General features: G+C 52.2%; 1 protein-coding gene across 1 annotated transcript; it reads left to right on the top strand.

Annotated features, from left to right (window-relative positions):
• The first annotated feature begins 10,707 nt into the window (after positions 1-10,707).
• EPHA8 (EPH receptor A8) lies at positions 10,708-58,227 on the top strand. The gene is made up of 17 exons (XM_030507664.1): positions 10,708-10,928; positions 23,352-23,416; positions 30,836-31,499; positions 44,052-44,207; positions 45,229-45,564; positions 47,820-47,944; positions 48,123-48,285; positions 48,734-48,830; positions 49,297-49,364; positions 49,875-50,000; positions 50,800-50,985; positions 51,595-51,656; positions 52,031-52,240; positions 54,606-54,755; positions 55,932-56,122; positions 56,419-56,574; positions 57,965-58,227. The coding sequence occupies exons 1-17, from the start codon at positions 10,844-10,846 to the stop codon at positions 58,077-58,079; spliced, it is 2,955 nt and encodes a 984-aa protein (XP_030363524.1). The 5' UTR covers positions 10,708-10,843; the 3' UTR covers positions 58,080-58,227.
• Positions 58,228-70,546: the final 12,319 nt, after the last annotated feature.

Here is a 70,546-nt window from a genome sequence, read left to right on the forward strand (position 1 = left end):
AAGGTCAACGGATTTGTGCCAAAGTGGGACAGGCCGAAGATAATCCCAGAGCTACAGGGATATTCGTAGTGATTCCAAATCGTAATTCTGACTTCAGTCTAAAGCTGTTTGCTTACTGTTGCTGTTCCCACGCACAGTAACACCCACTGCAGTGTCCTCACGCTGCCCCAGGATGATAATGTGGGGGGGATGCTGGCATCAGCTCTGCTGGAGGGAAGGAGATGTGATTAGCGGATCCAGCAAGCCTATGCAGATCATTCCTGGCCTAGTTCTTGACTTCACCCATTGATTACTGAGCGTTTTCCTTGATGATGTGTACATCTTATCTGCATTCACTAAACGATTTAGACAAGAGAAATGTTCTTGCTTAGGTTTAGGACCTATGTCCTCAAGCATGGCCATTCAGGAGGTTGTCCCCTGAGCGGGAGACCCTGGTGCAATTCCCCTGTATCAGGCTGGAGTCCAGGCTTTAGGACATCTGCCACCCCTGAATGTGGGTTGTTCTCAGCTCTTCTCTTCTGCTGCAGGTAAAGTACTTGCAAAGTCTTTGAGAGCAGATAAGATGATTTTCCAACCCCATGGGTCAGACCTCGCCCAAAGGGCAGGACAAAGTCATTTCGTTTAATGTGCATGTGAAAGAACCTGAGAGATGGTAGCCTGGCCAGGACATTTGCCTGCCTGGGCTTTAAGACAAGGCAAGACTTGGGTGTAAACCTGCAAGAGAGGAGAGAACAGGAGCCAGGTCTCCATCTGCTGTGCAAAGGCAGTGCTGTCCTCTCTTTTCTGTTCCCTCCTCTTCGGTGCGCTTACCTTACCCCTGCAGTCACTTTATTTAATATCTTCTGGAGCAGCAGCATTTTCTTCTGGGTAAAGGAGAAAAATGATCTGGAAATCCTCAGCCTACGGATGCTCTGCAGTGAGAGACTGAGCTTCCCGAATAAGCAGGAAGATGTAATTTTTACTTGGCTGGTTAGAGCTGATTACACTTTGCTTTGAAGTGTCTCAGACATGTAGGCAACGTCTTTAGTGGGATTTTGGCACCACAAAACCATCCCTGTGGTACAACCCACCTTCCCAGCCCAAGGCACCTGATACAATGCTGAGACAGACTGGAGCCTTGTGGAGCTTGGGAAAAGCTGATTCTCTCATGCACCCTGGGAGAAACACCCCCTTGACAAAGGTTGGGGCACAGTCTGGAGAGGCAAAAAGTGGGGTCTAATCCTCTTGGGAAGAGGGAAGTGTGGTGCTTCTGCCCCATACCATGGGTGAGTGCTGGTCACCAGTGCTGCTGTATAACAGGAGTGTTTCTCCTCTTGACCTGCTCCTACGGTGCAGACCTGCCCATGGAAAGATGCTGGAGCTCCTCTGGGCTGGACTTCCTTGGTGTGGTGAAGGATCTTCAAGCAGCTTTCCTCACATCCACTGTGAGCAATAGGTTGCAGTAAAAAGGAAGATATCGAGGTAGTAGCCTTATTTTTGACACTTGCTGCTTCTGAAGCATTTGATTTCTCTGGTAGCTTTCAGTTGACTGAGGCTGAGGAAGCTAATTATGGGCATGTGGCACAGAAATAAGAGGCATGTGGGAACACCATGGAAAAAAAATGAGACCTATAAAAGACATAGCTAAATCAGAGAGCACTGAAAGAAAGAGAAATCTCAGAAGCGCAAGTGACTGATCTGTGGCCATAGAACAGGAAACAGAGAGAGGCAGAGGCAGCGAGAGAGGTCTGGTTGCAGAGCCGACTCCAGGCACTGCAATTAGAATTTGCCAGGCAGCAGAAGTCACCCTGTCCAGAGTGACAACTTTGAAGGGTGAGTAGCGCGCAGCCTTCATAGACACGGTTGAAAACACTTGACACCACCAGAGTGACCCGCGGCAGAGATGAGAGCAGATCTGAGGGCAGGAATGAAGCCAGCACAGCACCTGGATGCTGCATGTGCTGTGATAAGCAGTGAAAGCAAAGCGCCCTTACTGGGGAGAGGCAGCAAATGCAGGAGTCTGCAGGCACCAGCAGATGCGCGGGGAGGATAAAGAAGAAAGTGACCATGCTATTAGCTCAGATGATTTCTTCAAAGGAGTAAAGGACAGTGCTGCAGCAGAAGGCAAACGGACTTTAAATTTCCAGGCCGAGGCAACTTGTTGCTTTAAATACATATATTTGAGAGCAAGCCAGAAAGTATCTCTACAAAAGAAAATGCCTCTGACAGTGGTGAGGAGACTTCTTTCTGTTACATGTGGCCACCGACCAGATAAGAACCTGTTTCTGCTAACATCATCACCCAGTCAAGTGTCCCAGGATACAAGTGGTGCAACTGGAGGACCAAAGGAGTGGTCCTCCTGCATGGCTACATGAGAGGAACAAGGGGCATGGAGTCTACTGTAAAGCTTTCAGTTTCAGAGAGACTGTTTCCCAGGATGGAATGGGAAAAACTGTATATTTTAAACCTAGAGCCAGCTTGCTAACAGTTGGAGCAAGAGGAAGGTGACCACTGAGTGTATGTCCTGCCAATTCCTGAGCACTTGTCTCAGGCCCATAATATCTGAGGTTTGATGAATATCCCTTCTGAAGCTGCTTGAATTCAATTTAGCCCAAATTCCCAAACCAGAGGAAAAATAAACTTCACCCATGCTGAAGGCTAAGTAAATCTCATGATATTTGAAAATGTGGCATGGGGAATAATGATGCTAGAATCTGGCAAAGCAACGTCTTGCTCCTGTCTTGCTGCTGATGCCACTGCCTTCAGGTGAGCAGGCAGCAGCATAGCACATTTTGATCAAGCTCTTTTGAAGACTATCCAGGGGCAAAACTGAGATCTGAACCTTAGCTGTGAGGTGACCCAGCAGCACTGTGCCTGGTTTAGGTATAAAGAGGCAGCCAGAGCCACCCAGTGATGCTGAGTGCTGCCAGCCTTGGCTTCTCTAAACCACAGAGACTGTGTTGAACAGCTCCTTGCTCCTCTGTGCAGCTTGGACTTGCTTGCACAGACCTTTGGGAGCAGCAAACAACCTTCTGCTGACCCTGAGCAAGTGATGCTCTGGAAGAGAGCTGTGGCTTCTCCTCTGCCTCTGGCCGTGGTCCTTCCTGCAGTGATGCCTCAGCTCCTGGCAAAAGGCTGGGTTTTGTCAACATCTAAGTCCTTCTCTCCATGTGAAACACATAACATGTCCTCCCTGACCCTTCAACACCTACCCTCAAAACATAGATTATACTCCTGACAATTTCCAAGTGAATCAGTTAATTAACTCCTGAGACAGTATTAATTAAATACACGCTTTTTAACAAAACTTCAATTTGTTTGTTCATCTTCTGCTGACCCTTGAACTAATGAAGGGCTTTTCACTGACCTCTCACACCCCACAGGGAGTTAAATCTCAGTGAAATAAGGTGGAGCGGTGGTTGTTTGAAGAACAATTCTACAAGGTTACCCAAGGTAAACATGTTATTTATTACTTTGTATAATAGACGGGGTTGGGTGGGTAGCTCCAGTTCTTCCTAAATAGTCCTACATCTGACACCCCACACAAAGGAACACGGCTCTTGGGCAGGGAGGTACACTCCAAACTGCATATACAGAGACCCATGCTGGGTAATAAATAATCCTACCTGGTGACATGGTTCCTTATACAGCTGGAATTCATTATCAGAAAAAGCAAATACTACACCTGAAACTTCAATTGGGGATCCGGGGATGTGCAACCAAAACTAGAGGAGAAGACCTTGTCTTAGGACCTTCCTTTGCAATTGCCAGCCCCACCTTTGCATGCTGGTGGCCTGTTCCCAAATTTCCTAAGGTGATAAATGATAAAGGCAGAGCGCAGCTTCTGAAAGCATCGCCCCAAGGTACCCAGGGAGCTGATGTGCTGGCAGCTCGTGCCTGATGGGTGCCCCTCTCTGTTCAGGGGCAGTCCTGGATGAGCTCTGAAGTGGCTGTGGGTGTTCCAGTTTGTTTCATTATTGTTCCCTGATCACTCACCTCATTTTAAATGGAGCTTTGTTTGGTTATTTTTGCAGCGTCAAAATTAATTTTGGAAAGTGCCTCATTGTAAGCTTTCAAAAGGATTACACCCATGTCTGCCCAGCTCTATAATTAAGTCTCTTTGAAATTTCCACTTCCAGCAGAAACAATGTGCTTGAAATAAAGCCAACAATTCAGGCAGGTACTGGTGCATTTTGCCAGCAGGGTAAAGGATGCGTGAGTTGGGGCTGGAGGTATTTTCTGCCTGTCTTGTGGCTGTGCTGTTAACACCAGTGGTTTGGGATAGCAGAAGCTGGGGATGCTGGAGGGTGTTAACACTTGCTGTAATGTACTTCCAAGGCAGGCTGCAGGACTCTGGAGGTGGTTGATGTGGGTTGTTCTGCTTTACTTTCCATCTCACTGCCAGTGTCCAGAGGCAGGCTTGACTTTTGTTCCAGGAACCCCCAGAAGAAACAACCATGGAAGTGCCTCCTTTGATCCTATGGAATCCCACAGAACAACTAACAGGGGTTTTGGGTGCCTTGAGCAGCATGAACTCATGGCTGCTGGAGAAGCCTGATGGTGCAGGCAGCATAAAGGCGAAGCTGGTATCAGGGAGCAAAGTGGTGGTTGGCTGTGCAAACAGAGGAGGTGGCGGTGGGTGACAGGGGATGGGGACTGAGGTGCCACCACCATCTGGCAGACACAAAGCAGTTCATCTGTCCATGTGGGATAAAGCCCTGGAGACAGGCGAGATTAAGCCATTTACAAGAAAGGAAAGAGCAGGGGCAGAGTGGACCGAAGAAGGCGGCGTGGAATAAATTGGGAGGAAAGAAGCACAAGCTGGATTCAAGAAATGTGAGGGATGACCCAGGGCAGGACAGTGCTGGCGTCCTGGGCGGCGGTGGGCAGTGGACTGCGCTGCAGGCTTAGCTGTCCTGCAAGGACCCTGTGTCCTCCTGAAGTCTAAGCATTTCAAACCACCTGCTTAGCCCACAAAGCCATTCCCCTCAGCAATACCAGAACTGTGCCCTGGAGATTGGGGTTAAGTACACACAGCGCTGCCTGGGCTAGTGGCAGCCCCTCTTTTATTACCTCCAACTAATTTCTGTTTGTTTGTACCAGCCTTTCCTAAGATTGCTGAAAATAACTGTGGCTGTCCCTGTGTCCCTTTCTTTTCCAAATGCTGGATGAGGGTTGGCTGCCTTCCTCCGCAGCTCCTGACACACAAACTATGGGCAGCCTCGTGTTATTTTCAGATTTTTCAAGCCCTAGCTGCTGGAGGCATATGGTTATGGTGGCAAAGCCTTTGGCCTCTGTGACTGTGCAGAACGGAGCCACATGCATGCCAAGGTTAGAAACTTTGGAAGGCAAAGGAGCAGCGAAGTACATTTGTGGCTGTTACACCATTTTAGTGCCCGATTCACAGGGTTTGTTTCCTGATGTGTCTTTAAAGTGCTTGAACTTGACTGTGTGGCATCTCTGCTTCTTCAGCCAGCAAAGCATCATTGTCTGAAGAGAGAGCCAGAGACTCTCACAGCCTCTGTAGGTGTTAGAGCTGCTAGTGTGGGCTGGAGCTCATGCAAGGTTTCAGCACTGCAGACAGGCTTGACACCCTCTGCAGAGCACCCCAAAGCCTCTGTGTGCACCCTGTGTGACCCCAGCCCTGCTGCGGGCTCCTGAGGTGGTGCTACCTGCTATAGCAGCTTTCTTCCAATGCTCCCCATAGCAATGTCCCCATTTTGGAAGCGGAGGGATGGTCCCTGAGGTCATTAGAGCACTGGATGCAGAGGGGGGCAGAGATGTACCCCAGACCTCACTTCAGACAGAGCACAGGAAGCATTCTCCATGCCTGGAGATGCCTGGGGAGCACCAGGACTTACTGCCATATCCACTTCAATGGGGCACCCCATCCCTTGGCATAAGGGCTGCACTATTGCCAGGCTTTCAGGTGATGCTTCCAGCCTAGGCCTGGGGCTATTGTCGTGATTTCACTTGGTCTAAACTTCTTCTGACTGCCCATCCCCCCTTCTTATCAGGTCCAGACTGCCCTGTCAAGGCATGAGCTTGTATCTCCTTTTGGCAGCATGGACATGGTGGGGCTTGGAGATGCTGGTACCAAAAGAATGGTCCCTGGAGACTCTTGCTTTGTATATAGCCCTCGTCCCTAACAGCTTCATAGCAACTGTGCACCCACCTTAGGGAGCAGAGGCTTAGTTCCACTTCAGCAAGACAGAAAATAGGCAAGAAGGCAAGCACAACCTCAGTGCTCTTGGATAAAAGAACATTAATGCCGTTAATATCCAGCAATCAGGATTTCTTAGAGAGAGAACAGTGCTGCACCCCTTCCCTCCTGCTCATCCTCTGCTTGTTTAATGAAAATCAGAGACAGCCATTAAAGAGCTGCTTAGCATTTCAATACGTTTAATATCCTCACTGATAAGGGAACGATGGATATTACCAAAAGGCCTTTCTTAAACTCTCCCCTTCTGCAGCCAGTGCTCCTGGTTTGTGTTTGTCTCAATTCCAATTCCAAATCATCTCCTTCAACAAGGAAAAATTATGATAAGATTATTTTTTTAATATAAAGGATATTAATACACAGCATTTCTGATAATGACAAGGAGAAGAGGCATGCCAGGCCTCCCAGCCTTCACCTGAATTAATCGGGTGCTGATTGCTTGCCTGGCCAAGGGCCTAACACAGTCCTACCTCATCACAACTGATGCCAAGGGCTCACCCTCTCCACTGGCACTGATGCAGCATGAGGAATTCTGATGTAGCACTTGTGTTGCTCCAGATGAACTGTTATATTGATGTAGATAACTTGCTGGTGTGTTTATGTTAGATGCCAGTTCAAGGGACTGTCCACTTGCATTGTTACATGGGGTACACTGAAGTTCACTCCAGAATTACTGCCAACAGGTTAGGCTGGGGCACCAAATGCAAGTTTTGCTGGTGGATGCCACAGCTATGTGAAAGTGCAGAGGAGGATGTACGCCTGAATGGGTCCAGGACCCCCATCCTATCCTGCTACCAGAGATTTGCTGGGGAGCCCAGGGCAGAGGGCTCAGGGCAGGGGGGAAGGCAGTGAGTACCTGACTTGTCTAATCAGTTTTAAAAGGTCCTTGGATTCAGGGCTGTTTTCTGTGCAAGAGATGGAGGGGATATTGTGCATGGCCATTTGTGTGGGGAAAGCCCCCCCAGGACTCCTGTCCCCCACCTACAGGGGGGCACTGCTTTGCCGGGAGGATTCTGGACCTCTGTGCAGCATTGCCTCTGCTTGAGGACACACTCAGCTCATCCTCATCCTCATCCTCATCCTCATCCTCATCCTCATCCTCATCCTCATCCTCATCCTCCCACAGACACCTCGTGAGTGGGACAGGGATGCACACTGGGCTTGGAAGAGGGCACCCATGCCCCATCATCTCTCGGCACTCGTCCTCCTTGGAAAGGGATGTACAGCAGAGGACAGACGGATGTACAGCAGAGGACAGACGGATGGACAGGCATCAGGGGGTTACAGCGACTTGCAGCATGGCTCTGGTCCCTGCCCTGAGCACCCCCTTCTCTGCAGGGATTGGAGGGGTGTCCTGGTTCTGCTGGTGGTCCTGGAGATGGTGATGTTCCCTTAATGACTGCCACCAGTGCCGCCTGCACCAGCCCTGACCCAGGGGCGCCTGGCCCTGCGGATACTACAGGACAGCAGAAGTGCCTGGACGTTGCTTTCCTGGCCCAGGAGGAGCAGTGACACTGGAAGCGAGCAGGGCTTCCTTCCCTGCTAGCCCAGGCACGGATTCACTCCTTGCAAGGCTGCGATGAGTGATCCTGGGTGCAAAGCTGGGTGAAAAGGCCAACAGCCACTTAGGTCTGAGCTGCTGAGTTAGTAAGGAGGTCTCCTTGGTAAATGCACAATGACCTGGGCCGTGCTAAAAGGGGGTATAGCCAGGCTTGGCTCCCCTCCTTCGCTGATCCTCGCTATCTGAGCTGTGCTTTCCTCTCCCTGCAGCATCTATAAATATCCTCCCCATCTCCGTGACAGCCAGGTGCAGGACCACGTCTGAGGGACGTGATGATGGCAAGAGACTCACCGAGGAGCAGAGGCAGAAGCACTCAGCGAGATGGGGGAGGCAGCTGGTGGGCACACGTCCTGCCTCATCCAGCTCCAGCCAGGGAGAGATGACTGGGAGCCAGGGGAGGGATGCTGGTGGGGAGAAGGGCTGTGGATATCCTCCATGAGTCTGGGTCCTGCGTTGTTTGTGGTTCCTGCAATACCCTGTGACCATGTCTGTGGCTGGATCCTGGTATGGAAAGGATCCGCATTTCCAGGCAGGAGTATCCCAGGCTTTTTATTAAGTGTTCACATCCTGTACCAGCTTGCACACTCTGACAGTGCCCAGCCTCCAGGCACATGCATTGATTATCCACATGAGGCACATCCTGACCACAAAATCAAGTGTCCAGTGAAACCAGGATGCCTGCCCTCCCCACACACCCATTCGGTGCCCAGCATGCATGCTCTGCTCTACAACAGGCAGTTCTCACTGAGTCACCACAGTCCTCCACCAAGGCTCAGCACCCTGCTGCACTCACCACTGCATGCAGGGACCCCAGCACATGTCATCCTCTCTCCCCAAAGCTGACAGTGTATCTGAGAGGCCTCCCGTTCTCTGGGACGGATTTGGGGAACACTAGTCTGGCATCACTGTGTCCTTGCTCCTGCAAAGCACCTTTACACTCTAACAATGCCGAACCACTGCAGCTTCTCTGGGCTGCTGGGTCACAGCAAAGCCAAAAGCTGTGAGGAGGTGCAATATCTGATAGCCCTGGGCACCTCTGCCAGGCTTGGAGGACCCACGGTCCTGGGACACATGGGGCTGGGGTGACACCAGGGGACTGCAGAGCCCACGTGGGTGCCTGGGTTGTGTTGGAGGTCTGCAAGGTTAACCCCTTGCATTAGAGCATCACACGGAGTAGGCATCACTTCCTACTGCAAGGCCAAAGCTGGCTTCTGCTTCCCCAGAGGTTCATTTCCAGAGCTTGGGTCTGAGATTGTGGCAGTGTGGATGGTGTCCCTCTGGCATGCCTGGCTCTGCTTGGGCATTGGGTGACAAAGAGTTGAGGCATCCAGCACTGATTGTGACAAGCCCTTTGAGCACAAGGAGATTGTGGGGTTGGAGCAGCAATGCAATAGCTGGCAGAACATCAGCTCTCCCACCAGCTGCAGGTGGGAGATCCCATCATGGCATCACCCGTGGCCTGATAGCACTGCTCAGCCTCTGCCAGATGCCTTGGGAACTGCTGGATTCCTCCCCAAGCCATGGCTGTGTCACTGCCTGAGCCGCTCTGCAAGCCCATCCCATGATAGCACTGATGACAGGATCTCTCCAGCGCTGTCTCCAATAGACGGCTTCCCAGGCAGGCAGAGCAAAAAACCTGGAGGGACCTGCTGCCCTGAGCTGTTCCCAGGTCCTGGTGATGAGTGGTGCAGACATGTCCCTGCAGGCACAACTCTCATCCGTTCTGAATGGGGAATTGTTGACACCATGTGCTGTGAGACAGGCAGGGAGCCCTTCTCACTCCAGCATGTAGGAAGCTGCTGACAGCGCTGTGGGCTACTCCAGCGTGGGGTCCAGCACCTCCAGGGAACACACTGGGATCCAGGGTGGGATGGAGGGTGTGAGACACTCCCCTCCTGCCCAAGCCCACTGGGCAAGCCTGGGGTGAGCTTCATTCAAGGGATGGCCTGATAGTCAGCAGAGCGGGATGCCTGTCCTCCCTCACATGCCTTTTCCTGGGGCGAGTTGCTGAGGGCAGGAGAGGGCTGAGATCACACATCGGTCCTCTGGCCATGAGCACATGGAAGAGTGAATAACCCCACAGCAAGAGTCAGCATCTGTGGTTACCATGGGCAGGTATTAGCGATTGTTCAGCATTTAGATGGGGAAACAGTCATGGCCACTGTAGGGGGTCTGTTGACAGATGCTGAGTATTTAATGCTGAACAAGGTACTCACCTGGCTCAACAGCTGTGGCAGCTCTGAGCAAGTGGGATGCAGGGGCTTCCTTGGAAGGGCTGTGAGGAGGATGCTCTGTGCTCTCCAGGCAGCCCAGTACTTGTTGCAGGGCACCCTGCCCTGTACCTGGCCTTGCCCACCCTGGGGCAGCTTCTGCATCCTCCTCAGCTCTGCTTTTGAAGGGTTTGGCCCTCTTTCAGGTAGCCAACGTGGCTGTAAACAGCCTGGGTGTTGTCAGCCCTGGCCATGTTGTCCCCTGCTTCCACTGCCCCAGCTCAAGGGTGAGCCGCATGGTGTGGCATGACGAGGTGTGTGAGGTGTCTGCCTGTCTCTCCTGGCCCCAGACATACAAGGGGAGCATGTGCAGGGGATTTTCCTCCTTATGCACACCGGGACTGAGGGGTAACCCCATCCCCTTCACGCCTCACCCCAACTGAGTGCAAACTCCCCACTGGGTCACGGCTCAGGCTGCAAGTTCGGCTCTTGCAGACGAGAACACTGAAGAGGGATGGGGAGCGTGCGAAGCAGTGGGGGCCATCACGAGGCGGGAGGATGGATGGGTGGATGGACGGATGGATGGATGTCAGCGGGGAGCAGGAGCCCGCCGTCCGGATGCTGAGGCTGGGTACAGCGAGCGCGTGTGTTGCGGGAAGGGGGGCTCGCTGCAGAGCCCACCCAGCCCATTGGCTTGCGAGCCGTGACAGGCAGGCAGCTCCCTCCCCGCGAGCGCTGCCTGTGTGGATGCGAGCAATGTGCGCAAAGTGCCTTTGCATTAGCCGGTGAGTGCCGTAGCGCCGGGCGCTCACTCGCAGAGGTGCTGGGACAACCGAGGTGGCCCTGTCCCGTGCCTGGTGGCCCTGCCGGACCATGGCATGGGCACAGGGGGACCTGACATCCTCGCTCTCCATCATCATCGCTTTGGCTGCCTGCCTCTCTGCCACCACCAGCGAAGGTAGGAACCGGGGTGGCCCTGGAACGACAGGGCAGTGTTGGGGGGACCCGCAGGATCACTGCGGCTGTTTAGATGTGTCCGCATGGGCTTCACTTCTCTATTCCCAGGGGAGCACAGCTCCAGGTTCCTGCCTGCCTGAGTTTGCTGATCCTGGAGCTTTTGCACCAGAGGCTAAACTTCGGAGCTGGGCAGGAGGACTTGATTTCTGCAGCAGTGCCTGCCAGCTCTGCCTGGCCTCCCTGCAAGGGCTCTGCTGCAGCGTACAAGGGTGGCTGCAGAGGGGACAGGGACACAGGCACCAGCTCAGCCATGGCAATCCCCATCACCAGAGCTGGCAGCAGCACAGGGCTATGCTTGCTGGATGGAGCAAATGGGTGGGCACGGAAGGATGTGGGGACCTGGGAGGGCAATTTGGTGGGAAACTTGTCATGAAGGGAAGGGCTGGAAACTTCTGAAGTGGAAAGCAGGGATGCAGCCAGGGACCCTCTCCTGACAGCTCGGTGTCAGCCGCATTAGGCCTGCTCTCTCTGCCTGGCCACGCTGCCCTGCTGTGGCTGCGCTCACCTCCTTGGCAGTGCCACCCTGCTCCGGTGTCCCCCCTTGGCTTTGGGAGTGCTGCTCCCGCTGCCTGACACCCACCCGCTCGCCTGCCTCCTCCTGCACTGGCAGTGGCAGCACGGCTGCTTCCCGGCTCTGCTGATCATCATCAACCCGGAGATCTGCCGTTCCTGCTCCCAAACGTGTCCTTGGCACTGTAGCATCCTTCCTTCCTCCCTTCTGCTACACCTGAGAGCCACAGCCAGCACAGCACATCCCTCCACAGTGAGCCCCCGTGCTGGTGTCCCTACCCGGTGATGGCAGTGGCATCCCTCCCTTCTCCTGCCTCTGCATCCCTGCCATCCTTCCGGCATGCTGAGGCCCACGGACTGGCACTGCGGTGCCTCACACACTTTGCACACCCGCTGGGCCAGGTCGTTGTGCCTGCTGCCATCTCCCAACACCCACCCATACCTCCCCTCCCACCAGTCTTCCCCACCTGTATTATCCATTTCCAGCTATTCTGGTTCTAACCCTGTTTTCTGCCCGCTGTCCGCTTCCTGGCACTCCTCCTGTTCCTTTCTTCACTGCTTTCCTGCCCTTGAGGGGGATTCACTGGTGTCTCACTGCTGAGGATGGGCTGTGTGGGTGCTGGATGGGACCCCAGCACCCTGACACCCCAGCCCTTGCTCGCCCTGCGCCCAGGGCAGGGTGCAGTGCAGGACGCTGCCTGCGCTGCCGGCGGCTCTTGGTGCTGCAGCCCTATAAAGCCAAGCAGCTCTGCCTGAGCTTGGGTAACCCTGGGCATGGACAAGTAAGGCTGAGGCCTCTTCGCTTTCCTCTGTGGAGGCTGCTGCAGTGGGTTTTATGGTGTCTGTATGGACAAGCCAGGCCTGGAGCGCAGTTTGCCTCTCCCCAGCTGGGAAAGACCTCAGTTTCCCGCAAGACTTTTTGGAAAGGAAAGCTAATCTCAATAACAGCCTTGGTCAGGGGGATATGTGGGGCTGGGGATAAGCTGGGGTCTGGGGAAGACAAAGCAGGCAGGACATAGGTTAGACCAGGTAGAAGGTGCTGGGTGGCATCAGGACAAAGTGTGAGATCCTGCAGAAAGCTGGTGGTGGCCCCGTCCGCCGCTCGCAAGGATGGTCGTGTCTCCAAGGGTACCGGAGCTGGTCAGTGCCAGCCATGCCCTGCAATCTGGGCAGTGGAGCTGGGGATGTGGCTGCAGGTTCCTGTCAGCACCCAGCACCCTAGGGTGCTGAGATGCGCTGGTGGCACTGTCCATGCTGTGCCAGTTGTTGAGCGCCCTGGCATGGGGATGGGACTAGACACATGGAGAGATGCTGCAAAGTGCAGCACAGCCCTGGTGCCTCCTGCGCCCTGGTTGTGCTGGGCTTTGCTATCCCATCTCTGCAGCCTGTGGCTCAGCACGAGGGGGTAGCCATGGTGCACAAAGGTGTCCAGCACTGCCGACCATGACCTCTGCCCGCTGCCACAGCCGCAGTGCACCTCCGGACACGCCACCCAGCAACCCTGGTGCTCATTTAAGGGCTGCAGGGCAGAAAATTGCAGCCACAAAGCAAATTTAAGACTGGTGTGCGCTGCACTCTGCATGTGCATATTGAGAGGCAATTGGTATATAAAGACATGTATCAACCTGAAGGAACGGCTTTAGTCTGGTTTTATTCGCCTTCCAAGAGCTTCCAGTGCCTTTCTCTTTGCTGAAAGATTTGTTCCAAGAAGTTTCAAGCTTATATTTTTTATTATGTAATTATATAGAATTATATAATTATATATATAATTATATAATTATATATAAATAATATGGTCTATATGTTATTACATATTTTTCATTCCTTTCAGTCTTGCATACAGTGGGTGCCCTGGAAATGGGAGGAAAAGGGAATCTCTATTCTGTGGTAAATCCCCACATTTTGTCATGGCAGCCATTGCAAAGCGCTTTGAAAACCAAAACCCAGATTCTTCTTCATACATGGGCGAAAATTTGCAGGATGTGAGAGTTTTCCATTTGGATCACTGAAGAAAAAAGAATTCTGAAATTGTTAAATTGTTTTAGAGCAGGGAAGTAGAAAAGTTATTTTCAATAATATGAAGATAGTGTGATAGACTAAAATATTTACACTATTACACGCTGCGTTGCACTGGCAAAAAATATCAAAGCAGATATTTTATATGACACCAGCAACCGAAGTTAAATAATAAAATGTGAAATATCTTTGTTGTATGTAAAGAAAATCAGATGAGCAGAAATTGCCACATTTGAGGCTTGGGCGAGGGGTGACAAAATCTGATTTTCTGCCAGAAAATGGCACTTGGAATGCTGCTGCTGGGTTCTGCTTACTCCCAAGTGATGGCTCTGGCTCAGCTCTGCTCACCATCAGTGAGGTGGGTGACCTTCTTCCCCATCACAGCACAGACCCCATGGCCTATGCGTGAGCTTGGCGGTACCTCGGTGGGGATCATGGTGCGGCAGGGAAGGGGGACCCAGGGACCCCTCCTGCAGCATTTCAGGGCACGTCAGGATGGCCGAGGAAGACAGCAGGTGATGGGGATAGGGTGATGTACAGGGACTGCACTGGGGAGTATGCAGTGCTGATGACAGAGGGATGCTCGCCTTATCCCTGCACCATGGGGTCAGTGATGGCGACGTTTTATTCCTCCCTGCAACAGGGATGGCATGTGGGAGAACACCAGGATCCTTGGGAAAACCCAGCAGCTGAAACAGGGGCCAGAGGAAGGGTTTGTGGCGATCTCCCCTGCTAATCTCTTGATTGTAATCTCATTAATTGCCCCTCTGCTCAAACAGAAAAAGAGGTAAAAACTCATCTCCGCATTTATTCAGCACTACTTTTGTACCCCTTCAATGCCGAAGTCGGGGCTGCGAGAGAAGCAAAGCTCTGAAAAGGAGAGGAAATAGCTTTTTCAGTTGTAAAAAGGCTGTGAGGATGCCGTGTTTCTCCGTAAGAATAGGAAACAAGAGGTTTTAGGTACACAGACTTTTGGTGATGGGGGCATAGGGAAACATTAGTTTAAAACGGAGAGTTGATTTGAACTACATTTGCAGAAAAAAAAGAATAATCATTTTGGGGTGTGTAATATGTTGATTACTCCCAAAATGCTGATATAAAGCAAACACTTGCAGGATTTTAGGTAGGATCATGGGGCTATGTTTCTGATCTTTCTTTCTCATCTTCATTTCCATTCGTCTTATGTTAATAGCTTCTTATATTAAAACTTCTGGAAAATCTAACCCCCAAATTCTCAGAAAAATAACACAACAGGGCACAAATTGCACTTACTCTGTGGGCTTTTTATTCACTCTCTTTGAATTCTTGTTTTCTGAAATTGTGAGGGATTTATTTACAGTGAAAAGAAATGGGCACCATTTTGGTGATGGTGGAAATAGATCTGATGGATCCAAATTTACATGCAACTGAAAACCCAATGAATTACTACAGGGACAAAGGAATTCCCTATTTTTCAAAACTGCTGAGAAATGGTTAGAAAAAAATATTTTACCCAAAAGGAAAGCACAAAAACCAAAACCAACAAAAAATAACGAACCCCAGACCCAAAAGAGGCTCAGACAGGGAGGGAGGTTGAGCTGCTTGTCCCATGCATCTCGCTGGGGTCGGCATGTGTGGGTCCTGGTGAGTAACGCTCTGGGAGCACTGATTTCATCAAGACATCCCGACACCTCTGCTCATTGTTTCGGTCAGGTCCTGCGTTTCATACATCCGTGCTTGCCTCGCTGGCAGCCTCCGGTGCTGCCTTTATCTCCAGGGGCAAATCCATTCATGTGATAACTCTATTCATACCCTGACAGTTTTTGATAGTTCGGTCTCCTTACCCCAGCGTGTCTGCATGAACAACATTCAGAATTATTCCTCTGTCACAGAGAAACGATTAACCCATTCGGCCGTGGCAGTTCAAAAGTGAGCGGAGGGATCATGCAGTCGTTTTTCCTTCAAAAAGAAACAAAATTCCCCATGTCCTGCCTGTGTAGGTGTGCGGTTCTTAGGGTCACAAATAACAACATAAAGGATATAAGTCCTTTATGGATCAGGTCCAGCCACGCCAGTAAAGCCTAATGAACTATGTTTGGGCCAGGGATACCATCGAGAAATCTATTCAATATTTATCGGAAGACATGGGCAAAGGCAGACCCATCCCTGTCTTCCGTAATCCGTTCCAATGGCTCATCAGCCTCAGCCTTAAAAAACTGGACCTCTCTTTTCCCTAATACAAATTTGCCTGGCTTCACCTTCCAGCCATTTGTTCTTGTTAGGCATTTCTTGCTAGATTAATAAGCCCGTATTTTTCTGCTGTGAAAGCATGCTGAGTGCAACCGGGTGCCTTGCACCCCTCATGGGCACAGGCAAAATTGGGCTTGCAGATTCCCTTCTCATATTTTTTTTGCCTCCAGCCCTGGTACCATGGTTATGCCTGTGTTATCTTCTGCTCTATCATCTCCAGTTTCTCCTACTTAAAATGCCTTAAACACGTAAGTGAGTGGCTGCAGCTGGATAGACCATCTTGATCCCAGCAACAAGGGCATGCACAAGTCCCTGGATCCTTCCTTGGCTGAAATACCTTTTGTGTTAGGTACCTCCCATGCAATTTTTAAAGACTCTCATTATATTTCCTTACTGGTGGCATGAGACATTCAGACCTTCCCTTCAAATGTTTTTACTATTGGTATTTTTGTCTGTGAAAATGTTCCATTTTTGAAAGCTATTTTTTAAGAGAACAAAGTAAAGCAAAAGCCTTTAAAAAAAAATTAACTTGCTTTAAAAATGTCACCACGGTACAAAGAGCTAAGCGTGGTTTAGGGTGGCCGACTGATATGAGAGCAAAAGATGTGTCCTCAGAGAAATCAGGGAAAAAGCATCCGGCAGCCTTATGGCAGAAAAAAAAAATGCCATCCAAAGCCCCTTCAGATAATCCAGATAAGTGGGTACATTTGCAAAAATCCACATTTCACTATTGAATCCTTTGGAGAGGATAAAACTCAAACCTTTGCCAGGACTGCTGGGATGCAGGGGTGAGTGGGAAGGGCAAGGTGTCTTTATGGTTTGTCCAGCTAATGGGCTCACAGGCTTTTCTCTAGGCACAGATCTCCAGAACCAGGTCCACCTGAGGACACCGGAGAGTCTGATTTTGGGTAAGAAATCTGCAAAATCGCAAACAGGCTGGAGATAACTGAGCAGGCAGGCGGCTTACAGGTGGGGAGTGAAAGCACTGGGGTGCTCTGGGATAAAGACCTGGGATGGTATTAGAGTCTTGCCTGGTGTGGGCTTCGACTCCCAGAACGCTCAGCAGAAGTCAAAAACTTCAGTGTCTAAAGCTGAAAACGCATTTGTGTCTATTTTCCTATACCAAAGAGATGTGAGCAAAGAGATGAGGGAGTCAGGACTGGTGTGAGGACACCGGCACAAACCCCTCCGAAGAGGGCTCCCATTTCTCCAAGTCTGTAACACACAGGTTTTGTTTACCACAAACAGAAGAGGTATATTTTGTGTTAGAAAACTCTCCTGTGTAATTTTAAGAACTGTAACTGTATTGTTGGCATGAGATGTTCAGCCTGTCCCTGAACCTGGGGCTTGGTGGAAAGTGGGAAGTCCTGGTGCAGGTGCAAGGTCCATTATCTGTTCTTTGAGCTTCTGGGTTTGGGGACACTGGTCAGGGGTGCAAGAAGTAATCCTTTCATGGTGTGTGGGATGACGGATTAGCTCTCGCAGGGTTTTAGCCTGACAAGATGCCAAGGGGTAGCTGTGCAAGGCGCAGGCTCCTCTCTGCTGATGGATGTGTCCCTGTTGTCTTGCTGTCCCTTAGGCTGGGGACATTGTGGTGGAAGGGACATGCATGACTCCTTGAAGGCCAAATCCAGACCTGGGGACACCAGGTCTGCAAATCCCTCCTACAGGGCTCCAGGGACCCTTCAGCTGCCTCGGTGCTCCCCACTGCCTGCCCCCTCCCTAGCCTCGTGTGGTCCTGCTCCTTCCCCTGCTCACATTGGATGTTTCCATGGAATCTCTTGCCTCCCTGACCTTTCTCACCCCCCCATCCCTAGAGCCTTCCCACCTCCTCCACTGGTTTCTGCCCTGAATTACAACAAGCCCAGCCACCCCTTGAGCCCAAAATATCTCTTCCCCCACCAGCACCAGCTCCTGGACTAGGGATGTGGAAGCGTGTGCTCACCTCTTGCTCCAGGCCTCAAGTCTGGCCCCGAACACCCCATCCCTGAGCCCTGGGACAGCCTGTGGATTCTTTTAACATTTCCAGTCAGTTATTTATGTCCAGCTCTCACCACGCACTGTCTGCACCGAAACATGCGTGTGCCACAACGGGGAATGCACATCAGTGCTGTAACACCCTGCCCAGCAGTGGTACTGTCTGTGCTTCAATTTGGGGTGCCTTAGCCAGCGTGCCCAATTCGCCTTGGCTGTCTCACTGTACAAGAGCATCAGAAGTCTCAAACCGAGTAGGAAATATGAGCATTTTACCTCTATATTTTCTCACCTATATTTCTGTGAGGGAACATTTTTTTGTTGTTTGGCTTTTGATGTGTTTTTCTGGGGAGAAAAAACGCTGCCCTGTAATTTCAAGGTTTTTACCCTTGGAAATGCTTTATTCAGAGTGTTTTGTTTTGTTTCATTTTTTACAATATTTCATGACACGTTGGTTGTACCACAGGTTATGCTCTTGTGCTGCACATTATTTTACATGATATCATGCAGGGTCTGGAAGGATTGGGTTGATAATTTTATTTTTAAAACCTGAACTGCATTTTTTTGTTAGCACTGATTGAACAAACAAGCTTTCTTCCTACATCAAAGTATCTTCTGCTCCCGGTATACTGAAAAGGGGTGACCCTCTGGGCAGTCCTTATGGGCTTTAGCGCTCCTGATGCATTACAAAACAATATAAAATTAAATACAGAAAGTTCACAGCAACAATCTGGAGGTCTGAGAAGAAATCCTGGAATGGGAATTAGGGCACGTCCAAAAAGCAGCACTGTTTTTGTCACGGCAATTGTTTGAAAATATTTCTTTTGAATATTTTTCTTCTTTCCAGTCTAGTACTTCCAGAAATGTGGAAATCCCACATTCCTGCCGGATTTGGTGACATCTTTTATATCTACTCGCAATGCTTTTCTAAATTCCTCTCTGGGCAGCTAAGGCACCATCCCCGCTGTGTCCTCAGTACGTGCAGCCCGACAAAGCCTGCCTCCATCCGGCTGAGTGCTGGGGTGCAGCAACCCACTGCCATGGTGCCGACCTGCATCCATGGGGCACATCCCCTGCACACAGCTCCGGAATGGGAAGTGCTGACCTGCCCTCCAGGCTTGCTGCTTTTACCTCGAAGCCCCGTGTGCTGGTGAATAAATGACTGTTTTTCTTTCTTTAAAGATAAATACTTGTCCTGGGGAGGGGGAAGCTGAAAGCAGAACATCCCGTCCTGTCCCCTGTGATGCTCCGAGGCCAGTAAGACACAGCTTTGTTGCTTGGCTTTGCCTCCCGAGTTGGAAAGGTCGTGGTTAGCTATTCAGCATGCCCCTGGATTAAATGGTGGGACACAAACAACTGACCCACCCTGGCCCCACCTGCCCCTTCAAAGTCCTGTCTGAGCTGATGGGAAACGAACGCCACTGGCTCTTGTCCCCCTCCTCTCAGCGAGCCTTTCCCTGCCCCTTTCCCATACCCAGACTCTCTTCCTGCTGCAGATAACCTCTTCCCCGTGCCATTCCCTACTGAGTGGGGCTGGGGCTGTGGGGCCAGTGTGGGGTGTGCAGACCCTGCGTGAGGCTGCAGGGGCTGAGCCTGACAGTCTTTGAGTTGCAGGGAGCAGGAGTGCCCAACTGTGCTGATAAGAGTTTAATTATCGATGCAAAAAGCGTTGTTGCACGGGGGGAGCCTTGCTGTGAATCTTGGGAGGCCTTTGAAGTTGTGATGGAGAGGAACTGAAGCCCAAGGGAACAGGGCTGCTCCCACTGACCCTTTCTCCCCACGCCTGAGCTACAAAGCCCCTGCCTGGGAGGGAGACAACAGAGTAATTAGAGTGAGGACCGCAGTGGGTTAACAATTAGTGAAGGTGCTCAGAGCCCTGTTTGGTCCCCCACTGCTCTCTGGAGGCTGGGGCTCAGCACATCCCCACCCTGTGTTACCCCAGGCTTGTTCCACCACCCCACCACACACCCGTGGCCAGGCTGAGGGTCCACAAGCTCCAATGGGCTGGGCAGCTGTGGATCCCACAGGACTGTTCCTGAGCCTGGGATGCTTGGATGTGGGACCCCACGGTGCCTGTTTGTAGGGATGTCATACATCCCTGCAGGAGCTGTGGCCACCGGAGCAAGTTGTTGGGAGAGGTTTCTGACTGCTCAATTTCATAGATACGTTGCAAGAGATACATGGACCCGGACAAAACACACACCTTCTGCATGCTTGTCCCTGCCGTGGCTTCCTCACTCATCTTGAGCGGTGTTTGAATTTGGTAGATATGGGTATGGATAGGCATAAGGATATGGAAATTATAGATATATACATATAGATATAGATACAGATATAGATATAGATTAGATATAGCTATCTATATCTAATATGGAGATACAGATAGATGATACAGATATATAGATATACATGTAGATGATATAGATAGATTTAGATATAGATGTAGCTATAGAAGTAGAGGTAGATTAGATGATACAGATACAGATACAGATACAGATATAGATATATAGATATAAAAAATATGTAGCTATAAATAAATTATACATATACATCATATACATACACATACACCTAGTCTTCAACTCCTGTGTAATCTGCATCTATGAGACTGCAATATCTCATAGGTGTAATGCAACATCTCAGTGTAATGCAACATTACATGATGCAACTTTATAAAGGAGCAAGTAGGTCTGCCTTGCATGAGACACCCTCTCAAGACCCCAGTTGGTGCTGGGGAAGTGACCTGCTCTCTCCTAGGTGCTTCCATTTGAACGGGCAATCGGGCTTGACAGCTCCTGAACCAGTGCGAGAATTGCCCCTGACACCTCCTGGTGTTTTGGCTCAATACAGCAAGTCAAGGCCAAGGCACAGAATAGGGAAAATGCAAAATGGCGCTCAGGAAAACAAAATGGAGCTCGCAGTTTGAGACTGATCCATGCAGACAGTCCATAACATCAAACAGAATTGCCCAGCTGTAGGACATAGGTCTCCCAAACTGGCACGTTTTCTGAGAGACATTCCAGCTGAAAGCCGTCCTTTGTGGCAGCCTTGCTCGCCCTCCGGCTCTTTCTGAGCATCGCCTCCGGACATGGGACATCACCTGCAACGGGCTGGATGAGGCCCTTGTCACATGCGATGCAGTGTGTTCCCTTTGGCACTGGTCTGTAGCCTTTTCCTGGAATGGATGGTTGGATTTAAGGAGAATATTGGTCTCCCCATACCTCAGCACAGTGTGCAATAGCGCTGCTAGTTAGATGCTCAGATCCACAGAAGCAAGCGCTACACCAGGAGTTAACACAAAAGCTCTTGGGCACACTATGCCTTTGTATTTGTACAATGCCCACTGCAGTGGTCTTAATGCACAGGGCTGCCACGCACTTGGCTGAAACGCTGAGGAATAAAAGAAATAACTTCACCCTCTTTCTGCAACGAGGCACGAGCAATCTGCTCTGCAAGCCCGTTGCAGGAAGTGCAAGCTTGTGCACCAAAGCACCCACAAGGAGCCAGCTCCATCATCTATATGAGGTTGGGTAGCAACCATACGGCCTGCAAGGTGATATGGGGTGTTCCAAGCTGGCTCCAGGTCCCACACAGTGCAGCACAGACAAGCCTAGGGTACATCCCACCATGGATCCCTGCTCCTTGTGCTGCCTGGAGAGCAGCTGCCTCCATTGCTGAGCATCTCGGCGTGGGAAAGAGGGTGCAGCGACCACAGCGGGGGGGAGAAGGGGTCTGCAAAAGCAGTCTGCTCCCTGCAGCCTGCCTGCTGAGGGTCACTGGGACCGTGCTCCTGCTCTATGAACAGGGAACTCCCGAGCCTGGGCTCCTGCTGGGCGAATTACCCAGGGAAAATAGGCAGAAAATCTTCAGATTAACAATAACAAATAAAAATGGATTTGAGATCTCCGAGGTAATTACTCCGTGCTGAGGGCAAGGGGCCTCTTTAGCAGTGGGAGCAGCACCATGCAGGGAGTGGAGGGGCTCGGCCTGCTGTTGGGCCAATGGAGTCACACAAGAAACCCTGGAAATTCTTTCAAATTGTTCTGCTAACATTAATAAATGCCTCAAAAGCTCCTAATCTGCTCTGTTAGGAGCATGACGTCCGGGTGTTTCACAGCCAGCTCACGTCTCTGCTCCTCTCTCCCTCCACCTCTCCTTCCCTGCCTGGTAATAGCAAATGAGAGTGGCACCCGTTCCTCTGGCTGCTGGGACCAGCATCACGCTGAGCCCAGCCTCTGCCAGGGCTGGAGGCACTGTCCCAATATGCCCCATCCCCAGCATGACAAGCCAGTGCCTTGCTCCAAGACCACCATCCATTTGGAGCCCGGAGACCAGCTGAGACCTGGTACTGCAGCAGGGATGCAGCCGAGCTGCATCAAGGTCCAGTGCGATGCTTTTCGAGGGTGAGGAAGGGCAGTGAGCATGGAGGCAGCATCCAAAGTGGGCTTGAACTTACTGGGTGGCTACAGGGCCTTTGCTGGGGAAGGCTGGAGGCACTGGAGATCTTGGAGGGAGCCTGGTTCTGATGAGGGGTGATGAGACAGGGGCACGTTGGTGTCAGTGCCTGCTGCACTCACTCCCAAGGGTCAGGGCACCTTGTTGGCACCCTCTCCCAAGCCTCCATCCCTCTGGATCTAATACCCTGGAGCTGGGGTTTGGGCTTGGCCTCCTTCCCTGGGTGCTGAACAAGCCAGGAGTTATCAGAAGTGGCAAGGCTCTGCTCTGCCTGATGCTGTGGGATCTGGGTTTGGGGCTCGTGGGCAGTAGATGACACTCAGCAGCAACTCACCCTGTGCATGCAGCAGTGCTGTGGCATCCTGCTTTCCACCCTGCTGCTGACACTGCACGGGTTTGCACAGGGAGCTCCTGAGCTCATTCAAAGGCATCCTCACCTCTCCCCCTGCAGAAGCTGCTCCCCTTTCCTTGCAGATTTGCCTGTGCCTCCTCGTTAAGCTGGTCTCCTGGTGGTGGCAGGGCTTTTGAAGGATTGGCTTTGATGGAGCCTGTCCCCCACTGCCTGGCCTCTCCAGTGGGGTGGCAGCCAGGACCATGGGGGGTCACTTTGTGCTGGAGCCGGGCACCGAGGTACATAATTACAGTGGCTGCTGGAGTGCAGACTTCAAACCAGTGATGCTGGGAGGGATGTGAACCTAAAGGGCTTGGCGGAGCCTCTGGAGAAGTGTCCAAGTGAGGAATGATGCTCTGGTTGCATCAGTGTTGATCCAGGGTGGGACTGGTGGACAACCTAATGCTTAGAGTTTGTATTCCCAGCTCCCCCTTGCTTTGTATCCCCTCTGCCCTGCCCTGCATTCCCTCTGACCTGCTGTTTGCACCCCCCTCTCCTCCAAAAGGATGCATTGCTCTCAGTCCTATGGCCAGGTCTGATACAGACACACCTCAATTATACCCCAAACCAACAGCTTTGGGGAGCATCATTTATTGCCATCTCCTTGCTCCACATCTGCCTCAGCTGCAGTGAAACAGGTCCCTGGCAGCAGCCCCATGGATTGATGGGCACAGGAACAATCAGGCAAGTGGGGTGCAAGGAGGGGTTGTTTGTGGTGGCTCAGTTCCTCGCCCCTCGGGGATGGGGAGAAAGCTTTCTAATGCAGCATTTTGCTCCTGTGTTTTCCAGTGAACTTGCTAGACACGTCAACAATCCCGGGGGACTGGGGCTGGATGACTTATCCCTCGCATGGGGTAAGTATGAAGCGGCTGTTGGCACATGGGGGATGGGTCACCACGGGTCCCCCGGTACCTAGGTCAGTGCCGATGGGGCAAAGAGATCACATCCAATGGGAAGATGTCAGCCTGAAAGACCAGTGGGATGCGGCTGGTTTGGAAATGCCATTTAGCTGTCCATGTCCCCTGGCAGTGACCAGGTTGTCACCAGGTCCTGAGCAAAGAGGGAACTCAAGAGTTGGGTCACCCCATGGGCACTTACACTGAGAAGCATCTGATTCCTTGTTGCACCAGGGGAGCATCAGGAGGAACAGCCCAAAATGTCTGGGAAACTCTCAACAACCTGTAATCAGAGGAGTTTGCTGTGGGAACTGGGCAAGAGAGGCAGGGATGTGGATGGTTTCTTAAGGGGAATGGGGATGTAAATGCACAGCCCTGCAGCGTGGCCAGGAGGGATGTAGGGGTAATGACCCCCACCTGAACCTGCCATCTCTACTGGCTGGATCATCTCTGCATGCTCCCTTCACTTGCATTGCCACGTCCACCTTTTCCTGCCACAGCAGTTTTCTCGAAATGGTGAGTTTCAGATGGCAGCACTGACCTGGCTGTAAAGATTTTGCTCATTCATTTAGTGAACAGGAACAATCCCATAATAAACACACACAGGACCAACTGCGAGGCAGAGTGGGGCTTACCGCAATGCACAAAATGTGCCAAACTGGGGTGCCTACCTGGCTTTTGCTGCTGTGCTGGTTTTTCATGTCCACTCTTTTTCATCCCCTCTCTGAACTAAATGGTCCTAATCTTTTCAATTCCACCTCCTACAGAAATCTTCCCAGGCCTCTACTCATTTTCATTGATCTGTTGCTTGAGACTTTCAGTCCCCACGCTGTTCGAGCAGGAGTGGTCAGAACTGTGAATTCATAATAGTAACAACGATTGGATTCATATCAGACATTATTATATATGTAAATATATTAAATCATTAACTCAGCTCTAATTTTAGCAGTTAGCTGTTGCAATGACTATGCTGGAAATGTAATAGATTCAGAGGTACAAGGTCAGAGGGGACCACAGAACTAATATGATGTGATCTCCTGCATAAATACAGGCCTTCAGACCTCTCAATTCACTCACATCTCAGAAAAGCCCAGCTTTTATCAAAAAACCCCTTGACTCCAAAATTGCCAGTGGTGGTAAATCCTCCAGGTCCTGTAGTGATGTTGTTAACAGGTCGCTGTTAAAAACCCTTCGCTATGTGGGTTTGCCTGGTTTCGGTTTCCTTCTTCTGCCATTGCTGGATGAGGGATGCATTGTCCTCTTCATGGTCATGCACAGGTTGCCCCTGGTCGTGTCAATCTCTATCCTGTCACACCGCTGCTGCCATCTCATCCCAAACCTGCTGCCAAATCCTGGCGTCCTGGAGTGGCTTGATGCATGTTCAGAGGATCAGGGACCAGGGATTCCTCTGCTCCCTGGGAGGGGGGATGTTTCTGGGATGTTTCTGGGAGTAAGGGCTGTTTCCACTGCCCTGCCCTTCACTGTATCCTAAGCAATTCCTGCCCTTCACTAGAAACAAAAGTCTTGTATAGCAACTAATGCCAAAACCACCTCTTGGACATGCTGATGTGTCCTTCTTCAAGACCTAGGTAAGTCATGGGGTTACGTCACTCTTAGCTTACCCTGTGCTTTTGCCCAACTAGTGGTCGTGTTGGGCAACCTGTATGAAAACTGTCTTGAACACCTTCATGAAGGGTGCCTGTGTTTCTGTTTGATGTTCTTGACAAAAACAACTCTGCCTATCTTTTTCCAGCTGTGTATTTTAATGACTCCTCTGAACACTTGTCTAGACTGTGGTTCTTCCTCCGTGGGTCATTGCATCGCATCATCCTGAAAGAGCATCTCATGCCGTTAGCCTCCTGCTGGTCCTTCAGCTCCAAGTCTTTTTGTGCAGTAAATTTGCACTGGGATCCAGTTGCCATCACCACAAAGTTGGTGGGGTAGAGTGCGGGTGTCTCAGAGAAGCTGCTGTAAGATGTTCACCCTCAGTGTCAATGATTTGGTTCTGAGCAGATGCCTCCTGAGCAGCCCCCCCAGCAGTTCAGATTCAGGTGGGAGAGATGCCAGATGACTTGCACGACTTGCAAGGCACATCCAAGCCTGGTGTGATCTCTGCTCTGGTTAAGTGGCTGAGTTTGCTGGTCACCATCTCAGGAGTACCGCTGGTGCCCCTGCGACTGTCCCTGTGCACTGCAGTGTGCTGTGACTCTGGCAGCAAGAGGCTGGGTAGGGCCCAGTTGCTGGCGTGGTATGGAGGTGATGTACCGTGAAGCTAGATTTTATTTGGGGTCCCTGAAGCATGGGCTGGGTGCTCGAGGGTCCAGAATTTCCCACAGTGTCTCTGCTCCATCCATGGACAGGCACATCTGTCACAGCATCCTCCTGCCAAGGGACAGCGTTGCTGGCCCTAGTCCTCAGCTGAAGTCACTCTCATTTTTGATTTACCCACATGTCCATTCCCCTGCCTGAGCGTGGGGCCACCACATGGGTGACAGTGGGGAGGCAGGTAGGGTCTGCCTGGGTCTTTGCATGGCACTAAACAGCACAGAGCCCCAGTCCCCAGTCTGAGGAGCTTACAAAGGGGCCTTGTGTTCTCTAGCTCAGTCTTTAGTGCTCTATAGCTTGCCCTACAGTTCTGTCCCACCTCCCTGGGGCTCCTGGGGATGCCAGAGGAAAGGTGGCAGCCTTGGAGCTTTCCTCTTCTGGGCTGTTTGATCCAGGAGCTGCCTGTACAGCAAGTCAACAGTTCAAAGCATCAGCAGCGCGAAGCTGGAAGAGTGGCACTTGCAAAGTCCTGAGGCTTTCATCTCACCTATGGGAAAAGTGAACTTGCCTCTCAGGAAGGTTTATTTTTCCTCTCTGGGTTTGCTGTGGCCAGCAAGAGCAGAGGAGCAAAGGGCTGGGAGCAATGGGCAGAGGGGGGTGAGCAGCACCGTGGGCCCTGGGGAGTGTCAAGCCATCAGGGAGGCATGTGTGGTCTGTTGTGACATTTCCTCTTGCCAGACAATTAACTGAGGGGTAATTGGCTGTAATTGCTGCTCAGGGGTTTAATTGCATCCCCCGCTCACCTCCACCACAGAGACACGTGCAGGAAGTGGAAGGGTCACCAGCAGCATCCCCGTCCCGCAGGCTGCGGCTCCTCTCAATTATAACTTCAAAGGGCTCCCAGGAGCTTTGCAGCTCTCTCCATCCCCAGAACAATTCCCTTTGCGCTGAAAATTAAACTCTTATCAGTGCTGTCAAAGAGGCTGCCCCTTCTCCTTCTGTGCCTCTGGTTTCCCAGCTTTCCCCAGTAAAACGCCCCAGTGCCCCAGTGCCCTTCTCTCCCCTTTCCTTGCTTGGCACGTGACCCACTGGATCAGAGGGAGCCTCATCGGCCCCTTTGCAAATTGCTTTTCTACTGACTAATTAAAACGCTGATGAGATAAGTCAACATATTATTAATAATTATTGTATCGTCTACTTTGATTTACAAAGTCAAACAGGAAATGATTTTGTTCAGACTCAGGGTATCTAAAGAGCTTGAATGATGCCTTGCAAAAGCTAATTACAATAGGAGCACCTTGAGTGCTGGAGGAAGGCTCCCCATGCTGCCCATGACCTCCACGTCTGCCCCCCACCAGCACCTCTGTGGTCTGGCCCCACAGCATCCCTCTCACTGCATGGGCTGGGGTCAGCCCAGAGAGCTGCTGGGCATCTGCCCCCCAGGGACCTGCCCCAGCATCTGGCATGCTCCATGTTGGTTTTCCTGGTGGGAGCACCGGGAAAGACTTTCAGAGGTGGTTTGTGCATCCCTACCTCTGTCCCTCAGCTTCTGGTAAAGGGACGTATCCTGAGGTCTCTGAGCACCACTAGCCAAGAGTGCTCTTCCCTCATTGAGCAGTAGCTCAGAGAGGAATCTTGCAGAAAGACACCACACTCGCTTAAGGAAGCAGCTGACAGCGCAGATGACACTTTTCTGCCTGTAGGACAGTCTCCCAGCAGTGTTTGTGCTTCAGGGATGGGGATCTTGTGCTGCTGTAAACGCCCTGGGACCGAACCTTTTGCAGGGCAAAGCCTATACAACAGGGGACTTCTTTTGTCTGGCTCTGGTCCTGCAGCCAACAACCAGCTCATGGCTGAGATGAACCCCATCTGACATGGCAGGGGTCACAGATAGAGTCTCTCTTTGCCCCAAGCCCACTCTGCAAAAACCTCGTCCCCAACCTCTCCTGCCTTTTCAACCCCCTTCTGGGTCCTGTCTTTCTCCTTGAAGTGCCAAAAGATGCTGGGGGTCTCTCAGCTGCCCAAGCCGTATCTTCTGCCCTCCATCACTTCTAAGTCCTTGTTGCGTATCTTAGGTTTCTTTTCCCATCTGGAGCCTCTGCCTGGACCCAGGAACACCAGCAAGTTACAGGGCAAGCAGTGGTGAAACTCATTTTCTCTGAAAAAAAGAGAGGGGTAGGAATGGAACACTGGAAAATAAAGATTTAGACTAGTAATTGAGATAAAAGCTCATCTCCCAGAGCTTGTTCAGTAAATGCTGGGTTATTGCTAATTCCCCAGACACTGGTCACTACCAGGAGTTAATCACCTGCAGTGAAGCTCAGGGTAGTTAACTGCCTGACAAATCCCTCCTTAGCCACAGCAGTGACTGATTTCATGAGGATTATCTCCATTAAGGCTTCCCATCTACTGATTTATAGGTGCAATAACATCCTTCTCTTTTTTTCCTCTCCCAGTGACAGTGTGAGGGACCTGGCAGCTCCCAGGGAGGTGCTGCATCTCAGAGCTTGCTCACGGGAGGAAGGACAGTGCTGAATGTCTCAGAGGCAGCAGCAGCTTTGCTGTGCCAGACAAACCTGGCATCCCTCCTGGAAGCCATCCCAGGGTGGGGAAGACCTCGACCCTTGGTTCCCTCTGTGGTCAGCAAAGGGTGGTGAGAGGCTGAGATGCTGATGGATGTGGTCTCTCCTTGTGTGTTCGCCCCTTCCACTTCTCCTCCTCCTTTTCTCCACTCTGCTGCACCACACAAGCCCTGGGAGACTTGTAAGACCTTACTCAGCTGCCCAGCTATCTGGTGTTTGCATCTTTCGCCTTCCATATATCTGGCAAATATTTTATAGCTGGTGTTGACTTTAATTTAAACCATTAGGCAAACCCCTGAATACAGATGCAATCATGTCCCGTGTTCCCCCCAGTGCATGCGCTCACCACATTAATTATGATGTCCTCATTTCCGTCTCGCTGGGGGATCTTATCGCGCTGACGGGGGCCAGGCTGAGCTTCCTCTAACAAAAGCCACTTCAAACTGTCAGCCGAGAGCAGGCGATGCGGGAGGCTGGAGGTGGGCACAGTGCCTGTGCTCCTGAACCGATGGTACCCAGCATCAAACTCCTCTCCCCGGCTATAAAAGCCTGTCATTAAGGTGAAACAAGGGATGCCTGAAGCGGATCCCTCCATCCCAACTGCCCTAGGGATATCAGAGCTTATGGGATCTGTGTTGCCTTATGGCATGCTGCGAAGATGCTCCTGTGGCATCTGAGCCACCAGTTTGGGTGGTCTGTCCACCTCCACGTGTTTCCACTGATGGCAGAGCACTTGCCCTGTAGGCCAGTGGTACAGGTAGGTGTTTTGGGGTCCCAAGGCGCAGCGTACAACCCTGGGAAAGAGCTGACAGTCCAGCCTCTGTGCAAAAAGCACCCAGTTTGAAAGAGTGATGCTACAGCACCTCCCATATGAAGACAGGCTAAGAAAATTGGGCCTGTTGAGCCTGGAGAAAAGAAGCTGCGTGGAGACCGCAGAGCAGCTTCCAGCGTCTGAAGGGTGCTACAAGGATGCTGGAGAGGGACTCTTCATCAGGGACTTGTAGTGATAGGACAAGGGTTGATGGGTTCAGACTTAAGCAGGAAGAGTTAGGTTAGATATAAGGCAAGAAGCTCTTCCCTGTGAGGGTGCTGAGGCACTGGCACAGGGTGCCCGGAGAAGCTGTGGCTGCCCCATCCCTGGCAGTGTTCAAGGCCGGGTTGGAGCAACCTGCTCTCGTGGAAGGTGTCCCTGCCCATGGCAGGGGGTTGGAACTGGATGATCTTAAGGACCTTTCCAGTCCAAACCAGTCTGCAATTCTATGAAATGCAAACCCTCCAAGTTCTCCCCTGTGGTCGATACTGACTATTGACAGTACTTGGAGATGGGCATTTAGCTCCCTGTTCTCTGCCAGCCATGAGGATGCTGCCAGCTCTGGCAGTGCCACAGGGGTGTGTGGACACCAGAGGCAGGAAACCATCTCCTCTGCCAGATTTGGGAGAGAAGTGAATGTCTGGAGACCCAAAGCATTCACACCAGCTGGAGGTCAAGGCATTTTGATGCATATAATAACCTCGTATTTCTCTTGCTGGACACTCCTGGAGAGCTTCAAGCCCTACATTCATTGCAGAGGGAAGCTGTCAGTGCATAGAATCGCAGAAGAGTTTGGGTTGGAAGGGACCTTCAAAGGTCATCTAGTCCAACTCCCCTGCCATGAGCAGGGCATGGCAGAGAGCATCCCTGGTGCCACCCTCAGCACTGCCCTGGTCCAGCGTGTCTCCTCCCATGCACAGCTCTGCCTCACTTCCCCCCCAGGGAACTCAGCAGGGAAAAGACAGGAAACAGATGTTGTGTTAATTTGTGCTCGATTAATTTTGTCGACTTCCATACACGTTGATGCAGGAGCAGGGAGCTGGCTGGCTCCCACTGGCCCCGGTGCGGTGTGTGTAAGGAGTGGTGCTGTACCTGCTGCTGAACACACTTCAGAGCACCCCTGTACCCCTCAGCCAAGTGGCAGGAGTGTATCCTGTGTGTCACAGCACTTTCTATGGGCTCATCTCCATGGCTGGGGAAGCTGAGCTTGCTGGAGGCCCTGTGTTCACTGCATGCTTCCCCTTCGCCCCATGGTATGCACCCAAAACTCATTATCCAGCTGGAAATCAGCCTCTTTAGTTTGTGCATGGAGATTGCATGAGCCAGAAGAGATCTACACGCCTTCCTGCTGCTCCTGTGAATGACAGGTTGAGAACCAAGAGACCTGCAGACATGGTCTGGAGGGTTTGGAGCTCTCCGAAACCCACGCTGCCATCAGTTTCTGCCATCACATCAGACTTGTGCAAGCAGGGGTGCACTGTGCACTTAGCTCTTCATCAGGGTGGGCTGTGAAAGTTCCTGCCCAAATTAGTGCTGGGAACAGTCTGCTCATCCTCATTTTCTTTTGGCCTGTGACAGTAGTGACCTCTTGTCCAGAGGCAGCCGTAGGAGCAGAGGGAGTTCATCCCAGAGTGGGTGACGGCACAGACTCCTGCATGACCTGTGCTTGCCCGGTGTTTGAGGACATCTGGAATGACCTGTTCTCTCTCTGTCCCACAGTGGGATTCGATCAATGAAATGGATGAGTTTTTTAGCCCCATCCACACCTACCAGGTCTGTAATGTCATGACCCCCAACCAGAACAACTGGCTACGGACCAACTGGGTTCAACGGGACGGCGCTCGGCGAGTCTATGCAGAGATTAAATTCACGCTGCGGGACTGTAACAGCATGCCGGGCGTGCTGGGCACCTGCAAGGAGACCTTCAACCTCTACTACCTGGAGTCCGACCGGGACCTGGGCACCAGCACCCGCGAGAGCCAGTTTATGAAGATCGACACCATCGCAGCAGATGAGAGCTTCACCAATGTGGACCTGGGGGTGAGGCGCCTGAAGCTGAACACGGAGGTGCGGGGCGTGGGACCACTGAGCAAGAGGGGTTTCTACTTGGCCTTCCAGGACATAGGCGCTTGCATCGCCATCGTTTCAGTGCGAGTGTACTACAAGAAGTGTCCAGCAACAGTGAGGAACTTGGCGTCCTTCTCTGAGGCTGTGACTGGGGCAGACTCGTCCTCCTTGGTGGAAGTGCGGGGAGAGTGTGTGGGCCATTCGGAGGAGAGGGATACCCCCAAAATGTACTGCAGCGCCGAGGGAGAATGGTTGGTGCCCATCGGGAAGTGTGTTTGCAGTGCTGGCTACGAGGAGCAGCGGGATTCCTGCATGGGTGAGTCTCTGCTTCTTGCTAGCAAGGGGAGGGATGGCTGCAATGGGCTCTCGCCTCCTTGGGGAAGGGCTGAGGACAGAAGCCCGCTCACAAAAACCTGGACAGCCAGCCTCTGTGGAGGCAAAGGGCTGCCGAAGCCTTTGTTGACCAGCTTCATGCTTCCAAAATGTGTTGCTGGTATCACCAGCAAGCTCCTTGGGAGCTTCTGTGAGCCTGACCATAACACATCCTGTTGCACAGGGCATGGCTTTGGGATGAGGACTGGCTTTGCAGTGGCATCAGGACAGGGGATGCCCTGGCTCCATCTTTTCCTGCCATGGACCACGTGGCCCAGAGATCCCATCCCAGTGTCCTCAGCAGCTCTGGCTGTGCTGAGATCTCTGCTGGTGTACTCCAGCAAAGCACCACTTGACTTCCCGAAAATGCCCCACCACTCGCTTCCCTTTGGCAGGGGGTTTGAACGAGAGGAAAGCAAACAGAAAAACATGGAGCTTTCATGAAACAAGGTTATTGCGTCCATCCATCATGGCTCCCCAGGGCTGCTCAGAGCTCTGCAGCCTGGGGGTGCCGGGAGCCTTCCCGGGGGCCCTCTGTGCCGCTGGGCAGACTTCAAGCCGACAACTGTACAAACTGTGATAAGGAAGCGGGGTGACCAGCAGCAGCCGTGTACCAGGCACAGGGATGTGTATGTACAGAGCACGGGCTCCCCGTGAGAGCCCTCTGCACGGATCTGTTTGCTCTCAGTTTCTTTATGGGATGTGTTTAGGGGAGCAGCACAAATAAGAGTGCAGGGCCCTTGTTTGCATTTCATGGAAACATCAAGTGGAGCATTTGTCTTAGGGAGACTTGATGCAAGGTCAGGACGTCCGATGCTGGACTGGAATGGATCCAGGGGCTGCTGGGATCCACGTGAGCCCCAGCAGGTCCCCAGCTATGAGAGAGGAAAGAACAGGCAGAATAAATGCTTCTAGCCGAAACTCCTCCTGCCTGCAACCATTGATTTGAAAGTCATCCTGGGATAGATCTGATAATTCATAATGGGTCTTGTCCCATGTTGAAGAGTAGGTGCAGAGTGTGCATGGGAGGGCACTGGTGTGGGACCCCGCCTGACTGCAAGGAGCTGCGAGTTCATAGAATCATAGAATGGTTAGAGTTGGAAGAGACCTTAAAGGTCATCTTTAAAGGCAGGGACACCTTCCACTAGAACAGGTTGTTCCAAGTCCTGTCCAACCCGGTCTTGAACACTGCCAGGGATGGAGCAGCCACGGCTTCTCTGGGCACCCTGTGCCAGTGTCAACCCATGCTGCTCAACCAGCAGTACTCTCTGGTGAAAATCTCCAGGGCTTGTGGCATCAGAAACAGGACAGAAATGTCACTGGGCTTTCTGTGACCTCAGTGTTGTCTCACACTCCTGCTTTCCTTTTCCCATTCATCCAGCACAGTGAGTTGGATAGCTCAACACCTCCTCCCTGGCATCTCATTTGGTGGATGGCTGTGGAGCAGGAGTACATGTATTTACACACAAAAGCAAACATGCAAATCTTTAATCTAAGCTTCTTGTGCTTGATTGGGGCAAAGTTCATTTTCCACGGTGAAAAGTGTCTTTCTGGGGTGATTTATAACCCCGGCGGATCTGTCAGAATTGGAAATTAGCTGTTTTAATTGTCAGGTGGACAAAAGCAGGATTCCAGTGGCTGTCGCCCCGGCAAATTTTCATTCTCCCTCACAGGGATGAGATGATATAAATCACTCCTTGTGGCCCTAATAATCTTTCTATAAATATCAGGGAAATTCATTTTTTGCTTGGGGGGAAAGAAATTAGAGACAAGATACTTTGCCTTTATGGCAGTGTTTAAAATGTGATTCCAAATTAATTTCCTTCCACCTTTCACAGCCAGACGCCTTATTTGTCAAAGCTAAAGATGTTTGAACAGTGGAGGTTTCTCGCCTCCTCTTCAACGTTCATTTTTCTAAGGACCTGCCAGAGCGAAGGAAGACGGCTCAGGAAAGCAGATCATAGCCCAAGCTGTTACCAGCCCTTCGGAGGAGAAGGAAGTCTCTGTTACAGAGCTGGGAAGGATGGGGTGAGGTGGGACATGGTGGAGGAGGAGGAGGAACTTGGAGAACTTCTCTGCCTCTCATCCCATTTACTGTCAACCATTACCTTGGATGCCCAAGCAAAGGTTGGGCAGGAGGGTGGTTGCTGGGATCTCTGGCTCTTTGCACTTACCCCAGCAGGATCCACAGGTTTCATTTTATTGTGATGTCCTGGTTTTTGCCATAAGGATGTGAGGGGCAGTTTCCATGGGAATGGGGAGGACATATCTCAGCCCAGAGGCATCAGGGTCAGGACCAGGCTAAGGCTTCCAGCTTGCCTGGCATCAGTTGCGTCACAGCTCTGCATCACACAAGACATCTGTCCCCCATATCCGTGTCTCATGCATCTGCCTATTGTCGTGGGTTAAGCCCAGCCGGTAACTTAAACCATGATTTACCTACAGATGCACTGGACCCCCTTTTCCACTGCACTGGATTTGCACATGAATAGCCACAACTGCTGATGGGGTCCTGGAGTCTGCCAGCTCCTACAATTCCCGGCTTCTAGTCCCATGGAATCTTCTGCCACAGTCACCCCAAGAATGAAACCCCTCAGGGTCTCTCTCCCAGGGCAGCTCAGCCCTGCTGCCCCACTCGCTTTTCCCCACCTTAATCAAGGCTCTGAAGGACTTTGCTTCCCTCACCCCCTTCATCCACAGCCAGCCTCAGATGGGCTGCTCTTTCCTCCTTGAAACGCATCACTCCACAGCAAGACACATTAGTATCTCTTAACCACAGCAAATAGCAACTGCTCTGCCTAAATAGCAGAATAAGCAACAGCATAAGTGAAAGGGATCTGTCCTCGCATTTTACCAGATAAGAAGACAATCAGCATAATTCACTTTATTTATATGCAGCTGCTGTACAGGACAAATAGAGACCCATTTCAAAAAGATCAGTGCAATTAAAGTAATGAGAGAGGGAAGCACTTTAACCCTAGTTCTGCTTCTGTGGGAATGGAAGAAACCCATAAGCCACCTCCTCAAGGAGCCATGAGGATGAGACCCAGGACAAGTGTACCACATCCTGGGGTTGGATGGAGAGGTGGACAGGGAGGCTCCAGCAGGTGAGGACAGGATCTCTGCACCCACACCCCTCCTACCAGCCCTGGCCAGACTCTCTTTGGGGAGGGCTGCCCTCTGAGTCCATGATCCTTGCATCAGCGTCAGCGTTTTGGGGCAGATCTGAATGATTCTGTGGGCTGCATCTGTCACCAGTGATCACTGAGCAAAACTGGAAAGTTTGGCTGAAACCTGTTTAGCTGCTCATGAGTTGTATAGACACAGAGAGTTGGTTTGGAGCATCAGTAGCTGTGCAATGGCTATGGATCACAGTGCTGCTCTCTGGGAGCTTACACAAACCAATCCAGCCAGCAAAAAGCCACAGAGGCCTCCAGGAGCACAGAATCTCCCAGGAAGTATTTTCTTCAGTGAACAAATGAGAAAGGGTAAAACAAGAGGGACAGACTCTCTTCCCTGTTGTCAGACCGGGGGGATGAGCCTTTGACAGAAGTGCCATTCCCAAAGAGTGTCTTTGCAGTATATCCATGGGTTTCAGGAGTTTGGGAGCAGGCATCTTAGCCTCCAGGTATCCTGATGGCTCTGGCTGCTTTCCCTCTGCTGTGCTTGGGAGCTTCAGCTTGGATGCTGCCTTTGGCTGGAAAACAGTGATGAAGGAGCAACAGGTAGGTGATTGCTGTTCCATCAGCCCATTTGCAACTGAAGGGGGTGTTTGTAGCCTTCCAGGGCTGAGTGAGCACAGCTTCCAAGCAGTGGACTGGCATGTGTGGCTGAATGAGGATTTGGCCCTGGGGTAAACTTCACCCAGCTCTGCTTGAGCTGAAGAAATGGCCCATGTCCTCTAGACAAGGAGAAGAAAGGGAGACTGTAACTGCTGGGTCCCTTTCCTCTCCAGCTCCCAAACTGAAGGAGAGGTGGGAACAGGAAATCTGCTGGCTCCTCATGGACAAACCCCTCTGCTGCTGGGCTCTCTTGTGTCTTCTGTGGCACGCGGCGGATGGAAATGGATCTGGAGAGTCTGGTTAGCAATCTGGAAGCCAGATAATTTTTTCCAGTTGGTGGTATTCATGCTGATGAACCAATCAGCAAATTTAATGTACCTTAAACCTTCCTTGTGGGCAACTTTAATCGAGCAATTAAAGCACCACGGCATTGCTAATTAAGAGGAGAAAATACCCAGCTTGGTAATTATGTGTTTGTGAATACCGTCTTGCCTCCATGGACCTTTATGAAGAAAGTCAGTGGGGGCTGACTTTCCAGCTGGCGGGGCAGGGGAGGAGCGGAGCTGTACAGTGTGAGAGGAGGGAAGACTCCATCTAGCTGCACCATGTCACTGATGTACTGTGCTGGTGGGCACAACCCTGGACACACAGGGACAGGGCAAGCCCTAAAAACCCCAGAGGACAAAATGACACAGATGAAGCCATTAGCAGAGGAAGCCAGGTCAGAGACACGGACTCCAGCCATGCTGGGCAATGACCTGTAGCCACAGGCAGCAAATCTTTGCAGCTGTGTGAGCAGATGTGGTCCAGATGCTGGTATTGGAAGGGGCTTGGGCATGAGGGACAGATCCTTTGCCCAGTGCACTGCAGATAAGGATGCTGATTGCCCCTGGATACCTACCCAGGGAGACCACAGCCTGTGCTCCCTTCCCTCAGTACAGAAGGGGTAGAGAAGCATGCAGGAGGGAAGAATGATATGCTAGTGGGTTAAGGGAGCCCACCAGAGCCTTGCTCCATTCTCTTCTCTCCCCAAACTCCAGATCCCCTTCTCAGTCAGAGAAGCCTCTGGCTTTTCTTTCCTTTTTCTGATAACAGTGATTTTTTTTCCCACCTGGGTACAAACATCACAGAGGAACCTCAAGCTTGTTGTTTGGTGTCTTCATGTGAAACAGCCCATATAGGCTGCTTGGTTGGAAACAGGAGACTGGTCTTGCTGTGCTGACTCCAATCAAACCCCATTTTTCCTGGCTCTGAGCTACACAGAGCCCCCAGAAATGTGCCTGGGAGTCACACATACCTCTGTAAATCAGCAAACCTAGGATTTCAGTGCACCCAGGCTGGGCTGGGCTCCTACCAGGGCTGGGCTCCACCTCCCTGAGGTCCTGCCTAGAAGCTTATGTACCATATGCCAAGGTGACAGATAAATGTATGTCAAAACACCTTCTAATTGCAACTCCAGACAAACATGTTGGAATACTTTTCGCATTTCCTTGCAAATGGGTATGGATTTCAAGGAGACTTTCTATGCAAGTCCCAGCACTCACATGCCAGCCCCAAGCTGCAGGCTCAGTGATGCCCACTCAGAGTTTCCTCTGTCCACTGGGAGGGTACCAGCCTGTCACACCAAGAGCCAGATGCACCATTGCCCTGGGTGCCCACCACAAAGGGATTCTGCTGTGAGCCTCCCAAAACAAACCTTTCAAGGGCAGGAGCAGTGATAGTTCCGAAGACGGGAGGTATGCAAATGTCCTTTCTGAGATGCCAGGCAGGAAAATCAAAGAAACTTAGTGATTCACAAGATTTTCATTGTTGGTTTGCAAGCCAGTGAGCTGCTTTGTAAAATACAGGCAATATCAGTTGGTGAGATTGTACCACCTCTGTTTATCCCATGCAAAGCCCTGCATCCTAAAAAAATAAAAAATAAAAAATAAAGCAGCAAAACAATAAAAGCCAAAACCGGTTTGTTTTCTGGACCACATAAGCCAGGACTATTCAGGATCTAGGTATTAGACTTCAGATGGGAACAGACTGCAAAGAAGATGTGTCAGAGACACAAATTGCTTGCACAGTTTAGGCTGGGCATTAGGATATCTTTCCTTGCAGGATTATCCAGCCCTGGGATGGGGTCCTTGCATTCACAGTTGCCTCACATCAGTTTATAGCCCCAGACCTGGCTGTTAATTAGTCTGTTTGGATCCCAGGTTTGCTGAGCTGTGTGTACACGGCTGGTTCAGCTCAGTGAGCGCACTGAAGGAGGCAGGGTGCAGGACAAGATAGTCTCAGGATCTCCAGCACCTTCGGTCCCTCAAGCAAGTCAGCCAATTGTATTTACAAGGGAAACAAAATAAAGCATCCCCAATGCTTAAAACAATTTTATTTTTTTACTGATTAGGAGCAAACAAAAAGGACAGAGATGACTGCAGAGCTGCCCTTTCCCCTCCAACAGAACAATACGGGGTTTATCCCTGGCTGAATATTTTATTGGCTCTGAGTTTGCTGTGTTTCACAGCTGACATAGATGAAGGGTGAGAATGATGCTAGACTGGAGTTCAGGGCATCGGTAGAGATGAAACAAATTTCGTTTGTGCTTAGTGGTGTCTGGAGTCTCTACAAGAAGTGACGAAGAGCAGCTGGACTGTGATGGATGGATCTGGCAGCATTCAAAGACTTTCGCCAGTTTGGGAATGTGGGGTTTTTTGGTTTGAACACTTCCACAGACTCTGGCCAGGTTCAGGTCATGACCACAGGTTGTTGCTCTGGATTGCCAATGTGCAGGTGCCTGGGAACCTGTTGTTGTGGAGTTTAGCCTGCAGGAAAGACCTGCCATTTTGCACCAACACTTACGCTGGAGGTGGTGTAATGCAGTTGGAGGCTGGGGACCTTAAATTCATTACCAGCATATTCAGAGGCTTGGTGCGATCGCCTTGCACATGGAAGATGCTCCTTGTCCCATAGAGCATTAGGTCAGTGCCAAAAGTTTGCTCTATACTTGGCATGAGACCCCACGCATAGCACTGCTTCTTGTGTGATGACTTCTTCCCCTTCCTGAAGACAAGATGCTGCTGCTGACACTTCCCTGTGAAGGAGAAAAGGATCCAAAAACTGGTGGTACTCAGCTGTGCTGGGGCAAGAGCTGTGCTGGCCCCTGTGATGCTCTTCACTTGCTCCTGCTGTAGAGCTGGGCACCCTCATTTTAAAGCTCAGCCCCTGTGTATATCCAGAGCCACACGCATGTGGTGAGAGGGCTCATCTACCCTCTAAAGCTGCGTAATGGTTCCTGCAGGGGCTGGGGTTAGGTTCTTGGTGTTCTGTGTGACCTTTCTTCATTTATGCATCTTCACTTCCTGAAGCCTTGCAGCAGGGATGCAGGGTTACCTCCAGCACCATCATCTGCAGGGGTGGCTCCCGTTCAGCCCTGCTCCTTTCTGAATCCAGCATTTTCTGTGTTTGGTTTTAGTCTGGTGAAAACTGGGGTTTTTTTCAGAAGCCTTGGATAATTCTGTCTAAAACACTCTGAGAAGGCTGAGTTTGGAAGCAGCTTTTTTTCTAATTCTAGCATTAGGCCGCCTGTTTCTGGCTGACTCCTGCAAGCTGTAGCATTTCCCCAGATAAGCTTTATGAAATGCCTTTGCTCTGAGAGTGTGCTGGGCTGTCTCACCTACACGAGTCTGCACAGCATCCCCTTGACTCCAGAAGGGTGTCTGCACAGCATCCCCTTGACTCCAGAAGGGTGTCTGCACAGCATCCCCTTGACTCCAGAAGGGTGTCTGCACAGCATCCCCTTGACTCCAGAAGGGTGTCTGCACCAGGCAGCAGAGCAGCACTCACAGCAAAGTGGGATTTGGATGCTTCTTGGGTTTTAGTTGTTTGGGGTTTTTTTTAAGATGTAGGGAAGAGGATCAGGATGGAGTCAGGGGTGCTTTCAACAGGACTGAATTCAAGGCAAGTGGCAAGAACTGCTGATTTTAATACAGCAGCACCGTGCAGATGTCCAGTTTGGGATGCAGCCAGTCTGCACCATAAATGGTTCCATTTCGCCCAGCACTCCACTTTGTAGGTGAAAACTCCCCCCATTCCCTACTCTGCAATGTTCAGGGGTACAAAGGAGTGTGAGATGGGTTGAACTGTGGGAAGAAAGACCAATCAGCGAGGAGGTGATGTGAGACAATTTCTGATGTGTTTAGTGGTGTGACGGGTTGTAAGGCAGTACTGGGTGTGGGAAGGGTTGTGAGCTGTACAAAGGGGCCACATGGTGGGAACCAGGATGTGTGAAGGGCTGTAAGGTGGTGCTCAGGGGCTGGAGGTAGGGCAGCGACTGGGGGGGGTGAGACAGAGGCAAGCAGCATGCAAAGGATGCACAGAGCACCAGCAGGGCTGTGGGGCAATGCAGGATATTGGGACCAAAAGTCTGCCCGAGAGAGACAGCCCAGCCCAGCCCCCAAACTCCCCTCCAGACCACAGACCAACCTGGTGAGAGACCCTGGGCTGACCTGGGACTGCAGGGAAAGGGGAGCACAGCCTTGCAGAAACACAAGGTTTGGCACAATGAGGCAGATGCCTCTTTGTAAGACGTGACTGTGAGTAACACGCTTCTGCTTCAGTGTCTGTGTCATATGGGACCTGAAATTGGTGGCATCATGCTGAAACTGGATTGGAAGGAGCTGGGATTTTCTGTGCTAGCTTCTCCAGCAGCCTGGAGGCTCTGGGACTGCTGCCTGTCTCTGGCTGTCAGAGTGGTTATGATACGCTTATTTCTCTCTCTATCTCTTCCCAGCACTGCCAAAGGGAGGTACCTGGCTGCTCTTCTGGTGGTTGCTGATGCTGAGCTTCATTGCAGGGTCAGGGAAGGGGGCAATTGGTAGCATGAGTGCCTCATGGCACCCTCTCAACCATGCCCTCACTCTGCCCAAACCTCCCAGGCTGAGGATGGAGCTGAGAGGGAGTGACACAGAGTCAATATGTGCAGCCCCACTGAAGCAGCCCTTGGTGGTCCCACTGGGGCCACCTGCAGAGCACTAGTCCCAGACGGTGACTTCAGCCTGAGAATAGCGGCTCGTTCCCAGCTAGCATATCCTCGACAGGTTCATCCATCATTTCCTGAGCTCTGCTGCTTATTAACAGATGTTGTCCTGTCCCCAGAGGACGGAGAGGGAGGGAGATAAATGGACTGAACTACAGATGGCTGGCAGAGCCGTCCCCATGCTCGCTGTTTCTGAGACAAGCCTGCTGCTCCAGGCTGCCTTGGGCAGGCGATGCGCGGGAGAGTGGGGCTGCTGGGCTGGTAAAACCAAGCAAGATGTGCTGCTCAGGGTTGGGGGATCAGTGGTACTGACTCCAACAGTCTAGGGTGATAATTGGGGACCCACTTATGTGATAGAGAGCTGGAGACGTGCTCTGCCAAGAACAGGTTTTGTGTTGGGTTTTGTAGGCTCTGCCTGTGACACTGGGACCAGCAGTGTGGATGTGCAAGTCTTGAGCTGGGCTGCAGGCGAAGGTCGCTGCTGTCCCATGTGCACTGCAAAACCACACTGTGAGATGAAACTGCAAGGACAGCCAGCCAGCCTTGGCTGGGTTTTACAGGAAGATGGCACTGGAGGCAGAAAGAAGATACTAGTAGCAGGACTTCTGGTGGTCCACAAAGAGGAAGCGCCCGAGATCCTCAGACACAGAGTAACGGCATAAATTTCATAAAATAATTAAAAATAAGAAATCCCCACCTTCTGCAGGACTCGTGGGAGGGCAGGTGGGACTAGCTGGGTGCAGTGCAGACAGTAGTACAACCATTCTGTAGTGGCTTGAGGTTTTGGTGGCTTCAGTGCATGCTACAACCATAACTGTGGAGCACTGTGGATTTTAGACCTGGTGCATTTGACTGAATTTTTCTCGCTGGCCACTTCTCTGTTGGTTTGCTTTTACCAGAGCTAACCAGGGAGGTCCTGGTCTTCCACATGTCTCTGGCCTGGCATGAGAGAGCTCAATCCAGAGCAGGACATGCCTGTCATCCTGTACTGTAGGGATTTCATATCTTGTGCAGGTTCCAAGCTGGTGCCCTCTCCTGTGCCTGTGAAGGGCTTTGCATGTGTGTCCTGCTCCCATCTAAAGCAAGCACTGAGGCACACAGAGGTGCATGACCCCATCCAGAGCAGTGCCTGCCCCAGCCCCAGTTGCTCTCCAGGCCTCCCCATGTTCTCATGCTGTCCAGGCTCGCAACGGCTCTGCCCTGGTGCACGAATTCACCTGTAATTTGTCATTTAGGGTAATTTTCCCCTTGAGTGCATCTAAAATAATTGTGAATCATTGCTACGGGTAATTAACAGGGTTTATTTTTACAGCATTGAATGCTAAGTGATTACAACTGCTTGGTACAAATCTGCTTTACAACTGCTTGGTACAAATCTGCTGCGCTTCATGTTCCCATCCTTCCCCCATCTCTCCATACCTGATGGAGCACTGATTTCTCTGCCCTTAATTAACTATTGGTGGGGAGGAACCACTCCAGTGCCTCTTTAGTCAAGAGTCCCTGGTTGCTGGTTGCTGCATGGGTAGAGATGACAATGGTTTGCAGGACCAAGGGGGATTCACGCAAATTGAAGGCAACGAATCCTGACATGTACACTGCCCAGCATGGACAGTGGGGCTGTGTCATTGCAGGGGCATTTGGTAAAGGCAGGGAGTCCCTGGCCCTCTTAGTGTGTGGCATCAGGAGAACCAGTCAGCACCAGAGCATGGCAAATGTCCTGGGCTGTCCTTGGTGCAGCGGCTGGGGACAGCAAACCTCCTCTCCTAGGTCTGCCTCCTCTGTGTCCTCTGCTCTTCTGATGGATGGTCTTGAGGAGCTGAAATGTGTCAGGAAGGCCGGGGAGCAAAGCCAGCTCTGAGCTGCAGCGATTTCCCCCTGAATCACATCTGCCTTCCCTTACATCCCCAGTTTGGGCATTTCTGCTCCTTGTCCTTATGCCCTTTAGGAAATGGAGGAGCAGGAATTTAGGAGCAAACTCTGCAATGGCTGGGCTTTGCTTTTCCAGCCTGCTGTACCAAGACATGATACCAGCCTGTGACACCAACACCTCTGGCACATGCAGCGTCTGTACAACCTGCTGGTGGTCTTGCTCCCCTGTCTATAAGGTAGCATTCAGTGCAAAGTGCCGCAGAAGCTGGTGACAGTGGAAAGAGACCAGCGAGGCACCAGGGATGCATGTGGCTGAAGCCCTGCCTTCAGCTGCCATAGCTGGAAGTAGCTCAGTTACAGAGTCTGTTTTATTACTGTGCAGCGTGTGATCTGTGAAATATGCTGGCAGCACAGGGAGATCTGTGGCAGGGAAAGGAGTGTTGTTAATAAGAAAACAAATCAGCACCTAGAAGTAGAACAAACAGACAGCACGGAGGGACCCAGACCACCAAGGATGCTGGATCACAAACAAAACCCTTCTACATGTTTGGAAGCAAAAATTGAGGCTGAATGCAGAGTTGGCCACTGGGGCTAAAGGTATTACCACCTCGGTAGGGAAAAACTGAAATGAGTCAGAGCCAGGAATAGTGCTTGAGTCACTGGAACTGGTCCTAGAAATACTTGATGAATACAGGGACCCAGGCAGAGCCTGGTTTTTCCTTACTTGGAATCGAAATCTGCAGAAGAGGGCAGATCCACGCCTAGGCAGACACTTGACATCCCACATGTCACTACGGAACTAATCGATTTTCCTAACGAGAGACGAGCTGTTTGTTTGTGTGACAAATGATTCACCCGGGGGGCTGCTGGGAGAGCTGGGGGTAGGATGGAGCAGACTGATGCCATCGTGCGTGTGGGATGAGCGTGTGCTCCTGCCTTACAGCCCCAGCACCAGCATGAGGCAGAGCCACTGGAGGCGGGATGTGTTGTCAGCCTGGCTTGCTTGGCTTTGCTGTCCCTCCGCAGAGAGCAGGCAGCCAGTGTGCGCTGAGAGCTTGCTGCAAGGTGAAACAAAAGAGGGTGTTTTCCCTTTGTTTTGTGCAGGATATTTGCCCAGAGAAGCTGTGGCTGCCCCATCCCTGGCAGTGTTCAAGGCCAGGTTGGACACAGGGGCTTGGAGCAACCTGCTCTAGTGGAAGGTGTCCGTGCCCATGGCAGGGGGTTGGAACTGGATGAGCTTTAAGGTCCCTTCCAACCCAAACCAGTCTGTGGTTCTATGATTCTATGAAGGAAACTTGTTGCTCTGTATAGGAGCACACCAGGGCCAGAGGACATGGACCACCATGTCCCAGGAGTGGAGCTTTTTATTCCTGAAACCCCTCACATGGATGCTGTTGGACACACCCAGAATGAGCAGTGAGGCAGCTCCTTTGAAAGAGCACTATGCCCCACAGATTACGGTTCTTCCAATAGTTAATTAGGTGACTTCCAGCGCTCTCTGCCCCAAGGCCAGGCGGTGGCCCTGAGCTGCAGTAGGGAGGGTTCTGGGCAGCACATAGGAGGAGAGCACCTCCAGCTTTGCAGGGAGGTCAAGAAAAGCAAAGGCAGCCAGGTTTGCTTGTGAAACAGTGGGGAACTGGTACCAGGATGGCAGTAACACAGCCTGGGATTGACAAAAGCTGGTTTCCCATGTTGTCACAGGGCTGGTTTCCCATGCGTTGGGATGGGGGTGAGAGCCAGGTCCAGCTTCGTGCTGGTGGGATCTGCTGAGCTGTGGGATGCTCCTCTAGCAGGCGCATCCCGCTGACCCTTCCCTCCTCCGCAGCCTGCCAGCTGGGATTTTACAAGTCGGCCCCCGGGGACCAGCTCTGTGCCAAGTGCCCCTTGCACAGCCACTCGGAGAGCCGGGCCGCCCGCGTGTGCCGCTGCGACAGCAGCTTCTACCGGGCCCTGCAGGACCCCCCCTCGGCCGCCTGCACACGTGAGTACCCCGGCTGCACAGGAGCCATCCATGGGCAGGCGTCACGTCCACAGACCCTGCAGATGATGCACCCCTGCCCCTGTGCGTGCTGCACAAGGCACTGTGGCAGCCTTTCAACACCGGGTCTCCCCTTGACACATGAGCTGAGACCCCCTTTGCTGCACTCCCTCACTGCCCTCTGTCTCATCCTCATCCTGCTGCTCTCCAAACATCCCTGCTCCCCTCCCAGGGTCTCTTCTGCAATGGAGAAGGGTGAGACCGTGGCTCTGCCAGCAAGCTCGCCTGCTCACACACCAGCCAGCGTGCCAGCCACTTGCTGGCTGCTCTCCTTTGCAGAAATGGCAAGGGTGATCAGACCTAAAGGGCAGCACGAGTGTTGCTGTGCTCTCCTGGACAGTGGCACTAAAGCATGTCATATGGTTGCAGCTCTGATCTCTGCAATAGGCTGCTTTAAGAGGACCAGTGCTATTAAAAGGGGACAAGAACATCCCAGAAGGAGTCCTCCTCTCCGTAGCTGGTCCAGGAGGGAAGAAGGGTGGATGGCTACTAGCTGAAGCCAGGGTGAAAGACATTATCAGCAATATCTGACTTGTGTTTCCTTAGGGAATATCCACCCAAGATTGTTAAACTCCCCAAGAAATGTCAGTTTACCCTTCCCTTTAGATGAGCAGGTCCTGTTCTCCACTGTTCAGCCCATCCATACCTTGGCTCTTCCCGAAAAAACTTCATGCATCCCCATTGCTTCTTGCTTCCCCCAGAACAAACATAGCTCTTTCCTGCCTGGCATTTGGCATCCTGATCCAGAGCATCTTACCTCCATGGCATTTTAACCTGCGACCTGTCTGTTGAGCATTCCCCGCTCTGGCAGCATTCCCCTGTAGCATCATTTGTACGTGCAGGTACAAATGTCAGCACCTTTGCAATGTGATCATGACCACAGAGGCATGCCCAAGGTGCATCTCTCCATTGGCCCCATGCTTCTGCAGCCCCCACTCTGCCTGAACCTCCGCTTCTTTCCCAGGCCCCCCCTCTGCTCCCGTGAACCTGATCTCCAGCGTCAATGGCACCTCGGTGACACTGGAGTGGGGGCCGCCCCTGGACAAGGGGGGCCGCGCTGACATCGTGTACAACGTGGTCTGCAGGCGCTGTGCAGGCGACGGGGGGCAGTGCGAGGCGTGCGGCAGCGGGATCCGCTTCGTGCCCCAGCAGATGAGCCTGGTGCAGGGTGCGCTGACCGTGACCAACCTGCTGGCCCACACCAACTACTCCTTTTGGGTGGAGGCCGTCAACGGCGTCTCTGACCTCAGCCTGGAGTCCAGGAGAGCTGCAGTTGCCAACATCACAACAAACCAGGCAGGTAGGAGGAGCAGACACCCCCCAGCCCCAAGGCTTTGCTTGTGTGGCTGATGTTGATGTTGCTCCGATGCTGCTCCAGCCAGTATCTGCAGCACCTCCAGCAGCCAAAGGCTGGTTTGGTGATGGGCATGGAACGCCCAGGAGATGTGGCTCCTATGCTCTCTGCTGCAGGAGGTGGATTCAGAGAGCCACAGTGGGCTGGAGACGAGCTGCTGCCCAAGGCTGCAGTGGTTCTCTGGTTCACAGAATTCCTTTTCATCCTCCTTTCCCTCCACTTCAGCCTGCAGCTGCTGGTAGAGGCTCCTTTTCTGCAGGAGACAGGGGGCACAGAGAACACTTGTTTGTTGACAGGAACACTAAGTGGAGCATGAATCTTTCAGGCTGTTCCTGCAGCCTTCTGTCCCTTCCCAAAGGGCCAAGCAGCAGTTCATGCTCTGCTCTTAGCTCACACCAGTGCCAGGCCCTGGCAGGTGACAGCAGCTGGGGAAAGTCTCTCTCATGCATGTCTCATCTTTGTAAATCCCTTGATTTGAATTGCTTGTTCCCCAGGAAATCATAGAATCATAGAGTAATTATTTGAGGTGGAAGGCACCTTCGAAGGTCTTCAAAGAAAGATGGGGAGAGGCTTTTCAGCAGGGACTGTTGAAATAGAATGTGGGGTGATGGTTTTAGATTGAAAAAAGGGAGATTCAAGCTGGATGTGAGGAAGAAATTCTTTACAGTGAGGGTGGTAAAACACTGACACAGGCTGCCCAGAGAGGTGGTGAATGCGCCATCCCTGGAGACATTCAAGGCCAGGCTAGATGTGGTTTTGAGCAACCTGATCTAGATGTCTCTGTCATTGCAGGGGGGTTGGAACTAGATGAGCTTTGAAGGTCCCTTCCAACCCAAACCATTCTATGATTCTATGGTTCTAGGATTTCAACCTCTCTGCTGGGAAGTGGATGCTGAGCAGATGCTGCAAAACCAGCAGGGTTGGGAATTTGGTAGTGATTGAAGTTTAGGTACGTGCCTGCTCCAGCTCCACACCACAGAGCATCCTGCCCACCATGAGAGGGTGAGGGACCCGGCCATGCTGCATGGGACACCCTGCCCATGCTGGTGCTGGTCATTCTTGCTGCCCAGACCTTGAGCAAGGCAGGAATAAGGGCAGCAGAGATGCCCTGGGGCAGATTCCCACCATCCCACCCTGTCCCAGCTCCCTGGGGTCTTGTGTCCCAACAGTGATTTCTGTCCCTCATAGGAGCCAGCCCAAAGAGGAACTGAGCTACAGCTGCTGCCTTTCAGTCCCTGAGTGCCCCACTGCAGCCCCTGTGGCCTCTTTAGGTCTCCAACAACACCCCGGTGCTGCAGCCGTGGCAAATGGCAGCTCCATATTCCCCAGAGCCACCACATCCCATTTTTCATCTGGCGGTTGAGGTCACAAGTGGTGTCTGAACCCTTCCCATGAGTTGGACCCAATGGCTGCGCCTGGCCATTGCAGCACCCCTCACACTCTCCGGGGTCCTTCCAGGGGGGATTTTCCAAGCAGGAAAAGCAGGTTATGAGTTGGGTCCTCCGGCTGTGACAGCTTCAGTTTGGGCATGGCAGGTACAAGGACCAATTCACAGCATCCCAACTCAGGCCCAGGCAGATGAAAAGTATCTGAGGGCAAGAGAACACTCCCAGGACACCTTTAGACTGGTGATCAGTCCTTGATCACCCCTCTGGGCATTTATCATCACCCCTTTCTCTCTTTTTCCCCCTTCCTCAGGTTGGTGAGGAGAGGTCAAGGTCCTGGTAGGGATTTCCATGACCTCCACCCCCTCTTCTTTCTGGCTCCAGATCACAGCAAAGCACCAGTGTCCCCTCCAGCCTGTGCTGGGACAGTGCCCTCCTCTTTCATCTCCTCAGAGCCTGCTCGCTCCATGGAAAAGAGATTAAGGCAACTGAGGCGAACAAGAGTCTGTTTGCAAGCCCCTTCATAGCACTCTCCTCCACAAAAAAGTGTAGATGAGGCTCTTAGTGACATGGTTTAGTGGTGAGGTAGTAGTCCTAGGGTAACGGTTGGACTTGATGATCTTAAAGGTCTTTTTCAACCTTGTTGATTCTGTAATTCTATGATTCTATGGCTTTAATTAAAACAGAAATATGGCTTAAACCAGGGGTCCTGCATGAGGCTCCAGGTCCAGCCCTCCCTGCCGCTGTGCCTGGCTGCCTCCACTATGCAGGACCCCCGCCAGCGGGCACCTAACACCCTGCCGTCTGCATCCCCAGCCCCATCCCAGGTCATGGTGGTCCACCAGGAGAGCACAGGCCAGAACAGCGTCACCCTGCTGTGGCAAGAGCCAGACCAGCCCAATGGCATCATCCTGGAGTATGAGATCAAGTACTACGAGAAGGTAACGCTGAACTTGCTGTGCCACAAATCGGTCGCAGCATGGCAGGTTTAGGCAGGGGCTTGGTTTAAATCCTGATAGCAATTGCTGCTATCAGCCAGCCTTGCACAAAGGACTGTTTTGGAAGGCTTTGTGATTGCTGTGTTGATACAGCAAGGTTTTGGGGATTGTTTTTTGTCAGGACAAGGAAATGCAGAGCTACTCGACTCTGAAATCCAAGGGCACCGCTGCCACTATCTCTGGGCTCAAGCCTGCAACCCGCTACATCTTCCAGGTTCGGGCTCGCACGTCCGCTGGCTGCGGGAGGTTCAGTCAGACCGTGGAGGTGGAGACGGGGAAGCCAGGTGAGTGGCTGCAGTTGTGGGGTGTGAGAAGTGTGGGGCAGGGAGCTTGGGAATGGTGATGATCTTCTTCATGGCCAGTGTTCCTCTGCCACACAGGGGTTGGAGCTTGCAGGGCTTGCTTGAGGTTGCCCTTCTGAGATGTGCTTATACATTAGAAAGAAGAGGGAGGAAGGACATAGCAGTTAAGACAAGGAAGACCTGGTGAGGTCCTGGGGCTCCAGACTCCACTCTGTGCTGGTTTGCTGTATCACCATGGCTTTCCCACATTTGTGCTTGGTTTTTCCATGTGTAAATGATCCCTGTACACTGGGACAGCCCCAAAGCTGGGGTTGCATGGGTGATGGTGCTTAATCTTTGAAGACTAAAACCCCATTGGGTTAGGTAGGTTCCTGAGCCCAGCAGAATCTTCGCACTTTAGCTCACCTCCTTCCTACCCTGCTTCTTCCAGTTTCTCTCCGGTATGACACGATGACAATTGTCTGGATCTGCCTCACACTCATCACTGGCCTTGTCGCGTTGCTGGTGGTCTTAATCTGCAAAAAGAGGTAAGTGTTTTCTGGAGGTCAGTGTGGCTTGTCACCAAGCAGGGCTGGAGGTATGGGAGATCTTGAGCACCACTTTTCTCTTCTCAACTTGTCCAGAGCATCCATAGGTCAGGAGTTAATGAGCAATCAAGACACCTCGTTCAGGGGTCACCCTGCCTCCATGTTCCCTGAGGCAGAAGCAGTATTAGACCTTCCCCTCATTGGCAATCCTGGGGTAAAGGTCTTTTCCAACCTGGTTGATTCTACAGTTCTATGTCAGCAGACTGAGTAGCAGTAGCGATAGCAATAGCTGTAGCAATAGCAGAACCAGTACCACTGCCAGTACGAGGGCTGACTGGATGGGCTGGGGTAGGTCCTCCCAGGCTGCCTACTGCCCTGGCACACACTGCCTTCCACCCTGCTTTTGGGCTGCTGGTGGGAGTGAGGGACAAGAGCACCTCTTCTGACCTGTGTGTCCCCATGGCAGGCACTGCGGGTACAGCAAGGCTTTCCAGGACTCCGACGAGGAGAAGATGCATTATCAGAATGGGCAAGGTAGGACCTTCCCTACTGCTGTCCCTGGGGCATGAAGGACCTCAGCCCTGCGGATGGGCAGGGGCCTGGACCATTACCCCCTGGAACTGCTGTGGTTTCCTGGGGGAAGGGTTTTGACCACTGACTGCTTCTGGGGGTGTGTCTAGGAGAGCTAAGCAGGGGCTCTGATCCCAGGGACACCCTGGTGGTGGGGTTTGAGGGGTTGCACAGTGTGAGATGGGACCATGGTGGTTCATCCCAGATAGCAGCAGGCCAGAAGAGTGGGGGCCTGATGGAGGGGTCAATCATATGGAGGAGACCTGGGCAGCTGGGTCCTGGACTGCTCTGAGGATGCTGCTATGCCAAAGAGTGCCTTACGTTTCCTTGCGGGTGCAACCTCTGTGGATCCTCAGCATGTCAACCCAAGAGTCCTGCCCTTGCCCATCCTCTGCCTGGCTGCTGGGTGCTCCTACTTCTTAGCAGAGCTGCCTGTAAGAGCTTATCTCCTCTCTCTGCTTTGAAACCTGGCAGTGAAGTTCCCCGAGTCCAAGTTCTATGTGGACCCCCACACGTATGAGGACCCCTGCCAAGCTGTGCATGAGCTCACCCGTGAAATCGAGGCCTCCCGGATCAAGATTGAGAAGGTCATTGGGTCTGGTGAGTCCCTGGGCCAGGCTGCCTCTTCACATCGTGTCTGCTCAGGGAAATTCAGTCTGAGGTTGTGCTGGGACCAGAGCAGGCTGCGCAGCACTAGCACAGTGCTCAGCCAGGGCTTCATCTGCTCCATATCCTGTTAGAGATCAAAATCATGGGTAGGGTGGGAGTTTTTCTGATGCATGAAATAAGCTCCTTGGAGGCAGCCCAGTGCAGGGGGCTGCTGGCATGGCACTGACAGCTCGGGCTGACACAGCAGATGGCTCAGCCTGTCTTGTGTGGGTGCTCCAACGTGGCCACCCTGCTTTGAAACCTTGGAGCAAGTGTCTGCAGTGACAAAATGCAAATGAAATTGTAAGCAAAATGGCACATTTTCAGAACAAAAGGGATTTTTTGCAAGGAAGCACAGGGCAGAGATGGAGATGGAGCTTCACCAGCAGCACCCCAAGGGCTTACCCCAGAACAGCATTAGGAAGCCTGGCTGAGAGACATCCTGCTGCTCTAGGAGATTTCCAAATTTATTCATTAAAAGCAGTAAAGCAAGTGCCACTGTAATCACTACTACTGGCCCATCACTTTAAGTATAAGGCATCAGAGGGAGGTGGTATCTGATATTCCTACCCAGTTCCCAGGTGGCACTGGAAGCTGGAGATGGGGAATCCTTTCTGTACTCAGAGGCAGTGATGCACAAAGAGCCCAGGAGTCCCAAGGGGATTGATGACAGCAGACAGGGTTATCCATGGTGCTGGTATGTCAGTGCAAGAAGCTCAGGAGCTTCCCATGCCCTTCGCTTGCCTTGCAGGGGAGTCTGGAGAGGTGTGCTGCGGCCGCCTGAAGCTGCCAGGGAAGAGAGAGATTCCTGTGGCCATCAAGGCACTGAAAGCCGGCTACACAGAGAAGCAGAGACGGGACTTCCTGAGCGAGGCCAGCATCATGGCGCAGTTTGACCACCCCAACGTCATCCACCTGGAGGGGGTGGTGACCAGGAGTATGTTGCTGGTGGGGATGGGATGGTGGTGGTGCAGAACTGGAATGCATCTCTCTTTGGGCACCCTGGGAGATGGGGGTCAGAGTTCACTTTTGGTGCACTTGTTCCTTCAGCTGCCCCAGATGCCCACTTCTCAGATGTCCATTTACTGGTGTCCCCTCCATCCCAGCCCCTTGCCTTCTTTTACAGGACAGACTTTCAATGTGGCAGTTCACCACCTTGCTCCCCAGTGGCCCCAGGTCAGGGTTATTGGTTTAGGAGATGTTCTACCCATTAGTGTTTATTTTAAAGGCTGCCTGTGTTGCATCATAATTTGAAGTCTTCCTTCAAAAAGGCACATTCTGATGCAAAGTGTTATGCTAATGGCATGTAGATTTCAGCAGGATAAAGAAGCTGACCTAGCCACATCAATAGCACTGGGAGGGAGGGGTAAGTGTCGGGGTTATTGCCACATCCCCAGCGCTGTGCCCATTCTGTGTGGTGCAGGGGTGAGATCGCTCTGCGGGGTGCAGGAGGATGGATTCATGTCTCTTCCAGTAAAAGCCTGGCACTGGGCTTCCCAGAGGAAGGTGACTTCTCTGCTAACTTGACCTCTCTTGTCTTCTGCAGGCAAATTAGTAATGATTGTTACAGAATACATGGAGAATGGTTCACTAGACACCTTCCTCAGGGTAAGAAGCTCTTTTATATTTTCATTCACTCTGCATCCCCCTGGGCTGAGTGGCTGAGAGGCTGGTTCCTGCTTCTCAGCCTCACGCCACTGCAACCCCTTCAAGAGAGCGGTGTGCTCTGGGCTCTCACCTCTACAGTAGACATCAGCTCCAGGGCATTGTGCCCAGCTCCATGGGGAAAGGCAGGGACACCAGCCTGAGCTGCATGTCAGAGGAGCTGGGAGGGCAAGAAGCAGTCTGGGGGGCAAGACAGAGGCACTGGGGCTAGAAGATGTACCAAGTCAAAGAGGTACTAGGGGGTTAGTTTAATGAGAGCAGCATCAATAGGATGCTGGTGAAAACCACGAATGAACTCTGGGATATTTCCTTTCCAGAAACACGATGGGCAGTTCACCATCATCCAGCTGGTGGGCATGTTGCGTGGTATCGGAGCGGGCATGAGGTACCTGTCTGACTTGGGCTACGTGCACCGGGACCTGGCTGCCCGCAACATCCTGGTGAACAGCAATCTGGTCTGCAAAGTGTCTGATTTTGGCCTCTCACGTATCCTGGAGGATGACCCCGATGCTGCGTACACCACCACGGTGCGTGGCTCCTACCGTTGCTGTCTTGCTGAGCCTTAGCAGTGGTCATTGCCCCAGGCCACTGACAGATGGAGAAGTTAGACACTCTCAGGTAGGACTGGAGATAGTCACCTCACTGCTGATATCTGGACCAAGAATATGAACCCAAAGAGCTTTTGAGCATAGTCCTTCATACAGGAGCATCCCAGAACTGAGGCGTGCAGTGAACAGAGCAGGGAGATGATGAAACTTCTCCAGATGAACAGCTCCTGTGGGCACATGTGGCCCACTGCACAGGGACAGTCCCATGTCCCTGCTGGAGTCCTTCCATAGGCTGTAGCTCCATCCACTCCTTCAGTTGCCCCAGAGCCATCAGTCAGTCAGTGGGTGTTATGGTAGACTCAGCAGCAGCATGGCCACATGATAGTTTTTCCATATGATTTTGCCTTATTCAGGGGTGTGGAAAGGGTGGCAATTGGCTTTGCAGCCCAGGTGATTTTGGTTTGATGTAAGACACTTCTGTCTGTGAAGCCATTTTAAGATTTTTCTGGCCAACCTGACAGCTCTGGAGTTTGATGTGCTGCTCCACTGGAGATTACCAGAGGTGAAATGAAGTATATTGAGGGAATGTGCTCTTTTAGTTGTTCTCTGGCCATGAAAGGAGGAATTAGTGTGCTCCCCAGGCACACCTCTGGCTGGGAAAATGTGGATAGACAGTTCCTAATGGAGGCGAGTTTGGAGCTGCAGCTGAGGAGTCTGAGCATCATTTTTCAGAAGGACAAAGAGTAAAGAAGCAGAAAGAGCTTCAGGTTGCTTTGGGTTAGCTGATGGCAATGCAGGACATGGCCCAGAGCAGTTGCAGCTCTGAGGGATGAGTGCACAGAGGCCCAGACTGGATACCATGGCCTTCATGCTTTTCGCTTGGCTTCAGCCAAGTGAAAGTGAGCCAGAATGTGTCCTCTGTGTGTCTTTGTATTCAGCTGCTCCCATTGGTGTCTCAAGAAATAACATGATATTCCAGATCCTTTAATTCTGGGGAAGGTTCCTGCTGCTTGGTTCAAGTACAGCATCCTCTGCATCTTGGCTTTGGAAGTCTCAGAGGAGTGGTAAGAAGAGGCCCAAGATCAGCTAGGGCTTCCTGGTGCCAGAGCAGCCCATGTCCTTCTCTGTGGCATACAGACACACACAGCCTGGCCTTCCTCCCACCAAGCCAGTCTTTGAGCTTTCCCCCAGTGCTTTTAATCCTTGTGAACAAGTTTCCAGAGACACTATGTCAGTGACCACTCTGGGTCAGGAAAGAGACCTGATCGAACAGAGCTTGGATGTTGACCTACCTGCTGACCCTTTCCAATCCACCCAGTTTCCATTGACAGCGTCTTATGTCCCCAGTATGAACGCAAGCAGGGATGTCACCAGAGGAGGAGCAACCACCAGGAATGTCACAAGCAGAGGTTTTGAGGCACCTTGGCACAGTGAAACCTACAAGAGCTGGTTGTTCTGGAGGAAGAGTAGGTGAATAGTCTGGATAGAGCCGAAACACAAGGGTGCAGTGACAGGAGCAGGAGCACAAGATCTCTGGTGAGGGCTCAGTCAGGATATCCATAAAACAAGGATGTTTTCTTGTTCCTCACTTGTGATGAGATGGTATCCTGTGTTCTTCCCCTGTTGTCCTTGACCTGCTCAGGGGATTACTTCCCCAAAGGACTCTCCCAAGGACACATCATTCATCGTCAGTCCCTATCAAGGAGCGTGCCAGAGCAGGCAGGACTCAGTTGGATGGAGGCAACTCTCCCTAAACAGGGTGACCTGAAAGGTTTCCCAAGCACTTCATGCCTGCCCCAGCTGCTCTGGGAAACCTACCCAATGTTTCCTAACCACAGCTTTCCTCTTCAGATAGCTGGCATCCACATTTCCAGCTTAAAATGTATTCTTAGCCCATATATTGCTGATTTTTGTCAATATGGTCTGGTAATTCAAGAAATCCTCCTCTTCAGTGCTTGCCCGCCAAAGCAGCAGTAGACAGGGAGCACATGCCATCGCTTTTCTTGTCTGCTCAACTCAGGCTCTCTGCCTGTGCCCAGGGTCAGCTCCATGCTTTTGTGCTCTGGTAGCCCTCAGCTCAACTTCATCACTTTGAATTCCTCTCTGTCGAATACTGAGTGCCAGAATTGTGCATGAAGAAGACCTTTTAAAACAGCACAGCTTTCTCCTGCTCTACGGGAAATACCTTGAAGTTATCCCTCAGGTACACCTCTAGGCTTATCCTGTACAGTTGCCTCCTCAGCCCTTTCCAGAAGATGCCATCCCAGTGTATCAGTTGTCTAAAGGGAGCTAGGGATGCTGAGCTTGCCATGCTCTGAGCCTCTGCTGTTCCTCTCTTTTTCAGGGGGGGAAGATCCCCATTCGCTGGACGGCTCCGGAGGCCATCGCATTCCGCAAGTTCTCCTCGGCCAGCGATGTGTGGAGCTATGGCATCGTCATGTGGGAGGTGCTGGCCTACGGCGAGCGCCCGTACTGGAACATGACCAACCGGGATGTGAGTGCACATGGGCGCGGGACAGCACGGTGCAAACCTGCCTCTCCTCCTGCTCCCTCCCAGGGAGGCCTGGGGAAAAGGGACCCAAGGAGCAGCCCTTGCCTCTCCTCACATCCCTGCAGGGCTGTGCACACTGTGCTTGTCCCCTCAGTGGGGACATTAGCATGTTGCCCATCACTGCACTGTGCAGCTTTCCCCTTGCAGTGCCGTGGCTCCTAGCTGTGCCTGGTTGTGTGCACTGTGGGTCTCCCCATCCCTGTCTGTTGCTCTGTACAAGACTATGTGCTGGCTGGAGAGCCTCAGCACATGTGCCACCTTTCTCATTCCCTGGAAGGGGTCAGGGCCTCCCTAGGATAACTGCAGCCCCACTGCATTAGCCTGCCAGTCCCTCCTGCACCCAGGGCTGGGGGTCCATCCTTTCTACTGCCCGTGTGAGGTTGCTGAGAGCACCAGGTTTGCATCACCTGGCAGGTGGCTTTGGGCTTGTCAGAGTTATGTGGAGCTGCTCTTACCTCAAGAGCGGCGTAAAAACTATAGGCAAATGCAGGTTATGTTCCTGACTATAACCTGGCAGCAGTATTTCCAAAAGGAGGTGATAAAATGAATATTTTGACTGCAGAACCACAGAACTACTTTTTTTGTTTTTTTCACCTACAGGGACTATAAACCTATTTGCCTTCTCCCTGCTCTGGAAGTCCTGAGAATCCTCTCTGCCAAGTGTTTTTATTATTTTAGAAAGTGGCTTTGGTGACAACAAGGAATGGATGCAGTGCTTGCACTGCCTCCTCCACACAGTTCCTTCAAGCAGGGTTTCCTCTGAGCTGTGGCAAGCCCAGGCTGTAGAATGACTGAGTGTGAGCAAGGGTCTCTGGCTTGTCTGCCAGAGGGAAGCTGCAATATTTTAGGCCTATTGGACCCCATAATAAATCCACTCTCATAGCAGTAATTTCTGTATGTGTTTGGTATCCAGCCTGCTCCCAGCTCTCCAGAGGCTTCACATGGCCCCCTGGAAATTCGCTTGTTGTTTAGCATGAATCTTGTGTACACTTCACCCCTGCTTCCCCATCTGACGGTACCAGCAGCTCACACACCAGGGATCATCCTTCTGTGCCATTATCCAGGCTGCTGGGACTCACGTGGGGTGCAACTCCCCTTTGGCATGTGGCTTCCTTCCAGGTCATTAACTCGGTGGAGGAAGGCTACCGCCTGCCCGCCCCCATGGGCTGCCCCACGACCCTGCACCAGCTTATGCTGGATTGCTGGCAGAAGGACCGCAGCGAGAGGCCACGCTTCTCCCAGATTGTGGGCATCCTGGATAAGCTGATCCGCAACCCAGACAACTTGAAGTGCACGGCCACTGTGAACCGGTAAGGGCTGAGTGACGAGCTGGTGCTGGGCAGAGCATGTGGGTTGCAGCGAATGAGGGGTGTTTCTGTCCAGCTCTAGCAGCAGTGTCTTCCCCCATGACCATGGTCATGCACAGGGCTCATGGACACAGATTATGGTGAGCACTTCACTGCCTTGCTCCCACGGTCTGGTGTAGCAGCACCCATACAGCAGTGATTCCTGCCCTCACCTGCAGGATCACAGGCTCTTCAAGGTGGACCTCACAGCCTGGCCACCGAGGACCTCTTGGTCTAACCCCTTCTTTTCCTGCTCCCAGGTTCACCCAAACACCCTTTGACAGGGGCCTCCTGGACCTGGCCACCTGCCTGACCGTGGAGGACTGGCTGGACTCCATCCGACTGGGACACTACCGGGACAACTTCGCCATGGCAGGGTACTCCTCCCTGGGCATGGTGATGCGCATGAACATCGAGTGAGTAACAGAGAACAAACAGCACTGGGTGGGTTGCCCTGCACCATCGCAGTAGCCCCAAACAGTGACCATCCCGCCTTGGCTTGCTCAATCTAGTCAGTCCCTGATGCCAGAGATATAACCTTAAGGAAATGGTGTTGAGATCTGGGATGATGTCCAAGGCAGTGCTGACCTTTGGGAGAAGGTCTGGGAGTTGTACTTGAGATGGTATGAGCACCAGGTCACCTCTGGTGCTCTGTGATTTCTCTCCAATATCATCATAGATTCACAGGTAATTTGGGTTGTAAGGTGCCTCACGAGGTCATATAATCCAACCTCCTGATCAAAGCAGGGTCAGATACAAGGTTGCTGTCTCCTTGCTCTTCTCAGCTTTGTTTCCCTGGAAAAAGGTATGTCTGGGCCAGAGCATGGCTGCACCATACTGCACAGCTTCTCTGGGATCACTGGGAAACAAACAGAGCTGGGGGCACCTCAGAGCTTCTTCAGACCCCAGAGCACTGGGCTGGCTCCTTGCTCAGTGCAGCTAGGCAGGGAAGGACCATATAGGGCCTTGGTGTGAGTGGAAGGTCATAGCCAAGTGACCCATCCTCCTCCTCCTGCTGTAAGGAGCTGCCACCTGTATTGAGGGTCTCCAAGGCCGCTCATGCTCCAAGCAGTACCAGAAAAGGTGGCAACTATATTTGCTCCTATCGTGGGCTTACATTCCCCATCTCTTGGTGTTGGTGTTAGCGTTAGCACCAGGGCTGACAACAACTGCCACTGAGAAGACCTTTTCCCTGTAAAAAGACTTAGAGCTGCCAGATGGTTCCTGTGACTCAGGAAGGATGTGACAGTGTAAACCTCGGTCACGGTGCAGCAGGTTGAGAAGGAGCCAGTGAAAGGGGAGATGGAGAGACACAAGACAGAGGGCTGTCATGCATTGATTGGGGGCTGTACTTCGGGCCTTTGCTGTGGGATTAGGCTGATACTGATCCTTGTTTCTCATGCACATCAGGGAAGCTCTTGAGTGGGGAAGGCTCATCATCCATCTGTCTTTCTGACTGGGTTATCTGAGGGCATCTCACTAAAACTGAATCCAATTTCAGATCATCAATCTTGTCACCTACTAGCCTGTCAGGAGTGATCCCACTCCTGCTCCTGCTCCCCCTGGAGCTGTCACAGCAGTCCTGTCAGGAGGATGTGGCCAAAGGAATGGCAGCCTCTGTGTCCCTGGGAGGATGCTCATGGACCCTCAGCAGTAGCAGACTTGTGCTGATGGGCAAGCGGAAAGGAGCCAGATGCAGGGTCCTGGGCTGGTCCATGGGGCGCACACACGGGGAGGAGCAGTGCCTCTGTGGATCCCAGCACAGGTCCAACCCTTGGGGTGTCTGACAGTGTCTTTGTTCTCCAGGGACATTCGGAGTCTGGGCATCACCATGATGGGCCACCAGAAGAAGATCTTGAGCAGCATCCAGGCCATGAGATCCCAGCTGCTGAACACAAATGGCCCCAGGAGGCATCTCTGATCACCAGATTTGCAGGCCTGCATTGGGCATTCCTTAACACTTACCCTGGCAAAGGGGCAGCAGGGTGGTGAGCAGGAAAAGGGGCACCAGATCAGGACCTGGAACCCCACCAGCATCTCTTTGATTTCAGTATCAGTGGAAATGTGCTTTCCAGATACCTCGATGGTCCTGCTGCCTCCTTCCCCCATCTGAAGGGGGGAGCAGACTTCCAAGCAGGCTAGGGACATGTCATGCCTCTCTCCATCTTCTACTGTGTCTCTATGGCACTGGGGGTCCCCACACAACTATGCAGGTCAGGGGGTAACCCTTTCACACAGCAGGATGGCCCCGGCAGATGGAGGGGTATCAGACACAACAGCAATACCAGGAGCATTGGGACTAGGCTTGCCATGGCACACAGCTCCTTTGGATCTGACAAGTGGGGAGTTTGTTGGATCTCTGAACTGAGGGGGGCTCCACAGGCTGCCACACAGCAGAGACAACCCTGCTCCCACTACCTCCCAGTTCCAGTGTACTCCAGCCTGGACCTCCTGAACTGCACCAGCCTGCAGGTGACTTCATCGTCCACCTCTACCAAGCCCAGGAGGACAGGGGACTTGGTGGCAGTGGCAGGAACAGCAGAGGAAACTTCCCCAGCATGGAGGAGTGTTGGCCGGGGTCTGCTATCTGGAGCCTCAAGAAGCCCCAGGGTGCTGCAGGAGGCTCTCCACCTCGTGCCTGCCATGCCATCTGCAAAGGAGGGTTCTGAGCCATGTTTCCAGCTGCAATCACACGGTCCTATGGCTGAGGACAGCAGGTCTGGGCAAAGAGGGTCTTCAGCACTACCCAGCTGGTGAGCCTGGTGGCTGGGAGGTTGGACTGCCCTCCACAGCTCTCCTCTCCTCCACAGGAACATCTCTTTTGATGGAGCAGTGGCCTCCGAAGACTTGTGGAGCTGGTCTGAGAGGCTGAGCTGGCTGCAGATGCAGATGTCCCGGGGCAGTGGGGGGCAGGCTGTGGGCTGAGAAGGTTTCTCTTGGGTGTAAATACAATTTTCTAAGGGTTTGGGAACTGTTTTACTGAAATAAGATGTTAAGTACACAAGAATGGTCTCAAAGCACAGAAGCCTTGGTCATGGGGCTGAACTCACTGCAAAAAATATCTACTGGGAGTGTGGCTGGGGAGGGGGGAAGTGCTGGCGGGGACTCACAGTGACTGCCAGGGACCAGCCTGGCCCACAGTATCCTGTCCTTAGCTCTGGCACAGTAAATCCAGCATCACTTGAATGCAGGTACTGGTAGGATCTGGCCTGAGGTCTGTTCCTTCCAGTGCTGTTTGGGCACAATGGGGTTTGGGGGGGAGGGTTAAAGCCATTTCTCAGCTGCAATAATCCTGGCTAAACTGGCCTTTCTGGGGCTCATTTAGCTTTCCATCCAGGGTGGTTACGTCCTGATGGATTCTCTGACTGTGGCGGGCACTTTACTTCTTCCTATGGAAGCTTTTTGTAATGGGGGACAGATGCAATGTGTTGTTTAATTTGTATTGCACCCTGTGTCCTGCACTCAGACCTTCACACCCACCCTGCAGTCAGCATCATGATAGAGGGCAGTCCATGCCCTGCAGCACAAGTTGGTAGGTACCGGCCATGTCCTCTCTTCCTGACATTTGGGACTCCCCAGAGGGTGAGTCCACCATGGGCAAAATGGGGAGAGCAGAGGGCAGGCCAGTGCCACAGGCCTGTGTCTTTGGGGTTTGCTGGGCAACCCTTGTGATGTGGCTGCAGGATCTGAGTTTGCGAGCTGCCAGATGCCCCTTTCCAAGGTGGTCCATGAATCAGATCCTGCAGCCTGGGGTCGTTGGGCTGCTCCGGGCTGCAGGGATGGTGGGGCAGGGTTTGCCTTTTGTGTTCAGAGTGTGCACCTCCTCCTGAACAATAAAATTCCTTCTTCCCATGGGCCATCCCCTTGCCTGTTATTGTTGCTGTGCTGCACAGAACTGCTTCATCACTTGCAGAGACCTCTGAAGGTCACCTCATCCCACTCCTCCACATGCATGTTCAGTGCTCAAAGCTGTGCAGGTCCTGCTCAGACCCTCACCCCTCACACAGACAGGGACAGCCACCATATCACGCCTTGCTCATGGTACACTGCTGGCACTGGGCACAGCGGGACACCCTGGGAGTGCTGGGGCATGTCAGTGCTCACCAAGGACCCACATTTCAATTATGAATAAAGCCGGTATCCACATTGTGCAAGGTGTACAAAGTTTTCTTACATTTCTCAGTCCCAGAGGAAATACTTGATCCATGGATGATGCTGGCGCCTGACTCCTTCCCTCAGGTATGGGAAGGGGCAGATACACTCAGCTGCTACAGCATCACTTTGTGAATGATGGTGAGGACCATGCCCAGGGAATCACCCCACTCACAACCCTCAGGAAGACAAGGCACTGTTGTGCCATTTTTAACACATATTTTCTTCCCCTTCTGGAAGAAACTGCCATGAAGTTGCATTCTTGGCAAGGGCCAGTCACTGGGGGCTCCTCTCCGGGACACAGAGCTGCATTTCCAACCTTGCGCAGTGCTGCATGTTCCCAAAGCTGAGCCCCGCTGCCGGCAGTGGGTACCCGGTGCAGCCAGGCTGGGGACAAGGCTGGCACACGGGGATCTGATGGCTGAGAGAGGAACCAGCTCAGCAGCAAACCCCTTGTGGAGAGGATTTTGGGGACCTGTCCAGGGAAGGAGCTGGTCAAGAGCAAACTCTTCCCTCTGAGGGGAGGTGATGGGAACTCTGGCTTATGTATGACAGCAAATAAACCCCTTCACGTGCCAAAAGAGCCCTCAGGATTTTCACATCTTCTTAAATGCCCGCTAAGAGACTTTAATTCCAACTTGCACTTTCCCTAGTAAAGCAGCTTTTCTTTTGTAGTCACACCCAGTATCACCCCAAGCTACCAATAAGTCATCTCCGAAGCATTCCGTTTACAGCTGCCCAGGCCAGATTTATCTGTGCCGTTAGCAAGTGCGGCTCTGTGAGCTGTGTGTGCCTGGAGGTGGCAGTCTGGACTTGCAGAGCACCCGCAGAGCCCTGCATGGAGCCACCCGTCTTAGCTCCGCACCCACGCTCAGCCTGTGCCAAATAGATGCAGGTTTGCAGGGGTCAGATGCACTCTGTGGATGGTGTTAACAGATGGTGAACTCTGCTTCGTATTTACTGATAGGATTCCTGTCTGATCACATACCAGCTTAGTCTGCCAAGAAGGCCGTATTTGCAAACCACCTTCCCCCTCTGCTTTTAGCAGTCACTTACCACTGTGTCCAAGCAAATTACTCAGGATAACCTGATGTAAGATAGAAGTATTACCCACAGCTGCTGTTTTAACCCTTGGAAGCTTTGTGGGTGAAGTTTGACGTATGCCATAGGTTACATCTTGGAAAACACCATCAAGGAGTGTGATAGCAGCACAGTTCATCCCAGGATGAACAGAGGCTGACAGAAGTGCCATTAGGCCATGGTCTTCCCACCTCAAGTGAGCCGGGCTCAGGGAGGGATGTGTCAGGTCTGCAGCAACCCTATCTTCTGCTGCAGGGGCTGAGGACATGGGACAGGTTTCAAAGCAGAAACATGGGTCTCTAGGATTAGGTCACCCTTCTGCTGCTGAGTGGGAAAATGAGGAAATGAATGGCACTTCGTCCACTGCCTTGTGACGGTGCCTTTCTCTCTCCATTGAGTGTAAAAGGGAACCTGGACTGATCAGCCTGGCTTAACCTCCAGTGACGTGACAGGTATCCCACCCCAGCACCTGGGGCGGTCCCTCTGGTCTGTGGGATGCAACCTAAAGCATCTCGCTCAGAGGGGAGCACCAGGGGATCCCCATCACACACACCCAGCTCCTCAGGGACCTGTGACCCAGCCCCGCCACCCTGGTACCCCAGGATGTGAGGTTTTGCTGTGCAGCACATGAGCAGGACCCGTGGGGTCTCTGCACTCTTGGCAGTTTAGGGGTCTCTTGTCCAGCAACCCAGGCACAACCACACACCCGCTCTTCTGAGCCGGCTGTCCAACATCCACAATATCCAGACAAACAACAGAGCCTTTCAAATTTCCTAGATGAAAACTCCTGGCAGTTGTGTCTTGGGAAATCCCAGTGCAGTTGCTGTATCTCCTGCTTATGCTGTTCCTTCCAGAAGGGAATTGCAGACCACCTGCAAGTGCCAGAAAGATTTCTGCACTTCCCTGACACAACATCCTGCTTATTTTTGGAAATTCAAAAAAAAAAAAAAAAAAGAAAAGAAAAAAAGAAGAATTTTTTTACTGAACTAGAAAAGCACAAGGAAACCACATAGGAAACTTGTGAAAATGGCAAAGGTATTGAAACCTGTTGACCTAGACTCCCAGCCACAGATTTTCATTTTGCTGATTCTGAAAGAAGGTGAAGTTGTTCCCAGGCACTCACTGATGTTTTCCTGACCCCAGACTCTTTCATTCATATAGATTTATTATTACTCATCATATTAAGATTACTTATCTTCCCCCTCACGAAGTTGTCCTGAAAAGTGTCCCCTGTAGGAAGCGGGCAGGGTGGCATTCAGCAGATAAGGTGTCCTTCCCAAACACAGAGAAGGGTGCAAATTACCTGGGTGTACCAAGGAGGAGGGGTGAGTGTACGCGATGCAGACTGTGGTGAGCAGTGCTCTTTGTGCCTGGACAGGAGCTGAGGGAGTGTGGGGTCACAGAGGCAGTTCGGGTGGACGTGCTTTCGTGCCCTGATGGGGCAAGAACTTGGGGGCCTATGTGGTGCTGCAACACAGGCAGGGCACGCTCCAAAGGCAGCGGGTGTGCTTACAGCTCTCGGTGCAGAGATGCAGATGGGGATATGGGAGGTGGTGGAGCAGCAGGAGCCTCCCTGCGCAGTGGGACTGACCCCATCCCGCACGGACACACGGCAGGGAGGGATGAAACCTCATTTAATGCTGGGCTCCTCTGAACCTGTTATCAAAAGATGAGGTTCCTCATTACAATTGTTGATTTCTTTCACATTCAGAGCTGCCAGCGAAGGGTCAGCAGCTCTTATGAAATTTTCAATTCTCGCAGGTTTTGAATTTACGTGGTTTTTTTCTGTGTCTGAGCTGGAAGAAGATTATGAATAAAAGATTAAAATTGGAATTCTCCAATCATCATTTAAGAGCAATGCAACGAACATTTATTCCAGGAACAAGCATGAGCCAAACACCGCTGCATGCATACCAAAAATTAGCAGCAAACTTCAAACAGGGCTGAAACAAAAGGCTGTGCTCTTTGATGTGACTGCTGGAGTGTGGGGGGGAGCTGGAGATCTCTGGGCTCTGCAGGGCCTCGGGAGTGGAGCAGCAGCCTCCTTGACTCCAGATGCTCCACAGGAGAGACAAGTCCTGATGGCTCCATTGATGCTTTTCCATTGCTAAGCCCTGCTGAGAGGCTCTAACATTGTACAAAAACATCCTGTGCAAGTGATGGGGCTCTTCAAGAGACAATGGAGGGATGGGTGGTAGGAAAAGGAGGGTCACTAGGACAGATTTGGGTGAACTAGGATGTGGCTGAGAGACTTAGGAAGAGCTGAGGCAGGAGGAGGAACTGGGATGAGCTGAGAAGCACTGAGGAGTCAAGGTAGGTCTGAGTGGGGCAGGAGCTGAAATAAGAGGCCAGGGCAAGCCATGCCTGGTGCGGAAAAGGGATTTTCATAACTAGAGGCAATGGCTTATGAAGTATAAGCTTTGCAAAGGGAAAAAAGCTCTAGCAAAATCTTTGGTCATCTGCTCAGAGAGATGAAAACAGGACGGGACTTGCTGGTATATGGCCCCTTCTCTGGCCATGGGCACATTTCTGTGCATGTTCTCACCACACAAAAAAAATCCCATGCACCTATCGATATTTGACCTTCCTTCCTGCGTCCTTACTTTTCCAGGCACTTTGTTTTCAGTTCACTTCTTTATCAACACTATGATACTTAAGGGAACAGGCACAGACATGGTTTGTGGTTCCCAGTGCAGTGTCTTTCAGGCTTTGCTGGGATAAGAGACATTCAGCCTGAAGTGAGGCCTTAGTCTCCTCAATGCTGTACCCTGCCTCAGTTTCCCTTGTCCTTTCAGAGCCCTGTTCCCATGCCTGAGCCAGAAGCTCAGATCTCTCCCCTCCAGCCCACACTGTGTCTGTGCAGGTCCCACCACACATTTGTGTTTGCAGTGGACTGGGACGACCTGTTCAGAGAAGCTGGTGCTGGCTGGGGGGAGGCAGCAGAAGGGCCTGTGACCAGGAGAGGCTGGCAGGACCCCAGCCATGCAGAGCAAAGACATGCCACATCCCTGGAGGGGAACCTGGTGCTATGGGACAACCTGATCTGTAAGGTTCACAGAACCACTGTGAACATGAAGCAGTGTGTGCTCACAGACCAGAAACAACCATGTCCTGGGCTGCACCACCAGCAGTGTGACCACCAGGTCGAAGGAGGTTGATCCTGCCCATCTGCTCTGCTCTCGTGAGACCCCACTTGCAGCACTGTGTGCAGTTCTGGTGTCCTCAACATAAGGAGGACATGGAGCTGTTGGAGCAAGTCCAGAGGAGGCCATGAGGATGATCAGGGGCTGGAGCACCTCCCATATGGAGACAGGCTGAGAACATTGGGGCTGTTCATCCTGGAGAAGAGAAGCTGCGTGGAGACCTCAGAGCAGCTTCCAGTGTCTGAAGGGGGCTACAAGGATGCTGGAGAGGGACTCTTCATCAGGGGCTGTAGTGATAGGACAAGGGGTGATGGGTTTAAACTGAAACAGGGGAAGTTCAGGTTAGATATAAGTAAGAAGTTCTTTACTGTGAGGGTGCTGAGGCACTGGCACAGGTTGCCCAAAGAAGTGGTAAATGCTCCATCCCTGGCAGTATTAAAGGCCAGGCTGGACAGAGCCTTGGGCAACATGGTCTAGTGTGAGGCGTCCCTGCCCATGGCAGGGGGTTGGAACTGGGTGATCTTCAGCTCTTTTCCAACCCAAACCATTCTATGACTCTCTGATTCTATGATGCTGGACAAGACAACCCAGAGGTCCCCTTCACCAGCCCTGCTGGATCCTGTGAAATTTCCAGGCAGTGAAATATTTCTAAGCAGCAGACCTCATCAATAAATGCTGTACATAAAACACTCAAATGTTATGATACAACTTCCCAAGACATTTCCAAGACTTTCACCTTTTTTCACCAAGGGCTTGGCATTGCAGCCACAGGCAGCATCCCCCCACAGCCTGTACCTGTCCTGCATCTATCTCCTTGTCCTGGAGCAGCAGTGGGCTTCAGCCAAATGTGACAGAGGTCAGCAACACAAAGGAGCTCATGTTTGTAAGGCTTTATGGAAACAGACGACAGCCAGAGAAAGAGCATGTGATGTAGCAGTGCCCCAGCAGACGAGACGGTGGCAGCCTCAGTTTGTGTCTACAGGTGTCCAGGAGAAGGCATGAAAGAGGGACCTATGAGAGCTCCCTGTAGGCAAAGCTTTGCTTCAAGCTTGCAATGAACCTCGAGGCACTGTCCTGAAGGAAACTGCCCTCAGGATTACTTGTAGCTCATGTGCTCTGGTTTTCCACATTTTACCCTTGTCGTCTGCTCTCCTGATGCTGTGTCTTCAGCTGGTCCCTGAGAGCACCCCAACACCTTTCCTTCCTCCTGCTGAGGGCAATTGGGCAGGGTGAAGCATCCTCGGTGGCGAGGGGGTCTTGTGGTTCTCATAACCATGGATTACGCTAGGTTTCACCTCGCTGCCTGTCCTTTGAGCAGGGCAGTGCCCGAGGAGGACAGCTGCAATGGAGATGATGCATTGTCTGCAAGAGGGAGGCAACAGAGAGCTCCAGACCTCGAATCCTGTGTTCAGTTCTGGGCTCCTCGCTACAAGAGAGACATTGCGGTGCTGGAGCAGGGACAGAGAAGGGAACGGAGCTGGTGCAGGGCCTGGAGCACAAGTGTGATGAGGAACGGCTGAGGGACCTGGGGGGGTTTAGTCTGGAGAAGAGAAGGCTCAGGGGGGACCTTATCGCTCTCTGCAACTGCCTGACAGGAGGATGGAGCCAGGAGGGGGCTGGTCTCTGCTCCCAAGGAACAAGGGATGGGACAAGAGGAAACAGCCTCAAGCTGCACCAGGGGAGGTTTAGATGGAGCTGAGGAACAATTCCTTCCCCAGAGGGTGCTCAGGCATTGGAACAGGCTGCCCAGGGCAGTGCTGGAGTCACCGGCCCTGCAAGTGTTCACACACTGTGTAGATGAGACCCTCAGTGCCATGGGTTAGTGGTGGCCTTGGCAGTGCTGGGGAACAGTTGGACTTTGATCATCTTAAAGGTCTTTTCCAAAGCAGTTGATTGTGTGATTCTATGATTCTAAGAGCAGAGTTGCAGCCTCTTTGAAATTCCCTGCACACACATTCCCCGGAGTCGGGGGGGCTCTGAGCTGGGGGGAGCCTGGGCTTTTGTTTTCTCTCTGCGGAGTGCCTGTCAGAGCTGCCCACCTCTGGGAGGACAGGATGGACAGATGGACGTGGCTGGGCTTAGCAATGCTTGCGGAGGGCTGCTGGGAGCTCCCTGTGCTTTGACAAGCCCTCCAGCATCAGTGCTGACAGCCGCAGCCGTCGACTCTGCCCTCACAAAGCAGTGCCTTCAGTTTGATCCTCTCCCAGGACTGCTCCCATCGTCGACAAAATCTCTTCCTCAGCTTTTACACATCCTCATTTTAGCAGCCAAACCCCTACCTTTGGCAGGCGGACTCAGTCCTGCCCTCAGGGCAGTGCCCTCCTTGCCCACTCTGCTCTTCTCGAGCATCCCCAGGCTGCTGGTCCTGCTCCCTCTCAGGGCTCCAGTGCAGCCTTGCAAAACCTTTATTTTTACAGCCTGTAACTGTGGGAGAAGGGCTGGGGCTGATGAGCAGCTGTTAGTGGTGAAATGAAGCAGCTCAAGGATGAGCTGTGCCTGGTCCGCCCCCAGTTCTCCCCCAGCCTGGTGAAACATTCTGAAGCTGAGTGGGTCGGTGCCAGCTGCTTCTCTCCAATGTCCTGCACCCTCTTGTTCTCACTTGATTTTCCAAGCCTATATCATGCCTATATTCACATTTACTTTTCAAGCCTCTCTAAAATCCCAGTGCATTGCAAGGTGGGGAATTTAAGTGCACTTGATAAAAGGGATTCAACAGCACATGCTGCTTGAGGTACTGGGACTATTTTTCAAGGGCTGCCATTACAGCTGGGGTGAGATTCCCCAGTTTTTTAGGGGTGGTCAGTGCCCACAGAAGGCACTTGTGATGACTGCCCACAGCTCTCGCTTACGCCCAGTGGCTGTCTCCCACTGAGTCTGTGTAGGTGTTGGGAGCTACAGCGTAGGACAAGAGAGCAGATGCAGGCAGACATGTTGTGAGTTTACAGACTCGATGGTAACAGGAGATGGGCTAGGCTCCATCTGGAGATGCTGTGCAGGAAATTGCTAGCATTTCTGCTTGTGTACCCCAAGTCCTTCTTTTCTCTGTTGCTGTTTCTCTTGTGGGTAGAGGTGGGGACACAAACCTGCCGCTTGTGGGGGACAAGACAGGTACATCTTGCCCTGAAGGCTGGGTTTGCCCTCAGTGAGCCCCTTGCTGTGGTAAGCTAGGTGTGGGGATGAGGTCCCCAGGTCCAGCCCCCTCCTTGTTCACAGGTCCCACTGCAGTCTAAGAGGTGCAGGATGCGCCTCACACCCCAGCCCTGCCGGAGACCTGCAGTCTGTTACAGAATCATAGAATCACAGAAGGGTTTGGGATGGAAGGGACCTTAAAGCTCATCCAGTTCCAACCCCTGCCACGGGCAGGGACACCTTCCACTAGAGCAGGTTGTTCCAAGCCCCTGTGTCCAACCTGGCCTTGAACATTGCCAGCGATGAAGCAGCCTGCCCCTCATTCCCCCTTCCTCCATGGTGGCATTGCTCTGCTTCTGCATGGCTTGTTTACCCCTGAGCCTGGATTAGCCACAATCCTGCACTCACATCTTCCTGGGGTAAGACAGCTTTCGGGGTGCAACCAGAGCCTAGTCACTGTCTGCCATATGTTCTGTCTTCTCCACATCTTGGCGGTCACGGCCAGCTTGGGCTTCTCCAATGTCCCACCACCAGCAGCAGCACTGAGGAAAAGCTGCCCCACAGCCAGGGCTCAAGAAAAGCCTCCAGCAGCAATGGAGGAGATGGAGCAAAGCCCCATGCAACCCACTTACTTTGCTGACCTTCAGAGGCCATAACCTGAAAGCCAGTGAGTGCTGACTTGAACTACCTGGGACATCACTGACTTGCTGGCGAGTCCCAGCCACTCTCCTACACATGGCCCCAGCCCATGTGTAATCTCAGCCCTTCGGTCCTTCTCTCCTGGCATCCCTCCGTGGTCCCGGGGTCCTACCCATGCCAAGCAGGGCTCCCCCATCTTTTGCACTGGCCTTTATCTTGCTCAAGTAGAGCAAAGCATGAAATATGAATGAGCTGCCGTGGCCTGTCGCGTGCTGCTGGGCTGGACCCTGATTCGATTAGCACTGATGTTTCTTTCATGAGCAAGAGGCTTTCTCCTCTCCGGAGCTCTTTGCTGCGAACGCCGAGCTCAGTCACGGAAGCAGACGGCTGATTAACCACCCGCTGCCTACCGCTGCTCCTGCCTGCTGCTACTGCCTGCCTGCTGGCCCTCCAGTCCCTCCCTCCTGTCCCTGTGCCTGTCCACTGCTGTCCCCTACCACCTCCTGCGGCTGTGGAGCAAGTCTGCTCTTGCTGATGCTGCTGCCGGCATCTGGCTTTTTCCCTTTTCCTAAGCTGGCATTCATAGAATCATGGAATCACAGAAGGGTTTGGGTTGGAAGGGACCTTAAAGCTCATCCAGCTCCAACCCCTGCCAGGGGCAGGGACACCTTCCACTAGAGCAGGTTGCTCCAAGCCCCTGTGTCCAACCTGGCCTTGAACACTGCCAGGGATGGGGCAGCCACAGCTTCTCTGGGCACCCTGTGCCAGCGCCTCAGCACCCTCACAGGGAAGAGCTTCTGCCTCAGAGCTCATCTCAGTCTCCCCTCTGGCAGGTTAAAGCCATCCCCCTTGGCCTGTCCCTACAGACCCTTGTCCAAAGCCCCTCTCCAGGTTTCCTGGAGCCCCTTTAGGCCCTGGAGCTGCTCTAAGGTGTCCCCTTCAGGAGCCTTCTCTTCTCCAGGCTGCCCCAGCCCAGCTCTCTCAGCCTGGCTCCAGAGCAGAGCTGCTCCAGCCCTCGCAGCATCTCTGTGGCCTCCTCTGGACTCACTCAAGCAGGTCCATTGTCCCTCTTGTGTTGGGATCTTTTCTATGGATGGTGTCTGCAGCATGTATGGAAGGACGGGTTTTTCCTATGCCAGACATGGAGCTGTTTTCATGATGTGATGGGGGTGGGTACAGCAGGGCATGGAGCAGCACTGCTAAGGGAAGAGGTGGTCAGACCTGCTAGGTGTGAAAGCTACAGTTCAAGGTGTGTGACCAGGTACCTCCTGCAAGAAGGACACAGCTTCTGCTTCTGCTCTGGAGAAACAGGGTGGGCTCCTGAAGAGGCTGGTAAATGCTCACTCTTCAGCAAGATCTGCATGATTTTCCTAATGACCAGACCTGCAAAATAAGCTTGGCTCCTGAGAATTCAGCTGAGTTATTTCAGGCAGCTAATTGTACCCAGCAAGGACGTTCCTACTGTTCAAATTCTTCAGTTATCTGGGACAACGTGAGCGTTAACGGGCTTCCCCAGAGCTGCTCTGTGGGGCAGGGAGAAGGGGACACAGCAAAGATCGTAGTGCATCTACCTCTCTCTCTGTCCCTGTGCTTTTATAAGGTAACCTTGAAGCTGATATGTACCATCGGCTTTAAAACTTTGTGCATCCCAACTTACCTCAGCTTTCTTTGTTCAAGAATAGCCATTCCTCCCTGGCTCCATCCGCACACATGAGCACGTGGCTTATGCCCGGCAGGATCTTGGTTGTCTCTTTCCCACACATCCAGCTGCAGGAGGCATCAAAGGCACTGGAGCTTTGCGCAAAATGAAATGCTTCAGTATCTGAAAAGGGCTAGGTAAAGAAACTTTCTCTTTGCCTTTTTCCATCCCTGAATTGTACCTGTGCTGTTAATCATGTCCATGCGTAAAATTTCCCAGGTATTGGAGGAGGGGGAACAAAAAATCTCCATCTGTGATGATTTCCAGCTCTCAGTTGGCCATGGGCAACCTGCTCTGACTCTGAAGCCAGCCAAGGAGCTGGGGCTGGGCTGTGGCTCCAGAAAGCCCTTCCAACCTAAACCTTTGGCTGAGCTTCCTTTCATGGCACCCGTGGCAACTTGGACACTCTGGGCTGTCTGGGTTTGCGCTTTTCCTGCTGGAACAATACAGTCCATCCTCTCTAGTGCTGATTTGCTCTGGGAAAAGCTCTCTCCTGTCTTGCACATGGATTTCAATTGCAGCGGCACACCACCGGCTCTGTTCCCA

Source organism: Strigops habroptila, chromosome 16, assembly GCF_004027225.2.
Source record: "Strigops habroptila isolate Jane chromosome 16, bStrHab1.2.pri, whole genome shotgun sequence".
NCBI classification, from domain to species: domain Eukaryota; kingdom Metazoa; phylum Chordata; class Aves; order Psittaciformes; family Psittacidae; genus Strigops; species Strigops habroptila.

What these genes read in the sequence shown, in the direction of transcription:
- EPHA8 (XM_030507664.1), top strand. Translation starts at nt 10,844, where the DNA reads ATGGCATGGGCACAGGGGGACCTGACATCCTCGCTCTCCATCATCATC. An exon ending in TGACTTATCCCTCGCATGGG is followed by an intron (nt 23,417 to 30,835) that starts GTAAGTATGAAG and finishes TCTGTCCCACAG; the next exon opens with TGGGATTCGATCAATGAAAT. An exon ending in GGAACATGACCAACCGGGAT is followed by an intron (nt 54,756 to 55,931) that starts GTGAGTGCACAT and finishes GCTTCCTTCCAG; the next exon opens with GTCATTAACTCGGTGGAGGA.